Genomic DNA, 70,491 nt, shown 5'->3' with positions numbered 1-70,491 from the left:
CACAAAAATTATAAAAAAAAATTCCTCCAAATAAATAAATTTTTAGATCCGTCCCTACTCTTGTCATTTATTCAAGAACTATTGTTGATGTTGACGAGGTGGGAGAGATCACTTACAGTTTGGTTCCCACAGTTGATGAAGTGGGTCACATAAAATAAATTGCATGTATAATAGTACTCATTCTATAATTGGGTGTGGCTCACAATTATGGGATAGACGAGTACCGACTTTTGTTTTGGCTTAATTTGTTTACGCATCAAATTGGGAAACGACAAACTTTATATAATAATTCAAGAAACATCTTAAACTTGTGTGGACGTGGTGGGCTGACACCTCCCTCGACCTCCACGTGTCAGCCTAGCATTTTGGAATTTGAGTGTTGGTATGACATCAGCCTCGAGAGACCCAAGGACAGAGCACGCACCTCTGAAGCAAGCTGTACTGGTTTGCTTACGCACGCGGGCAACATCTGACATGGCAGTGATGGATTTTACTTATTGCACGTGATGTCATTGCCATCATCACATTACTTTGTTGGAATTTACAACTGTGGCAACCGGGAGAAGAAAAACTTTTAATGAAAAATAAAACATTAATTTCCAAGGTTAATTTACACTAAACTCAGCCTAAACAAAACTCACATTTCTTACCAAAATACTTGAACTAAGAATTGGAATCGTGTAGGGATAACTTGTATCTCTTCCTGTATCGCTACTACCACAATGTCATAAAATAACCATGCAAAAGAGCAGAGAAGGCGAACCGCAATGGAGGATTGAAGTTCCTGAATTAGAAGAGTTTGTCCAAATTCATTAAATTTACTTATGAAAACAATCATCTGATTAAAGCTTGAAAGCAAATGAGTGAAAACTAGCTTATACTATCATAAATTCTTCCGGCAACTACTGACAAGAGGGGTTGTTGGTCCATAAATTAAAATTGGGTGCAAAACCATGGGCAATAGTGCGTGTATCAGAACATTACCAGTAACAGAGCAGAGAAAGCTACTTCAGTGATAAAAGGTCTAAAAGAAATGTTGGCGCTGTATGTTAAAAAATGGACTAAATTAAATGTTGGGTTTAAGAAAGCATTTAGTGAAGTGTGCAGTGGGATCAAATTAAGCATTATATATATACACACACATACAGGTGATGTCACGTGCTTTAGCTTTGTTCAACAAGTTGTCAGGAATAGGATTGAGACAGTTGATGTCACGCACGAGTTCAAGTGTGACCCTACCTGACTGACTTCTATGAGAGCAGGTCTTATCGCCAGGTTGTAGAGTAAACCGTCAAATAAGTGACCATTAATCGCCACATTTCTTCTGCTGCTGCTACCACCCAAACTTCAGTTTGCTTCTTTAGTCAACCCTCCTCCTCCTCGTGTTCTTCCATGTCTCTCTTAATTAACTCAGCTACTATTTTTTTTTTTTTTTTTTTTGACTCAGCTATTGACAGAGGTCACCTATCAATTACTTCACCCTATCCTAAAAACATACTCATACAAGGGCTCAATAGATGGGATAGGGAAATATAACATCTTGGTCCTCTTGGATGATTTTACCCTAGATTTGTTTAAAACTCATTACTTACTGCATTTACAATGATTACTAAAATTGGAATTGAAACATGATAACTCAAGCTTCAAACAAGTGTTTCTCAAAATTAAATATTTTTATGCTCTAATTTCTTGGCTTTGCCCTCTGGAACACCATGCAAAGTGCTCCTTCTAAATGGGTTGAGTAAATCTCCAGTTTTCTCTTGCAGGTGTGACCTCAAAGAATTGTTTGCACTAAGGGAAAGTCGAACCTTAAACCTCATGTTTCATGAGGTACCAGACTCAAGTGACTTACCACTAAGGCCAACCCTTGAGTTTTTTTATGCTCTAGGTGGTAGAAAAAGAATTTGCTTAGCCTCAACAATCATCTAAAAAGAAATCACAATGTTTCATCTTGACTAAGCACGTTGTGTTTTTAAATGGGTTCTGAATACCCCTATTCTGCAACTATGGTAACAATAATGTATATGCATGAACATTCCACACAGATCCTCTTGCAAAACTAAGAAGCAAGAGATGCTGGCAATGATGTAGTTAAAAAAAAAAAAAATTTGAGTTGTCAAAATCATTGAATGTGGAAAATTCCTTTTCTTATAGTTTCCCTTCCAAAAAAAATTATACATCTGTTTCTGGATGCAATTTTCTTGAACGGAAGATTAATTCTTGTGCACATTATCAAATATTAGTTTGATCACTTCTTAGTTAACGACAGACTATAACAGAAGTCAACATATCAAAATAACATGGCAACCACTCATATTTCAATAGAAAATCTATGAGAGACTCTAGAGAGACATTAAAAAGTTTGGAATTACCTCAATTTTAGCAAGTTAAAAGAGAGAAAGACCACAAGAATCTCCAAAGATCAGTAGAAATTAATTAGCAATCTACAGCAACTGATTTTCAATCCCTCATCATGCAAAGTTGGGTCTCTTCTCACATTATGCATAACCCTAAGAGGTTGACAAAGAAGCAAAAGGGGCAATTATATCACTCACATAGGTGTCCACATGCAAAATATTTGATTACATATTAAAAGGTGAAACGAAGTCAAGTGTCAAAGTTCAACCCTTGAAAAAACAAGGTGAGTTGCTTCAAAAACAATCAAATATAACCATGTGAACTTAAAGGTGTCACGCATGAAGAACAACATACATTCTTGACATCATTGTCCGCAGTGATGTGCTTATGCAAGCAAGTAGCTGCATCGTCGAGTCTCATTCAGGATGTCAAAACTGCAATAAAGTGGTTAACATTTTTTGGTACGTAAGAGAGTGGGTAACATGAGCACAAAAAAAAGGGAGAAAAGGAAAAAGGAAGAAGCAAAACAATAAACCAGAACAATCACTTGATTTGTAAACGTGCATGAAACACTTCTTGAGTTAGCTAACCAAAATCAAATCGAGTTTAGGAGACAGCTAAAACGTAAAAAGACCATACACTACAGAAAATAAACCTCAAACAACTTCAGCACAGGTATTAATCATGAGAGTCAGACACCAAAAACCAATATAACTAATAGAGTGGGTAACATGAGCACAAAAAGAAGAGAGAAAAGGAAAAAGGAAGCAGCAAAACAATAAACCAGAACAATCACTTGATTTGTAAACGTTCATGGAACACTTCTTGAGTTAGCTGACCAAAATCAAATCGAGTTTAGGAGACAGATAAAACGTAAAAAGACCATAAACTACAGAAAATAAACCTGCACAGGTATTAACCATGACAGTCAGACACCAAAAACCAATATAACTTTAAAAAAAATATTGGTCTAGCAAGGTGACCAATTTTCTGTAACTTGAAGCTCATCATATTTAAGGAGAAAATTTGATGAGAAATGCTTCCAATGCATCTGCAGAAATTAAGAAAGCTCAAGGAAATGACAGGCACAGGCTTGATTAATTTCTGATTAAATTCTGATATTAGTTTAGGAATAACATAAACCTCTATATCAACTGAGATAAGGGATAATATGCAACCTTATAGAGTCATTTAAAAAGAGAGAAGAAAAAAAAAAAAAGGAATTTAAGATGAATCATATTGAAACAAACTAGAACTGTTAATTGACACCAGTCCTGAACCAATAATGAAAAATATAATAACATAAAATAGAAGAAATTAAAAGAAATGAAAAGGAAGTCATTATTTGTACCAGATGATTAATATTCAAAACATTTTGAATCACATGCATCAATCCCAAAAAATTATGAAAACTCAAGAACATAACACCAATAGAATGAGAAAAATTAAATGACAACATCATAATAGATGATTAATAATGGAACAAACTACAATAACTTAGTATGACTCCTGAAACAAGCAGCATAAACAATTCAAGAACCAAATAAAACAAAGGATGCAACAAATTAAAGATAAAATAGCTAAATATATTTAATATGATCCTTCAAATTGCTAATCCATGGACCAGATGTTTGTTTCAAATTTTTAGACACTCCCCACGTCATAGTTCATGCTGATATGTTAAACACTTGCATTCAGCACCACAAAATGCATGCAAGTAGCTCCATCACATCATAAAGTCAGTAATGCAATAAAGTGGGTAACTTGAGTAGCACAAGAAGAGGAGAAATTATTCATTGCAACCGTTGCAACAATGACGTGGTGCAACAGACGGCTACAAACACTCCACCAAAGCACATATATCAGCTTTTTTATTCTATTGTAGGTCCACTTTACTTTGGTGATGTGTTTGTAGCCGTTAGTTGCACCACATCATCGTTGCAATAGCTGCAATGAATAATTTCTCCAAGAAGAGGGGGGAGGAGGGAATATTCACTTGCTTTGCAATTTATGCATGGATAATTTCTTCAATAACTTGGCCAACACCAAATCAAGGGTAGTAACTGGTTAACACTAAAGTGAGAAATGTAAATTGTAGTTATTAAAATCAGTCCTTAAAAAAAATTGAAAAATAAAAAGAACACAAAATCGAAGAAATTAAAAGAAAATAGTTACTAATGATTAATATTTGAACTGAGAGTGAATCACTTGCATCAATCTTTAAACGGTAATTAAAAATTCAAGAACAGAACGTGATGAGAATAAAACAAAAGAAGTAGCAAAATCATACCAGAAATAATTAGTATTGTAAGAAGATACAATAATTAGTATAAATCTATAAAAAAATAAAAATAATAAAAAAAAAGTCGAGAACCAATAGTAAAAAAGATATAATAAACGAAATACATGTAGTCATAAATTATTAACATTAAAAAAATCGTAGGGGCTGCTTGGTTCAATTTTCTGTTTTGTAAGAACCGAAAATCAGAAAACTGTACGAAAAATTGCTTGGTTGACAGTTTCTGAGAACTGTTTTCTAAAACTCAGTTCAAAAGAGATCTGTTTTCAGAGAACTGTCTGTTAAAGTTCTCTGAAAACAGTTTTCTATTTTCTGAGTGACAAACCAAGTAGACCCATAGTAATCGACATTGAAGTTAATACAAGCATAAAAATATAAGGACAAAACATCGGATGACAAAAGAAAGTTCAGAAACACAGTTGAAACCTAATAGGCGCAAAAAAAAAAAAAAAAATTGACAATATACATGAAAATTTCACCATCCTCTCTGAGATCTTCATCTTGCTGTACTAATATTTCTCAAGAAATCCTCCAATCGGCTCTTGATTATGCACATCACACAATCCTGAAATGGAGACAGACACAGTCGGAATTCAAAACATAGTTAAGACGCTTTAGCTATGCACTTTGGTGGATGAATACATGTCCTCTCTAGGATATTCCTCATTTAAGAGTTGTTGAAAGTAATTTTGCCACCTATACAATATGTCATCATCCTTAACTAATATTTTTTTATTTGCGTCCTTAATATAACTAACTTGATCCATATCTCTAGTCAATTTATCTTAAATTTTTGCAAATTTATAAATATAACTCATCTAAGGAATTTTGCTTGGCTTTAGCTACCTTCCTCTTAGCCACATTTTTTAGTTTACTGTATCTCTCTACTTCTTCTAGATTCTTGCTTTTTTGCCATTCCTTAAAACAACTTCTTTTTGTTGTATTACATTTTGTATTTCATTATTCCGCCACAATGTTTCTTTTTTAATAAATTTCTTTCCACTCGTCTTTTCCCAACGTCTCTTTCGCCACACTCGTAATACAATCCGGCAAATTTGACCATACATTTATTTAAATGGCACCAAAAAGTAAGTGGATAACATTAGCACCAAAAAGAAAAAAAGAAAAAAAGAACAAAGAGAGACAGAAACAATAAACCATAACATTGACTTGATATGTAAATAGTGCATGAATCACTTATTCAATTAGTTAACCAACATCAAATCCAGCTTAGTATATGGTTAACACTTAAAAACCATAAGCTACAGAAATTATAACTAAAGCAACTTTAACATGTTTAATAAACATGAGAATCATACACAGATTCAACAGAATATCCAGTAATAAATTAATAATAAATAACTTTCTCATGGAATGTTCTCTGTATTAAATCTTCGAAAAGCAGTATAACTAATCTAACTATCTTGGTCTGACATAATAATTATTTCTGCAACTTGGAAAGTTTATAATAATCAAGGAGAAAATTTTAGAAGAAACGCAGCAGTTCTGCAATGGATCTGCCAAAAGAATGCATGGCAAAAGAAAACAAATAATATGCAGGGGCATCAATACTGATAAACTTCTGAGATCAGTTTAACATTTTGATAAACTTCTCATCAACTGAGACAGGGAACAATAAAACACACCCCAATCCTGAAACAATATAATTAATTTACCCCAAACCTGAAATAAGAAAATAAGATTTGAAGAAAATTTAATCACAACTAGAAGATTTGAAGGCAAAATACGAAAAGAAGATAACAACATTAAAAAATAATAATAATAAACTACAGATTAGTCATAATTGGAAGAAACTAGAATCGTTAATTTACACCAATTAACAATATTCATAAATGTAAGAAGACAAAATAAAAGAAGGTATAATAAATAAAGAAAATTAGTAAAAATGATTAATTTTCAAACAAACTAAAATCATTTAGCATTGATCTTGAAACAAGCACAAATAAGTAGAGATCCAAATGTAAAAACATGTAATAAACAAAAATAAATTGTTAATAGACTATTAAAATTAGATGAAAGTATAGCAATTAATATCGAATCATCGATGTTGACAAAAGACAAAAAGATACAAGGACAAAACAAAATAACACAAGAAATAGTAATTAATTAATACCAATGTTGACAAAATAATAAAAGATACAAGGACAAAACACAAATAACAAAAGGAAATTAAAACACATACTTAAATGCCTAATAAGCGCAGATATTGAAGAAAGCAAGAACAGAGCCAAAAATATAAAACAACATGAATGTTACTTATAGATGAAGTACTTTGTCATCCTTTCTAATTTTGTTCTTACAGTAGAAGCATTTCTCAAGAAATCCTCCAATCAGCTTCTCGTAACTCACATCAACACAATCCTGAAACAGAGTAAGAAACGAAAAACAATGTTAAGCCGAATTTGCTCTGCAATTCATTTATTTTTTAAGTTAACTATTTGCTCTGTACTTTGGTCACTTAGAACTTAACTATTTGCTCTGTACTTTGGTCACTTAGAACCAACCCATTTGATGGATGAATGCATTTTATTCAATTCACTATTTGGTGTTTGGGGTGGGGGGAGGAAGACATAATAAATCGAACTAAAACCAAATTCTAAAAACAATCAAAATGACATTATATTGAAATAAGGGGTCCTAAAAACTACTCCCTCCTTCTCATATCAATAGTCCATCTTTCCATTTTTAACTGTCCCACAATAGTTGTCCTATTTCAAAAATCAATATACTATATTTTCTAACCTTCCCAATTTAACCTTACTCCATTGAAAGGATAAAGTCCAAACTAATATCACCATGGACCCCACCAATTCAAAACAGAGGGTAAATTTGGAAATCCATTCATACCAATGCAATAATACTAAACCAACAACCTTTCTAATTTTTGAAGGATACAGCATTCACACAAAATTGATAAAGCTTACACGAAGTTATTAAAAAAAAAAAAAAAAAAGAAGAAGAAGAAGAAGATAAAGCTTACACAGTTGTTAACCAAGAAAATATAAAGTAAATCAAGTCACTTACAACCCAAAACCAACCAGTGACAAGTGACTGGAGCATTGGCTCCTACAGTCGATTACAGTTCTTTTTTCATTGTGGTGTACGCCACAGCTTCTTTTGAAGCATATACCCAATTCGGCAAGTCCCTCGACCCACTCCTGTTATAGATTCTACACACACATATATATGTCACATGTAAAGTATTTGATATAGAATGCGCAAAGTATCGACAAGTATATATATCATTAGCTTTTCAGACCAGTGTGTCAATAAGATGTACTTAGGACTAATTCGCAAAAAGACTTGAGGTGGTGAGAAAACAACTTATGCATCTTTGTCATCTGGGGCTCGCTTATTTGCAGGACAACTCAACCGAAATATATGAGGTTTTGACGACATCTTTAGGTTATGACCTTCATACCAACTATCGCAGACATATAGGACGCCAATAGTTTTAGTTTTCAGTCGGTAAACAAATGCTGATAGATATTCCAGAAAGCAGAAACAATAACACAATGTCAAAATCAATCAAGTGCTTATAAAGCACATAGATTAGCTAGTAATTAATTCCGTACAGCTCTTATATATAATAATCAAAGCGCTATTCAAATTTTCACACAATGCATCCATATGCACAACATTAGATTACCTATTGAAAGCTGAAACAAAGTTGAGGGTCAAGTTTAATCCTTCAAAAATATGACACTTATTTTCTTCAAAAAACAAACAAGTGCAACTGTATAAACCAACAGATGTCATCCATGAAAACCTAAACATAAGCAGCAGCCATTCTATGCAGAAAGGCAATCCAATCTAAAATATCTGACAGCTATGCACCACCACATAAATGAACTAGCTAAATATGAGACACAGAAACCGTATACTATTCCAACTAAAACCCTGACACTCACTGGCAGATCCAAGGGGGGGCTTGGGTGTGCTCAAGGCCACCCCAAAAAAAAAAAAAAAAAAATTTTTACTATACCTAATTTTAGCACAGCCCCCCAAAAAAAAAAAATTATTACTAGTATTAGCCCACCCAAAGAAATATTAGCCTACCCCATTAACAATTCCTGGATCCACCCTTGCTGACACTTCACATTGCTAATCCCTTGGCATAGAATCAGCATTTCTTTTGTTTTCTCCTCCTCATTTGCCATGCTGATATGTTCATCATGGCATTCAGCAGTACAAAATGCATGCAGTAGTAGCTGACTCGCATCATAAAGTTTCAGGTTCGGAATGTAAGAATCACGATATCATTTTTAATATTAGCACCAAAGGAAAAAGAGAAAAAGAAAAAGGATAGACACAAAACAATAAACCAGAACATCTGCTGAATTTGCAAATCATGCATGAATTGTTCCTTCAATTAGCTGACCAATATCAAATCAAGGTTAGTACATGGTTTAACAATCAAAAGCATATACTACACAAATCACAATGGAAACAACTTTAACAAAGGTATTATACAGGGTCAACAGAAAATCCAGTGATTAATTATTATCTCCAACACGCAATTTCCTTTATGAATAAAGTCGCCTAAATTAGTATAACTAGTCAAACAATCTTGGCCTAGACAACATGATTATTATTTCTTTAACTTTATCAAACTTTTTATATTTAAGAAGTAAATTGTAGAAAAAAAAAATGATAAAGTTGCCCAATGGATCTTCAGAAATTTTGCATTGCCAAGGTACACAACTGATTTGCAGAGGCATCAGGTTTTTTTTTTTTTTTTTTTTTTAAGTAAAAGTTTATTAGAAAAGCCTTCAAAAGGGGAACGCGTCCCTAATACACAAATCGAAAACTGAACCTAAGGACCAATAGAGTCCAATAGATCAACTAAGTCATCAATTGAGGAGCAAGCGCTTCCTCTTACATAACAGAAAAAAGAAAGAATGGAGAATATGGATTTTTAAATTTGCCAAAGATGATTCCTTTTCTTCAAAATTTCTGCTATTTCTCTCTCTCCATATACACCACCAAACCCAGTGTGGAACTATCCTCCAATAGTCATGAGCATGACCTTTCACTGGGCATCTTCTCCATGCGTAAATCAGTTCTATGGAGGACTGAGGCATCAGTTATGATCAATTGCAAAATAAATTCCAATATCAGTATGACAATGATATAATCCTCTCATCAACTAAGGCAGGGGACAGCACACGACACACCCCACACAGTGTTATCCAATCACAGATAGCAGATTTGCAAACAAAATAAGAAAATAAATTAAATTAAATTAAATTAAAAAGAAAAAGAAGAAGAAGAAGAAGAAGAAGAAATATAATCATTGCAGAAGAGTGATATACAATAAAAAATAGAACCAGTAATTAACGTTAGGGTCCTAAATTTAACAACAAAAATAGAAAAGAAAAAAGTTAAGTAAAAGAATATCGTTATCATATAACGATGAGATGATTAATATACTAGAAACAGTAATTGACATGAGAGGCCTGATGATACTGAAAAATATAAAAACATTGAAAAAAGATAGTAAAAAAAAAAATACAAGGAAATTGATAAGCGTAAAACTTAATTAATATTTGTTACAGGTTATTAATTACTTGAATCAATCTTGAAAATTTAATGAAGAACCCAACAGAACATCAAATAAATAAAGAAAATGGTATAACAAAATCATAACAGATGATTGATATTGGAATAATCTACGATCACTTAGTATTACTCTTGAATCCTCAATCGTGATTAGAAGATGATTAATATTGGAAGCAAATTGGGAGAAGACTACAGCAGTAACATTTCGAAATAGATCCTCCGATCAAACTTCTCATCAATAGCATCACAAAAATGATGAAACGACAAAATCAGAATTCAAGAAATAAAGAGAGCAAAATAATAATAATAATAAAGAACCAAGTATTACCTATAAATGAAGAGCTGATCATCTTTTCTTGAAGTCGTCAACAAATCCTCCAATCAAGATTCTCAAGAAATCCCTCCATCGGCTCTTCGCAACGTAATCCTGAACCGGAGTTGACACCGTCAGAATCATCGGTCGCGATTCATCTTCTTCTTCTTGAAATCCTCAAAAAAATCCTCCAATCAAGATTCTCAAGAAATTCCTCTATCGTCTATTCAACGTACTCGGAGTTCAGTATGCGCGTGTGATTGAGAGAGACAGAGAGAAAAGAGTTTCTGCGAAAACCAAATGAAATTTGTGCAAGTATGTGTGTTTAAGAGAGAGAGGGCCGATGGGGAGTGAGAGCCAGTCTGTGTTAGTGACAGATTTTCGTGCCCGTTTGTGTTGGAGGGTGAGTGAGAGAGAGAGTCCGAAAACGGAATGAAGTAGCGTAAAAACGTATAGGCTGTTATGGCCCCACCGACTTGATTTTGTTTTTAATATTTTTAAATGCATATAGGCTGTTATGCTTACCAAACGTGTATAATACGATTTGATTTTGTTTTTAATATTTTTAAATGCATTATCATCCTTATCTTTCTCCCACGTGAATAATTTTTATGCATAAATTTCCTAAGTCAGTTTATTAAATTATTCAATATTTGTCCTTAATACCTCAGCGTTGTAGGAAAACAAATCTTACCAATTACAAAGACGCCTCGAAAGTTTAAAAATAGATAAAAATACTCATTTATATGAAAAATTGATCAAATTATCTTTTAACCATTTATGAAACTTTTTTAACTTTACAATTTAATAAATTGAACCAATCTATCCTCATGAATAATTTATACATAAAATAAAAAATAAAAAAAACTTTATATTGTTCACTTTTTTTTGTTATTTATTTTATAAATGTCCCAACTTCTTATAAATGTAGACGTCCAAAATGATTTTTTAATTTAATACATATATTTCAAATAAATTATATTTTGTTATTACTTCTTTTTTTTTTTTTTAAATTAAGATGTTTAATTGTTTCATCTAAAAAATTAAACCAATCTCTTTTCCTTAAAAATAAAAAATATGATACTAGTATAACTTTGTACATCTTAAATTATATATCAAATATTATGCATTTCCCAATATAAAAGAAAATAGTTACCATTATAACTTTATACATGCCTTTTTTTTTTCTTTTTTTTTTTCCCTTTGTTTTATTATTTTTTGGGCAAACTACAATGACCTCCCCTGAGGTTTGGACTAATTACAACTAAACATGAGGTTTGTTATTTTGTTACAATGTGACTCCCTGAAGTTTTTTCCATTTTACAATGACCTCCCCTTCGTACAAAAAATAATATTTTTTATCAAAAAATTAGTTTGAAGTGACTAAAATGCCCATCAACAACGTAAAAAGACTCTATTACCCTTGTAATGTAAACAAATGACAACAAAATTCATGTTAAGTGGACCAAACTACCCTTAAACCATTGTCTCTCTCTCTGTTAGAACCCACCTCCACTTCTTCACTGCCACTATCACTTCTGCTAAATTCATATGCAACACCCAAATCAAAAAATGTGTTTTGTGTGCAAAATTCACACACACACACACACACACATATATAATAGATATATGGTTACAAATTCATACATTATATATATATATATATATATATATATATATATAGATCAGACCAGTCCGATCCGAACCAGTCACGGCAGTCCGTCACCGTCGTTGAGCTTCCGAACCACTAACGGCAGCCATCATCGTGCCCAAATCCTTGCTTGCTGTGAATTTTTCACCACTGCCCGCCGTCCATTACGGCCGAAACATTTGAGCCGCCGCAGCCGAGCCATCTTCATCCTCGTCGGTTCTTCACCGCCGCTGCACCACCCGCTTAAGGAATTTGTGGTGTGTGAGACCCCTAATTTCGGAACACGGGTTGATCAAGTTCGCGCACAAAATCAGGGGAATATCAAAATAATTAAAGTATTTAAACAAGCACAGATTACAAAATGAAACAAAGAATAAAATAAAACGCTGAAGAAACTAATAAATAATAAGTCCCTTAATAACTTCCAAACGGTTACAACTCGGGAATTATGTAACTCAAGGACCCCTTAACCAAAAATCCATAATCCAGAAGTTTATTATTAAATACTAATAACAAAAGAAGAAATACTAATATCCTACTTTTAAATAAAGCGAAAGAGTGGACAAGTCCTCCAGCTGCGGATCCTCAACCTTGAGACTTAAATTTCTAATAACCTGAAAAATAAATTGCGGATTAAACCCTACGAACAAGCTCTCTTTACCAAGCCTCTAAAAACCAATAAACAGATCATCTCTACTAAAATCATCCCAAATAAAGCTTTAACTTTAATAAACGATGCTACTAATATATATAAATACCTATATATATTACAATAATCCTATCTATTAATAGGTTCATTTAAAGTGTTAAAACTATTCATCCACGATTAATTATTAATCATACCTAGACCAAATCCATCATTTATAATTTTCTTATAAAATAAACTACACTGACCTTAATTCCATCCTAAACAGTAATTTAACCATTTAAGTAATAAATTACAATTAAAGGAATAATCCAAAATTTAAGCTTTGACAAATCATCCATGTCTCCACCAATATTATTTTATTAGTATATATAAAATAATACACTAACATGTAACCACTAGATTATTCTAATTTAAGAATATCTAATTCTAATCTAATCTTATACCTACCGTACACATAAATGAATTTTAATCATCTAATACACATAACAATTTAATTATGCTATAGCAATTCAACCATGTCATTATGAATATATTTATCTATATATATTGGCAACTCAACCATGCCTCCTTAAGTATATATATTTATACTTTTAATTAGCAATTCATTCATACTTTCCATGTATGTATTTTATCCATACAAATAATAAGGCAATATATTTAAGCCTTTGGCAACTTATCCATGCCTACAATTCAACCATGTACCAACCTTAACCTTAATTAATAAGTTAAATCATACATATACATCTTATGCATATAATAAGCATATCCGTAATTAATACCCAACCTATTCAGATATACCAAATAAGACTAATAATATTAATTATCTTAAATAATACACATATATTATATAATATACATGCGTATAATACATTCCATACTATATATACATATGTATATGTATATATATATATAAATACTTTCTTCCATCCTAATCGCAAGTTAAATAAACTATATATACCCATATATAATTATATATATATATATATATATATTCATTCTCTTCCATAATAAATCATTAATTTATTATATTTACACAAACTAAAGGCTACTAAATATCTTAGTAACACTCTACAACTTCTAGAAAATCAAGAACACCTCAAAACTTATTCTAAGACCTCTCCGGACTTCACATGACCTTTCCGAGACACCAAACACATTCCTACGCGCCCCTACACTCTCCTAAACACCCTGCACGCGCTTCCACACCTTTTTCTACATGCGCACGCGCTCCCACACGACTTCACACGCACAGGAGAGTGAGCACACGCTCACACGCGCTGAGACGAGCTTCCACGCGCACGTACGTGCCGCCACGCGCTGCCACGCGCGCTGGCTGTTTCTCTTGCTGACGCGGTGCACTCCTATTGGTTGGTTGTATCGTGTCCCTGCAGGTGTGCTGCACCGAATCAATCCGTCATCTTCAATGGTCCAGATCCGCGGTGTATCATCTCTCCCTGCACCTCACTACACCGAATCAATCCATGATCATCAGGACCATCCTAAGGTCCTGATTTAAGCGCATTGAAGAGCCATACGCCTTGCTGCACCGAATCCTAGCCCTTTATTTGGGTGCGCCGATTTGAAGCCTCGGTATTTTATATAAACAGTGTATATATTTTATACAAAATATACAAAATAAACTCTAAAATAAAATATTGTAATTCCAGAAAATTTTCATAAAATTCCAGAAAATTCTAGAAAAATTCCAAAAGCTTAATTTAATTATTTTTGGAAAAATATGAACACGTATAATTATATTAAGATCTTTTTAATTTAATTAACCATGCTAAACTAACTCAAGAACAAACTATAAAAATTACAGAAAATAAAACCTTATTAATACAACCTCTCATACAAAACTAAATTATCATAACAATACCTATCTATATTCACATGTTTAAATCAATCACTTTGCAACGAAAAACATGTTCATCTAATCCGATTAATAAATTATTTTTAATCAAACAAATAAAAATATAATCTTGATACTCAAGGTGATAAGTTTATGAATTCTAAGAGGAGAAGTAGAGAAGAACTTGCCTTTCTTTTCCAAATTCGGTCTCCTCTTTCTTTGATCCGGTCTCTTCTTCGTTAGCCCTTCTTCTTCTCTCTCTAACTCTCTTATTTTTCTAACGTAGAAAAACTCCTAACCCTAAAGTCTTATATGTCTATTTAAACACATAAAAAAAAAATCTAAATCATTTTCCCATTATGATTACCATAAAAAAAAAAATAATAATATTTATCTTTTAACTAATATATATACATACATATATTTTAATATAAATATATATATTACCTTTCATATATAACCATTAGTTAAATAAATTATATATACCTATATATATCAATATATATTTATATTGACATATATACCCCTCCACATGATTAAATATACCTATATATAACAATATATATTTGTATACACATGTAATTATATAGGTATAATTATTAAATATCCTCACAACCATGGGCATTTAATAATTAACCCAACAAAGCTTCCTTCAAGCCCAATACCACATCCTTTGGCCCAACCTCCCTTAAACCCAATCCAAATAATTTAAATGCATAAAATAACTAAATAAATAATACACACAAGCATAACTACACCCAAACCCAATAAACAATTCGCTCATTAGCATTTCGCAAATCAAACACTACAATTTTAACAAATAAAATTATAAAACATAATTCAATTAAAACAAGACAATATATCTACACACTTAATTAAATAAAACAAACCACAATTTATCTACACATTTAATTAAATAAAACGAATCATAAAAAAAAAAATCATTAAAAAAAAAATAATAATAATAAAATAAAAATAATTAATTTTAATTAATTAATCCTTTAAAAATATTGGGGTATTACATGGTGGCACGGTTGTAGAGCCCTCATCGATCCACCACCACCATTACCGATTGTAATCGAAACCTAATACCACCACAATCGCGACACCGATTACAGAGCCATAATCAAACCCACCACCACCATAATCGCGACACCTATTGCAGAGCCATAATCGAACCCACCACCACCACAATCGCGACACCGATTGCACAGCCCTAATCAAACCCACCACCATTGTAGTGTCTTAATCGAACCCACCACCACCATCATCGCCGATTCATTCCAATTTCTTCTTCGTCACTCGAGTTCGCCTGAATCAATGGAGTTTCAGTTCGCATGATCTTCTTCGTCACGATTTGGGTTGAGCTCTATTTTCTTCTTTGCTTCGCTGGAATCAATGGAACGTCTAACCCTTGCCCTTGGCCGATTAGCTTGCCTTCAATTCGGTCTAACCCAGATGCTTACATTTAAAGCATTGTTGTACAATACGGAACCGCCGGCTGAGGAGATAAGCTTGAGATTGAATATTGGAACCGCCGGCTGAGGAGATAAGCTTGAGATTGAATTTTAGAATCGCCGACTGAGGAGATAGGCTTGAGATTGAATATTGGAGATGGGTTTCAGTTTTGAAAAAGAAAAAGAGGAAGAGATGGTGCTTGGTGGGGGCGGTGAAGTGATGGTGCTTAGTGGTGGTGGGGTGTGTGTATATATATATATTTACAATTTTACACGCATATAACCCATATGTCACTTGCTATACAAACCCACTTTGGCGGTTATGATGACACTGTGGGTGGTGATGGTGGTGGAATAAGTGGTCTTGGTAGTGTTATTGGTGGAGGCGAGAGAGAAGAAGAAGAATGATAAATGTTATTGGGTACAAGGGTAATTTGTTATTTCTAGGTATTTTAATTTTTTAATAATATAATAATGAGGGTAGATAAGTAAATTTAATGCAAAATCTGACATTGGGGGGTCTTTGCAACCCTCAGGTTTAGTTGCAATTAGTCCAAACCTCAGGGGAAATGCATAAAATTTGATATATAATTTAAGATGCATAAAGTTATACTGGTACCATATTTTTTATTTTTAAAGAAAAGAGATTGGTTTAATTTTTTTAGATGAAATAATTAAGCATCTTAATTTTAAAATAAAAATGAAAAAGAAAAAAAAGTAATAACAAAATATAATTTATTTGAAATATATGTATTAGATCAAAAAATCATTTTAGACGTCTCCATTTTTAGGAAGTTAGGACATTTAAAAAAAAAAAAAAAAAAAAAGTGAACATATAAAGTTTTTTTTTTTTTTTTTTGGTTACTTTTTTTTTTTTTATGCATAAATTGTTCATGAGGGTAGATTGGTCAAATTTATTAAATTGTAAAGTTAAAAAAGTCTCCTAAACGGTCAAATGATAATTTGGTCAATTTCTCATGTAAAGGGGTGTCTTTGTCCATTTTTGAACTTTCAAGGGGTGTCTTGTCCAAAAAACAGATAAATTTTATCTGAGTGTCCTTTTGTTAAACCTTAGGCTTTACCCTAAATTTAACTTCTAAAATATAATTTGAGTGAATTTGAATTATTTTTCTCTCTAAACAAGGCTAAGTAAAAAATAGGTCGAAATTTCAATTTGACATCTATTTTTCAACTAGTGGGTCTTTCTCATTTTCATTCAAACATTCAATCTATATACATTTTAAAAAGTCTAGTGATATAATAAATACCTTGATTGAAGTAATTTCATTTAAAAATTTAATCTTTACTCGTTAAAATCAAAAGTAACTCGGATAAGTTTAATTCAAAACTCTTATTTTCTTTAAAATATTTATTAAATTATTCAGAAAAATTTATAAAAGACAATTTTTTAAAAACATACCTTTTTTCACAAAATTTTTTGAAAAACAATATTTAAAAACTGGCATCCAAGCAACTGTTTTTGTACAGTTCTTTGATTTTTAATTATCAAAAACCAGTAAACTGCCCTTAAAAAACATAACCAAACATCATTTGTTTTTTTTTTTTTTTTTTTTTTTTGAGAGAGACATATACCATTCACCCATTGGATTGAGACACTAAACTGCTTATAAACCCTTGCGGTAATAATAAATTTACTCATTTTTTATAGGAAAATTATATGACATTTTAAGAAAGGTTTTTATAAAAAAATAGGAGTTTCGAATTAACAGGCTTGCCATGATGCATTCATAACCTAGCTGCTTATCCTTTTGCCATAACTAATCAGAAAATCCTACTCACCGTTCAAGAACAAAGTTCAACATTTGTCTGGACTTTTACAATCCAAAAGTTTGTTGTTATTGGTCGGGCAAGAAGGAAAGGAAACAAATTTTTGGAATGCGAAAATCTCAATAATTCAGCCTGCATAAAACAACTGCCTGGTACTCAAACTGTATAAAATGAAACTAAACAAAGAAACGGTTGATTAAAGACTTGGCATTCCCTTCCCAGTTTTAGCATCGTATGTCTTCTCCAATACAAGATCCATTGGAGTATCCTTGGGTCCAGCTGCAAAAAGAAACAAAAACAAGGCACCACAAATTCTATAAGATCTTAAGTAATCATTTAATTTTTGATTGGGCAGTGTCCACATATATGACTACTGTTTAATTTCTAAATCAGGCAACCATTTTCATATATTAACAAGAATCTGTCCAATGAAAACAATACCTAAAAATTTCATGGGAACCAGGCTGGTTTAATGAAGTCATATCCCAAGGACTATATACTTTAAAAGAAAGGTACTAAATTTATTCTAGTTTCGATATCCTTAAGATTTTCTATCAAACCTTCAGACATAGCAGGGAAAAATTCAGAATGTCTATTCCCCCTACTTTTCATACTAAAGTAGAAATAATAACTAGGTTTCTCAAAAAACAGAACAAAGGCTTAAATGCTCTCATTAACAGAAGACGTGAATTGCAAATGCAAAATTGTGCAATTTGCAGTCCCGAAATCACAACATTCACTGGAACTGTAAAACTTCTGCAATAACCCATCTAGACAAATCAATGCCAACCAAAATGTAAAAATATACAAACAACACCGCAAATAAGAGCAATGATTTACTTAAACAAATAGGTAATTGGGTATCAAGATATTTATTTAGCACAACATCAATGAATGATGATGGCATATAACTTTCCTTGTTACCATGTGCATGTCTAATTTTTTCCCTCCCAAATAGATGCATGTCAGAGAGAGCATAAACATCACATCCTATGTCTCACACATCTATAATGCTTAAATATTTTCTTTCAATTGCAAAATGGATGCAACAACTAATGATAGATGCAAAAGGCCACTTACACATACTACAAACTTGCTTATTACGACGCAATTGCAGGAAAAATATACAAAATAATAATAATAATAAAAAATGTGCAAGAACACCACAAACTTAATTTATTATGACACAATTGCAGGAAAAAGAACACACACACACACAAAAAAAAAAAAGAAAAAGAAAAAGAAAAAAAGTTGCAGAACACAAGACTTCTATTATTACTAAAATTAATCATATGCATGTACACATAGATAGGTGATAAATATTAGAAAATACCAATTGTCGGCCTTGGTGTGGTCCTTATTTTTAGGATCTCAGGGCGAGGGATTATGGACCCTGATGCTCCCATACCGCGAGAAATTCTTACTTTGCTACCATCTTCTAGGCGCTTGGTTCCAATTTTACAAGGCTTCCTGCATCAGTAAACATTGATCATCACTCCCATGAAAAGATTAAATTAAAAAAAAAAAAAAATGCTATGTATAAGTATGGAATATATTTATACCCCGTGGCTGGGTCCAGAACCTGAACATTTGAGACATGAAGTGGGGCCTCAATTGTAAAAATCCCACCTTCATGACCTTGCCCTTGCTTGATATGTTTCTTCACCTGATAAGAGGTAAACCATGACAATATAACGTAATACTCTTTTGCCCAATAGATAAAATTGAATAACAGAATCCAATCATTCAAATTCATAGGGCGGAAAATAATATTACAGCAAATGAAAAAAATTAGGCTCAGAAAAAAGAATGAAGATTGAAAATTACCCAACAAGAGATCTATAGCAATATTTACCCCCCAAAAAATGGTCTATAGCAATTAAAAAAAAATACAGAAACAACTTTTGTCCCTTGTCTTTTGGTAGGATCCAACAAATCCATAGCAACTCCAAAACAAGCAAGTGCTAAAAAATGTCAACGGTTAAAACCACCAAGGATTCTTACAAGTTAACTGAAAATGACACCACAAACTTTTAACTTCATCTTGAGAAAGCTTTAAGAATAAAGTTATCACTGAACCCATCATGTTGCATGTCATAGTAACTTCCTACTTCCTAGTATCCCGTTCTACTACCATGAGACCCAAGCACCACCACTCCTTTCCCAGTAACACAAAATATTTTATAACTTACAATAGTAAACAAGGCAGTCCAGATACATTACCTCATCAATTCGTCGTAACAGGTTCAATGAGATCGTAGAAGTTTTCCAAGACGCAACATAAAAATACATAATTATATATATTATGGTACGTATGCGTGTTTTGATGTACATGCACATTCATAATATAATACATGAACGAAGCTTGGATGATCACAAAAATCCTAGGAAGCACGGACACTCCAAAATGGGTGAAGAATCCGTGTCCGACACGTGTCAGGCACGGACACGCGTCGGACACGCCAAAAAACGTGTCTGGAATTTTTTTATTTATTTTTATTTTTCGGACACGGCTCGGACACGCCACGGACACGGCTCAGACAGCTCAGACACGCTTTTCTGGAAATTTTTTTTTTTTTTTTTTTTTAATTTTTAATGCTGATATGTTAATTTTTTTTTTTTTAAATTTTTAATGCTGATATGTTCTATTTTTTGTTTTGTACTACCCTAAAGATGCTGATATATATATATATACTAACCTAAAGATGCCACAATTCGCCGTGTCCGTGTCCTAAAGATGCTGATATATATATATACTAACATATCAGTGATATATATATATATTCCAACCTAAACATATCAGTGATATATATATATATTCCAACCTAAACATATCAGTGTTTTTTTTAAAAAATTATTAATGCTGATATATATATATATATATATATACTATTCGCCGTATCCGTGTCCAAATTTTTTTGGATTTGCCGTGTCGCCGTGTCCTTGTCGTGTCGTATCCGTGTCCCGTATCCGTGTCCGTGTCCGTGCTTCTTAGCAAAAATCTATCTTTCAAGTGATACTGTTCATCACTACACCATACTGCACTTATATTCACCTGCTACCCAAATGGTACCATCTAACATACTTTTCATGTCCTTGAATATCCCAACTATAGAAGAATTAATGGAGATAGAATAAATCCCTCCGACCAAAAAAGACAATGTCCTTGAAGAAACCTGCTTCAGCCGAGGGATAGTAAGCCCTGCCCCCTGAAAAGTACACTAATCTTTCAAACTCCAAATGCAAAGGAAGGAGATCATTCCACACTTCACTAGCTCTCACCCACCAACAACCCCCACTCCAACTCCCCAACAAGACCATCACTAACCCTGTCATAGTCCAAGCAATCCCAAAAAAAAGGAAAGAAGGAGGTTCTACAATTCTCAGTCAACCCTACAATGTAACATAAGACAGCTAACTGACTTCTCTGCCCCACAACACCAATCAGCAATAATAAAAACTCGTATTTAATATAGAAAAGGTAGCATTCAAATCTAACACTAGGGGGGAAAAAGCCACCTAGAAGAAGGAGGGGCGCCGCGGGGGGGTGGTGGTGGTTTGGGGCGCACCATATTATCACAAAAGGAACTGATTTTTCCATCTGGGCCCTAATGTGGCAAAGATTTTGGGTCAAAAAGACTCATAAAAGCATTTCACGTAGAGTGCTTTTGTCTCTGTAATATTAAGATAAGCATGTCTAATGTTTGTGCACCTGAAAAAGAACTATGAATACAAACAATTATAAGTTCCAAAACCCCAATGATAAAATTAGAATAAGTAAGCTGATCATATATAACATCAAAGCACACATGAGATTAAGTAATTAACCAGAGTTGAAATGGTGACACGAGGATTTTCAGTGAGAATTTATGTGACTGACCCTGTATACATCTGTGGCCAAACCAAACCAGAACAACTTTGATGATTTTTGCTATTGATTCCCATGGTGACAAAATCAGAAAGTCTCTCTTTCAATAATAACTCAATTTTGCAACCGTGTTTTTGTGGAAATTAAATGATTTTGTTAGAGAGAGTGAAAATGATGTCAGCGGAAATAATAGGTATAATCCTAAGGTCTCCCCCAAATAAATAAATTTGTTCAACAATATCCTACATATTCTTGACAACTAGTTGTTCAAGAAGAACAATTACCGATCAATTGTTACAGAATATAATAATTAAATGAAAATATGTCCAAAAATGGTGGAAAATTGCATAGCGTACAAAAAGTGGTGTCTCACCAAATTTTTACCCTCAACAATAACACGATTTTGCGAGCGAATGACACGCTTGATAACACCAGACTCGCCTTTATCTTTACCCCTCATTATCATCACCTGCAAACAATAGAGATGTGGTAATAGAAGATTTTGTTGTGTTTATAAAATGAGTAGCAAGAATAGAGATATTGATTGAGAGAAACGGTCTTTCTTCCTCTTACATTATCTCCTCTGAGAATCTTCCAGTGTTGAATGAGTTTCTGAGCAGCTTTCCAACCCATTTCAAATAGAGCAGCGATAGAGAGAGGAACAGAGAGACGGGGAGAGATTCGACCGATGTGAGGAGATATGTAGATGGTATTGAGTGTACGATGGTGGTGTAGTTGACAGTGGTTGCGATACCACTGTGGTAGTGGTCGACGGTAGTTGCTATGCGTAGATGGGTGGTGTTATGGGGTTGAGGTGAGAAAGATTAGGGATTTTTTCGGTATGCTTGGATAAAAAACCTAAGATTCATGCTGAGGGGTAGGTGAGGTATATCATGAATTTTACACTAACCAATAGATTTTTTTTTTGTTTTTTTTCGGGAAGTTAGGTATATTGTATTGAAAATGAAAGGTATACAAGGCAAAGGCCCAAACAAAAACAGAGAAGGCTACCCATAGCCCACTCTATACCAGAAAAGGCAGGCCCAAGGCCAAGCCCAATCAAACAGCTGCCCTAAGACAAATATAGGCTAAAGAAGATTCTAGACTAACGTTGTCTCAGTCAGTTGTGTGCATCCGGTGTTTCCAAGCAAGAGGCCGAGCCTCCAACTTTCAATCCGGCTCCGGCGGTGGCCTGATAATGGACTGGGGAAGATCCCAGTCAAGGATGATTCTCCGAGCCGATGCTGAGTCTTTAATCCGCATGGAAAGCAGCCGCTGTTTCACCATGTCCATTGTTTGATTGATTGAGAGCGTCTTTGATTCTTGAAGGCGCGGCTGTTGCATTCATTCCAGATCTGGTTAATAGTATTGGACAAAACGATTTTGTTGATCGAATTTTGCAAGTTCCGAGAGCTCCAGTGCTGTGATGCCCAATTGACAAATCCGTCCCAGTTGAGATGAGCCACCCAAAATCTACATTTATGTTGCAGGAAGGACCAAATTGGCTTATGTGAAGAACAAGTGGTCGTGAGACTCTCGCTCGTTTGGCAGAGACGGCAAAGCCTAGATCCGTTGAAGGACTGCATACATCGACGGTCATAGGTGGAGAGGCGTCCTTGAACTGCAAGCCAAAACAAAATTTATTGAGTTTCAATATTTAATTGAAGACCTGAATAGAGGGTATATTAAATTTTGCATAGAATTATTTCATCCAAGAAACCCCCAAAACAAAATCTTCTAAATAGATAGCCAAACTTTTACGTCCGAATGTTTCCTCATCATATATAGAATTGCTGAATTTATAATGAGGGATGTGCCAGGCATCCTAAAAATATTTTCATGTTGCACACCATAAAAGAATTACTGTGGGTTTTTTTTTTTTTTTTTTTTTTTTTTTTTTTTAAAAACTTATTATATTACATGAATTTCTGGATTGAAAGAAGCCCCCTAGATAAAAGTCTTGTCAGACACCATTTGATTTCATAATGTTTGGCTTTTTTATTAATAGTAAATATTTTATTTAATCATTAAATCATCATAAATTAAGGTACCATAAAAGAACTAAATCTAGATGGGTACTTCTTTTTTTTTTTTTTTGCCCTTTATTATTTTTATTTTAAATTATGTGAGTGGGGAGTACCAAAAAAAAAAATTAAAAGTTAAAGCTAGGGTGTAAGACCTCCCATCACATCATTACAGGATCTGAAAAGGAATAGATGTATACAATCTTAATTCCCTGGATGTGAAAGGCTGTTTTTAATTTCGAATTCATAATCTTATGTTATAATAAAATAACAGCTTTAACTCAGGTATGTGAAAGGTTATTTTTCATTTTCAATGATCACTAACCAATAGAATTGAAACATATTTATGGATAAATTATAATCTGATACTTGGACAAATTAAGCAAATTTTACACGAATAAATCATTCAAGTCCCTAAAGTTTGGCACTGTGTGCTCATGATACCCCTAATAATGTTTTAAAATGACAACTTTGTGTTTTTCCTTGTATAATATTAGAAGTGTATTATTAATTTTTAATACTTATGTTGTGTTTGGTAGGAAGGAAAAGATGTTGAGAGAAAATAAGAAGAAATGAATGAATTTTATTTGTTCGGTAGAGATGATATAAAGAAAGAAAAGAAAATAATTTTACAAATTTTATTATAAAAATTTAAAATTAAAAATTATACTAAATTATATAAATTTTAAATTACAGTATTATCCTTATTAATTACATTATTATAAATATTATTGGATATAATGGTAAAAATAATTAAAATTTTCTCTTTCCTTTTCTATTAACAAACATAGTAATTTTGAAGTAAAAAAAAAAAAAAAAACCATAGTAATTTTGAACTTAAGCAATATCTTCCCTAAGATGTCTCATTCATCTATTATTGTCTCCCTTTCATTTAATTTTTTTCTTTCATACTGGACAGAGCATCAAAGTTACTTTTCTACTGCCCACAAATAGATTTAGAAGGCAACAAAGTAATAAACGCTGAATAATTATATGTAATTTACTCAAATCTCAGAGAATGTCGGTATAATTTATTCCAGTTTTAAAAAAAACTCATAAAACAAATAACAGTTTTTAAAAAACTCAACCAAGTATAATTTTTTGTACAATTTTTAATTTTCAATTTTCTTATAATAAAAAATTATTTTTATAGTTACAAACCAAACGGGCCCACTATTTTTCAATCTCCATCGTGATCTCCTATATAAATTTATGCTGCAAGCTCTTTATCTTGTTAATTCGTGTCCACCCAAAAGGAATAGTGAAAAAGAGATTGCAATGATCTAATAATTGGTATACAAGTAATATACCAATCATTTTTATTGCATTTTTTTGAAAAAAATACGTACAATGGCAGAGAAAAAGAGAGATGTGATATTCCTCCACATCTTTACAAACATCATGCAATTTATCATGCATCATCCTGAACGCTCTGTTTAATAATCAGCAAGATTTTGTAGTTGAGCTGCACCACATAGAAAATGAAGGTTGGAAAACAATATCAATATATAATTGAAGGCTGGCCATAAAAAATAAAAAGAAAAAGAAAAAGAAAAAAAAAAAGACACTTCAATTAAGTAAATTCATTTGTTGAGGAATATATTAAATTAGAATGGTTGACTTCCTGAGATTTCTCAAAATCAGACTTCCCAGATGGAAATTGATGCAAGCCTTTTTATTTATTCATATTTATTTTTTCCCGAATATTTAATGATCATGCTCTTTGTATTTTAAACTTACTGTTTATAAACTTAAAAAAATATTATTATTTTAAGTACTTTTTCTAACTTAGCTACAATGCATTTAAGTATTCACAATTGACATTACAACACCGAAAAACAAATAAAGAGGGTGTGGAGTAGAGCACCCACAACACAAACATTGCTTTAGTAATAAAACATACCGCCAAGCTCTTTTGTCCCGCAAATGGCGGAACATCTCATGTCACAGACGGGTCCCTTTTCATCGGGTTTGCACTCCTCCTTGCATTTGTTCATACAATTATCGAATTGAGGCGTCTTGGCTTGGGCCTCATGTACATGCATTACTGCAACAACAAGAATGGATATAAGAAACACTGCAACAAGTTTATTATTCGCCATTTTTAAACTGCATAGTCTCTGCCGCTGGCCTTCTCTATAATTTTGCAGTGTTTCCCTGAGACTTGGGTTGTTTCAGGAGATGGAAAAGGTTATGTATAGGGATGATGAACCTTAATTCATGGGGACAATTTGTGGTAAGCGTTGCTTTTGCGTAATATGGGATCCATTGTGATTCAACCAAATTGCTTCATTTCATATCTGTCATTAGGATTCAAGGGGGATAATGATGACCTATTCACCTTAATTTGACCATAAGCTACATTTGGTGTGTATACATATATATATATATATACACTTACCATATTCCCATTGTAGTAGTGTGTTTGATTGTAGATATTGGATGATTTTAACAATGTCCTACAAATTTGTATACACTTTTCCATGGTTTTTTTTTTTTTTTTTGGTTGTCAAAATCTTTCAAAAATTAGTTAGGGTCAAATTGTAAATTTTGGATTAACCAACTTGATCAAGACAGTATACTTTGTCTAAAGTAGGATGCTGTATAAAATGGAATGGAAAAATCATCCATAATTTAATATTGGCTACATACATGAAAAGATGAATTCATTTATTTTTGGATGATATAAAGACCGAATAATTAGGCAAAATAAAAGTCATGATTGTTGTATCAATCAAATACATCACTCATATTACAAACTTTTGCTTTGTTTTTCACTTACACATTAGCCGTTATTTGCACAATTCTGACACAATGTAAAATGACTTAAATATTATTTAATGACAAAAATATCTCTAAATATTTTATAAATTGTTTATTATGTTATATATATATGTTATCTTTTCGTCGGATTAGAGTATTGGCGAGTATGCGAGTGGTGGTGATAGGTAGGTTTAATAATGATGGTATAATGGTCATTTAAGTAACTTGGTATTTAAGAATAAATGGGATTAAAAAAATAAGGGTAAAATTGTTTATTTTTTATTTTATATTTTTAACTGAGACTGTAAAGAAAAAATAGATCTAAGCAGGGATAGAACTAGGAAATTGTGTGAAAGGGGGTAATAGTATAATTTTTTAATAATTTTAGTAGGGGCGGTTGTGTAATTTTATATATATCAGTGAGGGCAATTAAGTGGGGGCAATTGCCCCCACTGACTTGTACAAGTAATAATCATTTTTCAAATATATTTAAAAATAACATTTGACCAAATCTGAAAAGATTTTGATGAAATTAACCCTAAATAAAGTAGCCCTTCGTGTTTGACAACCTCACAACCCCAAAATAGCTTAATGAATGTCCACTAATGCAAGTGCTAGTAAGGTGTTGCTGCTGTAATAAATATATATATATATATATATATTTTGGTATAGCTGTCAAAAATTTACTATTATATTAAATGTGGATACCATTGCTTTTTTTTTTTTTTTTCGTCTAATTACCTTTTTATACACTTTGACAATATCCAACGGTTTGGTGTGCACAGTATAAAGTACTTTTCATAATTAAAGTATTTTTTAATATGTTAAACTAATTTTTTTTAAGATCTGATTCCAAATAAATTATTTTATTATTTTATTTTAATTTTAAGACACTAATTTCATAAAAAGAACATAATATCAGTAAACTAATTTTTTCTTAGCTCAAATTTAAAAACACCAATTCTATGCTATCTAACTTTATCAATGATTTTGTTTTCTTTCTTATTTTTGCATATAGGTCAATCAAGACTCAAATAATACCACATATATAAATGCATTGTTGAAGATATTTGGCAACCAAAAGTCACAGTTAATTTAGGAGTGTTCATTTGATCAGTCAATTCCGTCCTAACGAACATGATTAGTTTTTTCCTCCACCAATCTGCCTTCTCGGGTACTCACTCAGTTTAAAACTATTATGGGGTGGTTAAATGGTTTTGGGGCAAAAATTTGAGTTTGAATTGAAAACTCACATGGTTATGAAGCAGAACAGGGAAATGTCATCTTGCCCCCATTTATAATGATAAATTATAATTTTTTCTTATATTTTATTTATATTAAATAATATTAGGTGTATATATTTATGAAATTCTAATTTATTCTATTCCAACCACTAAATGTATTTTTGTATTATATTTTTTTTGAGAACTTCTATGTATTATTTTGATATTTTTACAATAATATTAACTCTCAAGTTTCAATTGAGAGGTTTAATTTTGTTTTTATCGGTATCTATATATATATATTTGTAGATTATTTTGGTAATTGGACGAGAATGAGAATGGCTTCCCCATCCCAAATCACCCCATTACCATCCCTGGCTTAAGAACCCATTGGGTCGGTTTTATTTGATTCGGTTCATGGAATAGGGTCTCAAAAAAGTTGACCCAATCCGAACCCTTGACATTTTGTTCGATTGTAGGTAGTGTTTACTCCAATGGAGAGAAACAATTGTTATCTTCAGAGTATGCTCGTTGAGAGACTGTTTTTCTTGTAAATTCTTATTCCATTTCTCTAACAAAATTATTCAAACTTCTTTTTTTTCTCGGTAAATAAAATTTTTCAACTTTTCCCCCAAAAAACTTATATTTCCATCAGTAAATTTGATCTTTTAACCTAATGTCTGAAATTACAATTATTCATGCTGTTTAATATGTATTCAAGATTCCAAATACATATCAATAAAGTACGATGAGAGAAAGATAGCAGTGATCCGAATCCACACTCTTGCTCATAAACTACTGTTGCCTCTCAAAGATATTAAATAATTATAATCAATGTTATTGCTTTTCATCTCCAATACAAAATGTTATTTCTCCGTGCTAAAATTACATTATAGCAATTCTGCTCTATTTGTGCATTTCATCCATACATTATTCTTGTTTTTCCATGTGACTTTTCAGCTCGTGTCTGCACAAAAATGGAAAAAAATCTCAGCATCTCAATTGCTATATATGAGAAAACTTTTAAGATTCTCATATTTAAGAGGCTGTATAACCGACTATTAGAGAGTGTATCAGCAAAAGAAGTATGCTACATTTTGAGTTTGAGAGAAATTTTAAGTCTTAGGAAAAAAATAAAAATAAGGTAAAGAAGAAGAAGAAGAAGTGCTATTCTTACACTAATTTAAGGTAATTAATTTAATATGCTTCCCCTCTACGGTCTACCTTGATGTTCGTCAAACTTCATTCTTCCTCATCTGTAAAAGGGAAAATGCTGCGTCTTAAACAACACATATATAATATTGAAGGCCAAAACATTTGAAAACACACACATATATATAGAGAGAGAGATTCATATATATATATATATATATATATATAGTTAAAAGGTAGTAATTTAATCACATATGCAAACATGAGACCACAGAGTTGGTTTGTTCCATGTGTTAGAAGGTGAAATTTCCTAAAACTTACCTACAGACATCTTGTCTTCATTTTCGGCACATTGATTCCGACACTTCCTAAGGCAGGTGTCTGGGCTGCCGCATTCCTTCTTGCAAGAGCTGAAGCAGTCCCCAGACGCCACGACTGGGGTTGGGTCTATGGTGGCGGGAGCTGTGGCTGCGTCCATGACGGCGTGGTAGTGATCATCACCGGCGGCTTTAGCTACATGCATTGCTGCTGCAAAAACAACAATACACATGAGGAACACTGTAACAAGCTTCTTCCCCATTCTTTTCTTTTCCTTTTGTTTTCAATGTTCCTTGAGTTTTGGAAAAAGATTATTGTTATTAATTTATATTGGTTGGTTAGATTTGTTGTGCGTGGTAAACCTAATATTATGGGAAAGTTAGAGGTTTACATTCATTGTTGTACAAATATGGTCCGCATCCTATGGTTAGGATCAATATTAGTATGAAATGTTTAACCATCTATATTTTTTTTTAGGTCAATAATATTCTTTCACTTCCGTGATCTCCATTAATCCCATCATTATGTGAGCTGTAACAACTAATAATCAAAAAGGAAGAGGGAGGATATAAGGGAAGAGAACATTAATTATTTGGTTGTCAAAATTTATTCTTGTTTTGTTTTTGTTCTGTAATTATTATTATTAACTCATCTCAAAACTGTTGTTATTAGAATCTGCCCAATTAAAAAGAGAAAAGATGGGTCTTGGTCTTGGGCTGCCGGCTCTAGCCTAGCTAGTTCAATGGACAATTTACCAATTGGGGCAAGTTAGTGGTATAGACATACCACGGACATCATACGTTACGAAACAATTTAAACTTTTAAAACGTAATACATGAGAACCGGGGATCAAAAATTTTTAAAAATTTTATTATACCCTCAAAAATTAGTTAATTTATAAATAAATTTTAGTTTGGAGTTCTAAAATTCATTCAAAAATTTTATTTTACCCTCATAAATTAGTTAATTCACAAATAAATTTTAACTTGGAGTCCTAAAATTCATTAACAGTTTCACTTGGCCCCCTACTTTTTTCAAAACATTTTATTGGCCTCAAAATAGAGAGTTTGAAAATTAATTTAACTTGTGTCATTTTAAAATTTATATAAAAAATTTATTTGGACCATTTTAGCCATACTCTTGAAAAGTCAAATTGTCTGAAACATAAATTTTTAGTTATTATAATTATAGTACTCTCATCGTAACTCCATTTACATATATACACATGTATATTAATTCTAGAGAGAATAATACATTTATGTTTAATAAAAATGCAATCACAATTTTTTTTTTTGGTCATACATTTTAGTCTCAGGGTATTTATAATTAAAATATCTAAAATTAAATACTAATCATTATTGGCAAGTTTTGAATTCATTAGAAGAAAGTGTTGTGAGACTTAAATGGCAAAATGTCAACAAATGATATCATATATATTAACGCTTTGAATTGTCACTTGCTAAATGACAAATTGAATAGCGATTAATTTCTTATATAAGTTACTAAAGTTATCGAAATTGTGTACTATAATTTAGTTAAAATTATTATTTATTTGAATCTTTTAAGAAGATAATAATGATATATTTTTCCAAAATTGAAATCAAATTACTCAAAATGTTTTTCTAAAATGAGTTTTTAAAAAATTAAACAATTGCTGAAAAAAATTTAATTATTTAATAATGTTCTCTCTTTATCTCTTCATTTTTTTACTTATAAATTATCATTGTCTCTTCTATATATTTGTTTCTCAAATCAATTTTTTTTTCCCTGTATATTAAGTTCCATTTTTTAAATTATGCTCACCATTTCTCTTCAATTGCTTGATTGTTCCTCAGCAATTCAATATAAATATATATATAGGTAAATTACACTGACCTTCCTAAAATTTGGACAAATTACACACATGTAAAATATTTAACCTTTATTACTTTAATCTCCCCCGATATCTCCCCCTAGATTTGGCGCGTGTGCTCAATAAAATCCCTTATAGTTTAAATTTTTTTTAAAAATAACTAAGTTGCCCTTTCTTTGTGTTAAAAGACCCCAATAATCTTATATAACATGAAATGCAAAATATCATTTTTCATACCAATTTTATATTATTAAGTTTTACATTTTTTTTCTTTTTATTTTAATTAATGAGATTTGATTAGGTTTCTTTTTAGGAGTTGATTAGGTTTTAATTATTATTTATCTATGTGTAATTTGTCCAAATCTTAAGAGAGTTACTGTAATTTACCTTATATATATATATATTATATCTATATATAGAGGGGAAGAAAGAAAGAGAGGGATCAGACAAAGTGAGTGAAAGAGGGGTTAAGCTTGGCTTGACCAAAAAGATGAATCAGAATTTTTTAAATTCTAGAGAGACCCAAAAGGCAGCATCAATTTAGGTTTATAAGGGCATTGGACCATTGGTAATTTTATGTAAAATAATAGTACGTGTGTGACGAGACAACGAGTGTTCAATTAGAACATGAAAACGTGATTAAATTGGTCCTAATTACTTTCCGGGACGGAGTGGAATAGGCACATATTTTGTAATAAAATGTAGGGTAAATATTAGTAGTTTTGATTGAAAATTGCTCTATTTTACCAGTACTCGGTCAATATTCTTTTAACAGAGTATGACCAAATTGACCATTCACTGTATATTGATCAGAATTATGGAATCACATACCCACATGATTGAATAAATGGAAGCAAAATGATTGATAAAGGAAGAGGTTAAGGTTGACATCACAAGATTGAATGAAAATACATTTATTTAAATTGTAACAACAAATCATGTGTAATCACCACCATTTTGATTGAGCTGTTCTACTATGGATAAAAATGTCAATCAATCAAATATTAAAAATAACTCCTTTTATAGAAGAATCTCTGTTCCAGCATTGTTTCTGACACCTGATAACGCAGTAGTCGGGGTTGCCACAATTGTTCCTGCAAGAGTTGAAGCAGTCACCAGAAGCCTTGTCGCTGGCTGCAGCTACATGCATTGGTGCTGCAGCAACAGCAACAACAATACACAGGAGGAACACTGTAACAAGCTTCTTCCCCATTCTAGCTTGTTTATGGCTCTCTCTGTTCTTTCCTTTTGTTTTCAATGTTCCTCCAGTTGTTGCAGGAGTTTTTTGTTATTTATAATGGTTTAGGTTAGATTTGTTGTGGGTGGTCAACCTGAATTTTTGGGAAACTTTGAGGTTTACTTTACATTCATTGTTGATCAATTTTGGTCCGCATTCTATTTTAGGATCCAGGATCAATCCAGCCTCCCTGCTCATCAATATATATTGTAGGTCAACGGCAATTTTTGGAGTGAATCCAATAAAATCTTATTTGACTTGTAGCTTTTTTTCAGTAAATTTTATTTTTAATTTTTTTTAATCCAAAAAACTAATTAAGATGGGTTACTTTTACTAAAATATCCCTACAGTGTCAAAAAAAACCCTCTTAATTTTATTTGAGTGAAAGAGGGGTTATACCCTTTGGCCAAATTATATATAATATTACATAAATTATTTATATTACTATTATAGTACAAGAGGGTTACACATTATATTACTCTATTTATAATATTATTATATTATATTATAGGTAGTATATAAGTGGTCGCCATAAAACCCTCTTAATTTGTTAAGAATATTTTTGGCAGTAGGTCAAAAAGTAATCCCTCGAGTTTTTTTTGACAAAAGAAAAAAAAAATTAAAAAAAAGCTTTATTGCGAAATGCTACAAGAGAGTTTAATGCAATTTGCTCTAATCTTTTACTGATGTGATCTGCATTAATCCCATTATACTGTAACTACTAATATTCAAATAGGAAGAGAGAGGATAAGGAAAGAGAACTTAAAAATTGCTTGGTTTGTAACAGAAAATTAAAAAAGAGAAAATTGTACAAAAATTATGCTAAAAATTTTTAAAACAATTTAGTGAAAATTCAGTTATAAAAAGACCTATTTTTTTTTTTTAAATTTTCTGAAAATTATTTTCTGTTTTTTTAATTCTTAAAAATTATTTTTTGACTTGCAAACCAAATGGACCTTTATTAATTGTTAAAATTTATTCTTATTTTGTTTTTGTTCTATAAAATTTGTTTTACTTATCTCATAACTTTTGTGACTTGGGCTCTAAAGTGGAAAAGAAAGGATGCGTCTTGGTCTGGCCTAGATAGTCCAATGGACAAATTACCAACGAGGACAGGTCTAGGGCTGTTGTGCCTTGGCCTCTGAAGTAACAAAGAAAAGACGGGTGTTGGTCTGGCCTAACCAGTCCAATGAACAAATTACCAATAAGGATGGGTTTTTGTACCAGTAAATTACCTCCGTTTCGGCAATTGTTTTTTTTTTTTTTTTTTTTATGTGTAAATTTGAATAAAAAAAACTTAAGCTATTAAGTATTATCGTACGCCCACTCATATCTATCCGATGAAACACTTTTAACACTAACCATTCACTTGAGGAGCATTTGAAAACCATGACCCAGAGAAATATTATCATCCACTTAAGTATTACTGTATGTACTCTGTTTTTCTGTGGTTAATTGCTCTTTGGCTTCGTTCGGATGCACAAGAGAAAAAAGAAAAGAAATGATTAAGAGAGAAAAGAAATGAAATGAAAAAATAGCTATAATTTATATTTATGTTTGGATAGATAGGAGAGAACACAAAAAAAAATAATATTCTTGTTAGGATAAAATAGAGGAGGGAAAAGAAAGAAAAATATAATAATCAAATTACTGTATTACCCTGTTGTATCTAATGTAAATAAAATAGCTTGTTTTGAAAACTTAAATTACTTGTAATTTGGAAAGCTTGATCCCTTTTGAATTACTTGTATTATATAAAATCCTTATAATTTATTGGCCTTCCATCCCGGAAGTCGTTGTTTCAACTTCAAGCTGAGCGAATTTTGTGTGTTCAAAAATTAGTAGCTCAATATGTAGATGATGGTGAGCTTCATCTTGCAGTTTCTGTGAGTTCATACCTCATTAGATTTGCTATCATATTCTTAATTATTGGGTTATATGCAGGTTCAGCTGGTTTGGTGCCGATACATTGGTACATAATGACTAGTCCATTTACTAATGATGCCACACACAAGTTTTTTGAAAGTCATAAATATTTTGGCCTTCAAGCTGAGTAAGTAAGATATATACATACATATACATATATATATATATATATATATATATATATTTGCTTTTTTTATTTAGTTCTTGATTTTGGGGTAGCTCACCTATGAATACATTTTTAATGCAGGTCACCTTCTTTCAGCAGAGCACCATACCTTGTGTTTCAAAACATGGTAGATTTGTCATGGAGACTCTGATTTGCAGACACAAGAGAAGAGGAGATAGAGAAGCTGCGCCTATATATTATTGACCTTGGGCTTGAATGTAATATAAATTTTGTGTATAAAATTTTGAAGGTTAATTTTGTCTTTAATGATAATTTTACTTAAATTGTTTCATTTGCCTTCAAATCTTCTCAAAATTGGAAGGATTTAGTTGGAGGGTCCTTCCCAATCCTTTCTTTTCTCTTCTATTCTCTCCCTCCAAACACACTTAACACTATTCTTCCCTTTCTTTTCTCTCTAAATCCCTCAATTCAAATTTGAGTTTTGCCTGTAAATTCTATTCCATTTCTCTAATAAAATTATTCACCCAATCCAAAAAAAAAAAACCATATATATCCTGTCCAGTGTCCTCCAGTAAATTTGATATCTAAACCAATGTCTGAGATTACAATTATTCATAGACATTCCATATCCCAAATACATATATAGGAATAAAAGTATGAGAGAAAGATAACTCTTGGTAAACTACTACTGTTCTCTCAAAGAGAATAAATAATTATAATCAATATTTTCCCTTTTACAGAAGACTCCAGCTTGTTGGAGCATTATTCTTGACACTTGATAACGCAGTAGCCGGGACTGCCACAATCCTTCCTGCAAGAGCTGAAGCAGTCCTCAGAAAACTTCACAATCCTTCCTTCCTTTAATAGTCAGTGGCGGCAATTCAATTGCCCACTGAATTTATTTATTTTTACTATTATATACCACTATTTTTTTTTTTTTTTTTTTTTTTTCAACTATATACTTATAAAATTTTCACTTTAACCTTCTAAAATTACAAAAATAAATATACTAAATTTATTTTTATCCCCTCTCACAATTTTCTGGATCCGTCCTTGACGATTAGGACTGTGTCTCGGGTGTTTACATCGTCATGGGCGGCTTTAGCTACACGCATTGTTGCAACAACAATTACAATACAAATGACAAACACTGTAACCAGCTTGGATCTTCTTCCCCATTCTTGCTTACTTTTACTTTCATTATGTCTACGTTATTTCCTTTTGTTTTCAATGTTCCTTGAGTTTTGGCAGGAGATTATTGCTATTTATAATGGTTGGTAGATTTGTTGTGGGTGGTTAGGTCTGAGATTTGACAAGTTTTTTAAAACTTCTTTATTGCTGCATCATTTATTTATTCGGCCTATTTAGTTTTATTTTAATGGCCTATTTATTTATCTATAGCAAGTGTCACATCGGTTGGATATGGGAAAGGGATGGAATTAATTTTTTAAGATCATCTAAAATAATAAATAAATAAAAATTATTCTTGAATTCCGAGTTTGATGTCTTTTAATATAAACACTTAGTAGTAAATTTTATGAAATTAATAAATACAAATAAATTCAATTATGAAATAAATAAAATTTCATATCATATCTAACATATAAAAAAAATTAGATAGACTATAAAAGGTATGTAAATTTGCACTATTATGCTAAAATTAATATGACATTTTAATTTGAGAGGATAAAGAATTTCTTATAAATGCAAATGAACAATATTAATTTGACGTAGTGAGGTCAAGTGAAAAAATAAAAAATAATACTTATTGGATTTTTTTGTTAGGTATACTTTAGTTTCGAATTTGGGTGGGTTTCTAATTTGAATATGGTTGTATGAATTCAATATAATAATTGTAAGTCCCGCAACAGTTAGATATGGAAAAAGATAGTGAGCAATGGCAATATCAACATAGGTAGAAAAAATAAATTCAATAGAGCAACTGTAAGCCCCACTTAGGTTAGATTTGGGAAAGATTAAAAATATAAAAGAATAATTACAGAAGCATGAATTTTCGGAGTTTCAACATTCATGAATTTTGCTGAAAGTATTGTCATATATTATTTTTGTGCAAACATTCATGGAGAGTGATAGCTCTGTGCATACAAGTGTACATGCACTTTAAAAATAAATACACTGTTTGCTTCTTCTTTTTTTCTTTACTGTTTGGGTCTATTTGTCTCTACATTCTGCCCAAATTATTATTTTTTCCTTTGTAAGGTAATGTGTAATGTTTTTTTATTTGTGAAAAATATGTAATGTCTATTTATGAAAAAAAAATGTCTTTTTTTATTTATTTCCTTTAATTTTGTCAACAAATATGAAAATTATATATTTTTTTCAAGATTTAAACATCTCTATTATCAAATTTGTTCAACAAATGTTCCATTAAAAAAGTTTTAGATGAAGATGATTTATAGCGTTGGGTTTGTGAGATTTGGGTGGAAAAAAAAAAAACCTTTAGATTTGAAGTGGGTTTTTGGAGCTCAATTACTTTAAACTAACTTGATTATTGGAGATTTAATATTAATTTAGTTTGATTGTAGCTTGTGTTTACTCCATATGGATGAACAAACAATCGTATATGCTCATCCTAACATGAAACCATTACTAACAGAACACGTGGCGGAGTTTGAGAATAGAAAATTCAAATTCAACAACTCTGCATACCTCTTGGATTAACAGAATTTGAACTGGTTAAGGTTTTCGAAGTAAATTAAAGTTTACACACATTATTTGTGTTGCTCTCTGTATGTTTGAGGTTGCCTGCCTTAGCTCCTCTGCTTTTCTGTGGTTGCTCTTTGAGTTTTGCTTGTAAATTGAATAAACTTATTCACCTATCTACACACACAAAAACCACATATTTCCTTTCCTCCAGTAAATTTGATATTTTAACCAATGAATGAGACTACAATTATTTATGATAATTCATGATATTCCATATCCAAATACAAAGCGAGAATAAATAATTATAATCAATGTAATTAAATTTTTTTATTTTTATTTTTATTTTTATTTTTCCTTTAAAAAATACATAGCAGTAGGGGGGGAAAGAAAAAAAAAGAAGTGATTTTCTTACACTACTTTAAGGTAATTAATTTAATGTGCTGCCCCTCTATCTTGATGGTCGTCAAACTTCAATCATCTTGTTCCTCTGTAAAAGGGAAAATGTTGTTAAACAAGACCACATAATATTGAAGGCCAAAACAATTGAATATATATATATATATGTAGTTAAAATGTATTAGTTTAATCACCTGTAATCCTAATATGCAAGCATGAGATGAGAACAAGGAGAGCTTGTTTGTTCCTTGTGTTAGAGAATGATGAAAATTCCTAAAACTTACCAGAAGAGTCTTTGTCATCTTTGTCGTTGTCGTCTTTGTCGTCTTTGTCGGTGCATTTATCCACACACTTCATTTCGCAGGAGTCGCTGCTGTCCTTGGGGTTGCAACCCTTCTTGCAAGAGCTGAAGCATTCATCAGAAGAAGGCGCCCCCGTGGGTGAGGATGCTTCTGGGGTGTCATCGTCGTTGTCGTCGTCACCATCGGCTTTAACTACGCGCATTGCTGCAACAACAACAATGCACACGAGAAACAATGTAACAAGCTTCTTGGCCATTCTTGCTTGCTTTTATTATCTCTCTCTCTCTTGTGTTTTCAATGTTTATTTGATAAATGAGGGCTTGTGCAGGAGAATATTATTGTTGTTTATAATGGATGGTTAGGGTTGTTTTGGGTGGGTGGTGAACCTGAAATAATGGGAAAGCTAGAGGTTTACATCAATTGTTGTACAAACTTAATTGATCCACATTCTATGATTAGGACCCAATATTTTTCTGGCTCAATACTATGAGCTGTAACTACTAATAATCAAATAAAAGGAAAGTGAACCTATTTGTAATTACTAATAATCACATATCCACATCACTGATTAAATTAAGCAAAGCAATCATTCATAAAGGACGAGCTTATAGTTCACAAGATCATATATAAGTAAGATATACTACTATATTTATTGAATTTGTAACGACACTATCTTACAACTATTTGATTTGAGTTCTACTATGGATGTAAGATAGAAATGAACAAGCCACTCATTATCAAGCTCACATCCTCCCATAAGAGAAAAAATAATGTCAAACAAAAGCAAGGAACAAAACACACAAAATGCCGGATTAGAATCATCCAGTATTTAATTCAGTAGCATTTGAAGACCATGATCCCCAGAAACATTATCAGGACAGATGGTGAAAAGGTGGACGATGGACTAGAAGCTGATTTTGGGGTCAGCACTGGTCGGATCCCTGCAGTTGCCGTTGGAGCTACCGATGAATGCAATGGAGGAGATGCCGGTGCTGTATCAAAAGTCGGTTCGTCTGGTGATGGTGCTAAGGCTGTTGCTTTTGAAGCTGCCATGAGTGTGTGATTGAATGCCAAATGTTAGAACATTTTCTATTTCCTATCAATTTATAAATGTTTATCTAGGAGTAATTAGTGGTCACAATGAAGCAAAGCATTGCAAAATCACAGCACATTACCTGTTGGACTAAAAGGAGAAGAAGCAGTAGGTGGAGGTGTTGGCACAAATAAAGCAGGACCTGCCAATTATCAAATTTGATTAAACCTTTTAATTAATAGAATATGTAATCAAAGATGAGTATTGTATTGAAAATTAATTATTTTAAAGTACGAATAAAAAATGCACGAATTTATTTTACTTCAGGATGTACCTGGAGCTGGAAGAGGAACACCAGAGGCTGCAAAATTAATATAATGAAATGCACCATTAGAAATGTAATGAGCATCATCAATCAGCACAAAACAGAGTATTTAAAAAGAACGAAAAATTGCACCTTTGCACTGTATGGGCACACCACCATTACATGATCGTGGGAGTGAGAGTGCTAGGGTTTGGTTAATGGGTAGTGAGAAAGGAATATTTCCAGTGATGATAAGACAAGCACAATCCATGCTACCGCTCATGAGAGACTTTAATGAGCTGCAACAACCGGCATTCGGTGAAGACCCGTTGCCGGTACTTCCCGTGATGAAATTTAAGCATGGAGTGAAGCTGCTGATCATTGAGGCTGTGCATGGTGTGCTGATGATCTGCCCATTAACTGAAATGACTGATAAAACAATTATTAGAGTTGCATATAATGCAATGTTATATGGAAAAGCCTTGAACCTTGACATTCCTTGAAGAGAGGGAGGCAAATGGTATTGAAAAAATTGAACGTTTTGGAGTGATGGGTTTTAAGATTTTAGTTTGGGTTTTGGAATGTAGATGAAGATGATTTATAGTGTTGATGGGTTTTAGAGATTAGATGGGAAAATATATATCCGTTAGATTTGAAGTGGGTTTTTGGAGCTCAACTACTGAAACTAACTTTTAATCATTGGAGATATTATGGTTGATTCTCTCTACCTAAAGAGATAGGAGTTCAATGTTAGGTATGTTGTCTTAGATTCCAACGATGAATTTTAGTAGAATATAAAATGACACACCAAGGACAAATTGAAACTATGTATTTGACAAGTAATATAGAACTTTAAACAGGAAATTTCTATAATTTAGAGTGAAAGATTTTTTTAGATATTGCTACAAAATTATGCATACAAAATTCCTTCTAGTTTTAGAATGTTAATATATCTCACAAGTGACAACCCTCATGCTCTAATAACATGCATACCTAATGTGTTGTTAATATATAGGGTAAACTACACTTACACCCCCTTAGGTTTACCTAAATTACTCAGGGAGGCTTTGTTTGGAGATACCTATGCAAACACTTTATGCATTTGGTGCTATCTCAACTCCTCACTTGGGAAAAAGAATTCGGCCCAAAAATAATTATTTAATTATATATATATGTAATATCGAAACTATATTTTTTGCTACGGAGAGTTTTCTGTCATGGTAATTGAACTCATTTCTTACTACTAAAAGAGAAAATGAAAAAACCTTGACAATTGATATTGTACAATCAGTGCTGCTTTTGGTATGCAGCTACTACTAGTGCACATATTACAATCAGTGCTGCTTTTGGTATGCACCTACTACTTGTGCACATATGCTACAAGCACAAGCATCAAATAAATTCTTGCGCTTGAGCACTGTTAGGTACACCTAAGGTGTTCACTAGATCAATTAATTAAATTACTCTGAATGTCTATCAACTGTGTTGTATGTTAATGTAGAGCTAAGTTTAAAGGAATTCCAAAGTTTAGGAAAAGTTGGCCACCCAAAAATCTCTACTACACCATTTGTCTCATCTCTTCAAGTTTCTCATATAAAAACCATTACTTCCTTTAACTTACTATTCAATTCAAACGCACAAAAACATTAATTTTCAGCGGCCTATATTTCACTGTTGTGAATTTCCAACAACATACCTTATGGCTGCAAAAGGGATTGAGATGAGTCTAGTCCTAGTACTTGTGCTCATGCTATGGGGTGGAGCTGCAGCTCAAACTCAATCAGGCTGCACTAGGGTGCTCATGGGCCTCTCCCCATGTCTCAATTATGTTACCGGGAATTCATCTACACCTTCATCTTCATGCTGTTCAAACCTAGCCAGTGTCGTTCAATCACAGCCTCGGTGCCTTTGCTCATTGCTCAATGGTGGCGGTACCTCTATGGGTTTCAATATAAATCAAACTCTAGCTATGGCCCTCCCTGGTGCTTGCAATGTGCAGACACCATCAGTTAGCCAGTGCAATTGTATGCTCTATTGCTCTCTCTTTCTTTTTTTCCGCCATAGTCACGTAGATCAATCTAACACAAATATCACAATGAATCTGCATTGATTAATTTGAATAATCTATGTAACAGCTGCTAATGGACCAACAACTTCAGCAACTTCTCCTACGAGTTCCCCTGCAGATTCTTCTAATGAAACGCCTGAAACTCCAACTACAACATCAGTTCCAAGCATTCCTTCAGGTATATATATATATAGGAAATTCTAGTTGTTCGTAAAATCAAACACAGCATTAGATTTCATGTTACTTATGAAAAATGATAATTGTCTTAATGCAGGAACAGGGTCTAAAACAGTTCCAACAACAAGTGGGAGCACATCTGATGGAAGCATGACAAAATTGCCTCATCTCACTATATTTGTCCCTCTCATTTTTGCTTGTTTTTCGAGCTTTATCAGCTTTTGAGGTTTCTATGGAGGTTGTTTTGAGTACCATTTGTCTGTGTACTATTTGTGATTGGATTATGTAATAAAAATGGACAAATATTGAGCTTGATATATATTGTTCGTTTTTAGGCCAACTGTTAATGTAACATGTCACCTGAGGTTGGACATCTGCATCTGTTTGCCACAACATTTAATTTAAAACCAAACATCCAAACAGGTTTGATTTGAGGACCTAATTAATTATTAACAATCCAAAGTAGCCTGCAGCTGACTTTTTCTCATTTGCCTACACAAGTAATAATAGATTTTGCTCATTTACCAGTAAATTTGTTAATTTGATATAAATAGGAAAAATTGGCAACCCACACAAATTAACCATCTCCTTCTCTTCTCCTCATATTTTCCTCTATATATATAGCACATTGTCTTCTTCTCCCAATAGATCCGGAAAGGAATATACTAATCCCCGGCCACGCATATAGCTGGTGATAATGCACACACAAACACCTTCAATGGCAGCAACAAGGATGGAGATTGTGATAGCACTTGTCCTTGTTGCAGCTATGTGGGAAGGTGGAATGGCAAAATCATCAAATTGCAACACCCTCATTGTCACCTTAGCTCCCTGCATGGACCATGTAATGGGAATCAGCAAGACCGCGTCTCCTAAATGCTGCCAAGAGTTTGGAAACGTTGTCAAGAAACAGTCAGAGTGTGTGTGTCAGGCCATCGGAATGGAGCAGCTAGCCAAAAAGAATGAGGTTTCCAAACTCCCTAAAGCTTGCAAAATTGATACCAACTGTGAAGGCAAGAATTCTGTGACAATATTTACTTCTTTATTGTAATATAATATACAAATTTGTGTTAGTTGCATGAATCATATATTTATATATATATATACACACAAGATTTTGATTCAAACAAGTATTTTCACTTTGATTATACAGGATTTGCTGGAGCTCCTGCTGAATCTCCTTCTGGAAAAGAAGATTCTGCTTCAGGTACACCACTTCTATTCGATTTAATAATAATGCTAATGATTCTATCATGTAACTCAAATTCTACGTGAATCATATTTTGCTGGTTCATAGAAGAGATTGAATATATATATATATATATAGGAGCTCATGGAATAATTTTTCTAACTTGTCTTTCGTTATGGAACAGGTCCTTCCTCAAGTGACAAAAATTCTACTTCAGGTACATGACTTTTCTTCCATTTAACAATAGTGCATTTCAATTAATTTCATATTAAACCTCTACATTTTAGACCCTCCATTCCATTTATGCTGCTAGAGCTAGTATGTATATTAATGTTTATAAATTCTGTGGGAGCAGGAAGTGGATCTGAGAAATCAGATGGAAACTCTATCAAGTTGTCATTTTTGCTTCTGTTGGCGGCTCTCTTCATCGCCTCATATGCTTCAACTGTCAGACTCATCTGAGCTCCGCGTCTATTGAATTCGTCACCAACTAACCTGTACTACATACGTCTATTGATCGCAGAATTCATGTATTAGCAATTTGGGAGATACTTTTGATCGGATTATTTAAATTCTCATTGTCCATCAAATTAATGAGATAATTACCAGCTTGTGTAAACATTTCTTGTATTGATTACTTGCCCTGAACCATTCTACTAGAAAGAGGCAATTTGAGCAATGAGCGAGAATTTGGGTGACATAGTGATACATATATTGAGATTGCAAATTAATGGGAGCTTGGTTACAAATCATTGTAGAAACATACAGTAAGTTTTGAATACACAAATTATGCAACAAGTTTACCTGGCAGTTAATTCCTTTTTAGTTATGGGATTTTGAATAGCAGTATTTGTGAGTATATGAGTGTTATTGTACACCACATAAAAGTGATAAAATATCAATTTTTATCAATACTTTAAATAATCTTATTTAGTACAACATGCATACAAATAAATAAGAGGCAATTTTTGTTTATTTTAAGATAAATGATTCAAGATCACTTTAGTTTTATGCATAATGCATCTGAAAATAAAATAAATAAAGTAGTATCCTACTTCAAAGTCATGAAAGTGCATGATCATTTTTCAACTCTTTTTAGTCTCAAAATAACAACACATATCACATAAACAAACATTATACATTTGCAAATCTTTCCATTAAACAAGTCTATGTGAGCCAGCTAAGCTGGAGGCACTTTTTGTTGGTTTAAGAGAACCGATCCAAGATTTAGTTTTTTACCATTAAAAAAAAAATTAAAAATAATAATAATAATCAAAAGTAGCATCTACTCCTTCCATGTAAAAGTAAATATTCCTTTTCAAAAGTTAATTCCTAAAGACTCTTATTAATTTAACATTATAATGCTCCTATTTTTTTTTTTTTTTTTTTATACATTTTCCCATGAAGTTATTCATAAAAATTAGTTAAAACATTTTTAAAATAAGTTATTTTGCTAAAATCACAGTGTTATTCAGCATAGATGCTCTTCTTAGTCGTTCCCAATTTCATACAAACAGTGATCTCAAGAAAGAAGAATTTTTTTTGTTCTAATAGGATGAAATGGAAAATAAGGGACGTTTAAATTAAAAAGTTGCTCAGATAAAAAAAAAAAAAAAAAAAAAAAAAAAAAAATCCGTATGAGACAAATATTAGAAGGAAAATTTTAAGCAAAATGTAATATTGTTACCCTTAATAACTAACCAATACAATATGCTGTGAGTTGTTTGGCATACTAAATGGGAAATTTTTTTTTTTTATCTTACATACTCAAAAAGCAGAAAAACTTGTTCACATTTGCAAATTTCTCTAAAAAAAAAAATAAATAAATAAAAATGTAACAGTTCAGCTAAAAATTGTCCCAACCCTACCCTTTCGAACCCTTGTTACATATAAGTCCCCGGTTCCACCAACTAATGTAGAATTCTTTCGTCTTACCACATGCACCTCCTTACAACATGATCCTAATATTAGTCATTGGTGAAATGACTATTGTCACGTATAAGTCTCATATTTCCCTCCTAACAAACTGATGTGAAACTCATTTGTTGGCCAAGGGTATAAAAATGATATTGTATTAAAATTTTATTCAGCATTTTAAACTTGCTCAATCATGCATCAGAGAGAACTAAGGTCAACTCAACAACGACTAAAACTCAATATTGGGTTGATTGACCATCTTCATTGGTAAGTTATTAAATACAAGAGATATAATAAGTTAAATACAAGAACAAATACAAGAGAAAAAAATTTGGTAAATATTGCGGATATAATATATATATATATATATATATATATATTGGCAAGTGAATTGACGAAATACCCATTGGACTTTAATAGAGCAGGGAATATCCACATGCTTATTATATGCTTCAATTTCTAGGTTAAAATGCAGGTTAAGCGTGTTTTTAAACGCAAAAAATACGCATAATATGTAATAACATCGATATTCATCTGTAACACCCTAGCGTTTTATCGTCCTCATTTCCGTACTGCAGTGAAAGAAGACTATCTCTTCGCATATCTTCGCAGGCAATCCAACGCTACTTCTGGTTTTTTGGCCTCATCTGAACTCTCTCTCTAGAAAATCTTGCAGAACAGTTCGCATATCTTTGTTTTCTTCGTCGGACTCTGGCTTTAAGGTAAAACCTTCATTTCTATGTATAACAATCATGCTAGTCTTTTGACCATTACCGATTTCGAACGACTTCGAAGAATTATGGATGTATTTTGAAATTACTCAATACCCAATGCTCAATTTGTTAAATTCATTCTGGGTTTAGGCTGACACTGTAAAATTTCGATGCAATTGTCATTTTATGAAAGTGTGATGGTTTGGGGGATTTATTTTCATGGTACCTGAAATGAGAATTGATTTTCGGATGAGGATGTTAGTCTTTAATTGTAAATTCCTTAGGATTTTAGGTAGTGAGAGAAAACGTTGTTGATTTATTGCCTGCAACGTAATTGATTATTGTGTTCTGTGTCAGTTTGCATGTTAATTTACTCCGGAATTTCGGGTTTCAGTGGCAATTTTAAGTATATAAGCATGGATCCCGTTAACAACTGCAGTGACTACTAGTGTTTCATAGTGAAATTGGCTGTTTGACATAGATCTTGATGCTTGAGGTTCTCTTATTTTCATTTTTATTTTTTATTTTTATGCTATATAGGCTTAATTATTATTTGATCCCCTTAAGGTTGGTAGATTTTATTCCTTCAATTCATTTTTAAACTTAGAAAGTTTGAAACTGTAATTATTTTATCAATGTCATATACTTTTTTCAATCTGCTGATCATTTGCTTTTAAGATTCCCTAACTGTTAAAACTTAATTAAATTTTCATGATTAAATAGCATATAGTAAATATCAATACTAAGTTACAAACTCAATAATAAGTACTATCTTATAAATATATAATTATCATGCTTAACTTCATTTTGTGGTATTTAAAGTAGGGAAATGTAAAAATAAGTAAGCTTTTATTTGCAACTGTGCTTGAAATTCAATTCAAAATTCATATTCGATCATCTTCTAAATTAAAAAAGATCCATAATAATTCATTTAAAATCCAAATGTATGAGCTTTCAAGTCTAAAAGGTATGCATATGGTATACGTGGGATTTCTTTGATGAAGAAAACCCGCAGTTTCAATAGTTGTGTCTGCTATGCTATGGTTGTTACCACATGGGTACACTTCACCATGATTATCATAGTTACAATGATGATCACCGTTATTTAAAATCTCACTTTTAAATATTATTGATTCACATTTCTCAAACAATTGTATTTGCAAATAAGGAGGTTGATGCTCTAGTACAAAATAGGTGCTCCGAGATATTTTCTTTCTGGCCTTTCCCTTAAATATATAATAAGGTTATTACTTAGGTTGGTCATGCAAGGTGTTGAGGTGAATTCACTGTATATAAAGCTAGATTTTGACATTATTTGCATAAAGTAATTTTTATCATATTTGAAATTGTGTTCTCATACTCAGTAGCCCGAGCTTTTATTATTGCATCATGAAATCACCGCTTTATATAATCTTCCTATTTGTAATTGGAAAGAGTATAACTTGTACTAATACTTTCTTGTTGTCACCTGTTGATTATTGTCAATGGTGATTGCCATAGAAAAATTCAACTTGCCTTTATACTGCCTTAAGTTACTCATTATTGTAGACGCCATTTTCTGTTCGAGCAATGGAGAATAATTGTGGTAGGGTATTCTACCATATCAATGCATTTAAATGCCTTTTTTTCGTTTTTTTTCTTTTCTTTTCTTTTCTTTTTTTTTTTTACTGGATTTTATGTGACTAATTGTCTAACACAATTTACCTATTTTGGTTTTCTGATTATGTAGTATTAGCCTTTTAAGGGGTTTAGCACTAGTTTATAATGTGTTTAGTATAAGTGAACAATTGACCATTCTTCATTTAGGGGAAAAAAAAAAAAAACAAACAAACAATTGACCATTCTTAGCACTTATCCCATACTTTATGGACCTAAATGTTGTAATACTTCTGTTTATCATCTAATCTATGGATTGGAGACTAGAGTAAATTATGTACAGTTACACCATTAATATTTGAGATTCTAATGTTCAGTTCTTTTGTTGAAAACTATGGGACTTGTGACACAGTGTTTGGGATTATAATGTTCAGAAGTAAACAACTTGATATCCCAAGCAAACTTTAAATTATATCCCAACTCTAAAACATAAGAAATTGATCTTTGAATCAGGTTTCACATCAAGGTCTGGTATTAGTTCTGATATTCGAAAATGTCATATATATTGGCTTTTTTAGAACAATAATATTATAAACGAATATAATTGAGAAATTATAGCAACCAAGGAATATGTTCCTCTCCTTTTCATTTCAAACAGCTTGGTTTGTAAGTATTGACATTTAGCTTATTTAATTATCATATCAATGCTTTTGTTGGTATGGGTATTTGACACGCTTAAAATGTTTTGAGTAACATAAATTGGTATTTATTATGTATTTATTTTATGATAACTTTATTATTATTTTTGCACGGATTATCTATCAACAAATAAAATTGATACTTTTGATTTTAGCATGCTAATAATCTCCACTGTGTGATACCTTGTCAAAGTTGGTTGAGGGTAAAGAATAATTGACTCTGATAATCCCATTAAGAGACTCATTTCTCCATTACATAATAGCAAAAGAAACAGCCAAAACAGTTTTTGTTATTATATGTATTCTACACATTTCTAACTAATGAGAATGATTTCAATCTTCATTTTAGTGCTTAATGGTGGTGATGGTTGTCTCTTTTTATTTTTAGTTTATAAATCCCAAAATTGACCATTGTTTTGTTCGGAATTTTGGGCATCGTTATTTCAGTGGCATCATGTTTAGAGTTCCTGCAATTATATGACGGTTTAGAGTAAGCCAGTCTTTTATTACCTTAAGCTTCTGCTTATCTTAAGCACATACACTGTAATGCCTTGGATTTATATTGTTAAGCGTGTGTGTGGACAGCAATGGTTGGCTAACATATTCATGTTTCTTTCGGTGCAAAAGAATATTGAAATTGAGCTGAAAAACAGTAGGGGATTGGATAAAATACAGTATTCTTCAGTTGTTCCAAAATATCGCCAAAGCATGACTTCAATTGCATACATACATAGGTACAAACTTACAAAGTTGCAGTACATGCTTGCATATACATATTAACATGCAGGAGAAAGGATGGTTGTTAATGACAGTTCTCTAAATTTATTTTCATCTTCTAATGGTAAGCTTCACCATCAGTGGTATGAATTTTTTTTTTTCACATCCACTGGAGCAGTCTTATTTAATATAAAAACTTATCATAGGAAAATGAAGAATTTTGTTTCTATGGTGATTTTTTTTCTTTTTTGCAATTTTATCTTTATTGTATGATAAAACTGAAAATTAAGTACTGGAAATTTTAAGAGCTGAATTTTACTTGCTAATTATCAATTAAGAATTTTTTATAATACTTTTTTGAGTTTTAAGTGTAATTCTTTATAATACTTTTTTGAATGTTAGTGTTCATGTTTAGTAATAAGAGAATTCTTCATCATTTAAAATTTTACCCTATTTGAAGTGACACTTATTCTTGTAAGCGATATTCTTATTACTTTATCAAACACACTTAATTAAATAAATGTTGAATGTTTTCAGAATTAAGTGCTCAAACAGCCCCTAAGTTTAGAAAAGTGAGTTGTCAAGAATATCAAACAATTCCTTCCTTTATTTGACTCTACCTATCTCTGGAATGGTAAGAGTGAAGGTGGTAAGTTATGAGGTGAATATCAACTATCAGTTGCTGCATTTTTTGAGGTGTCCTGTGGGTAATTGTTGATTGCTTGTTTGCATGTTGCTTTTTGTGGGAAATGGAACATTGAGTTTAGTTAAAGCTGTTTGGATGTCACATTGCAATTATTCTTCCTTTTGCTTTCTTATTTTACTATGCCATGAATTTTTGTTATATGAGTATTCCATTGATTATCAATCAGTTCAATACATGTTTGTCTGGAGTTTGTTTTGACATTTTCTATTGCCAAACCTTTTTAACTTTCGTGGAGCATTTTGGCATCCTCTTGTAGAGGAAATTATTTGACAACATCATATTATGCCCCTTTTTTTTTTGCTCTTTTTTTCCATCCGCGTGCATGCTCCGTGTGTGTGTGCTGGGAGGGGAGGGGGGCTGGGTATGTTGATTTGGAAATCCCAACAAAAATGCCTGCCAGTCAGCTAATTTGTCAACCACTCTGCGGGCATGGTTGACCACACAACATAAATCTTAGCATGCTTCCAATCCTGCGCAATGGACAAATAGTCCAAGAAATGGCATGCCTGTTCAATGCATCCCATGCATTATTTGAGAATCCTTTCTATCTCATGTGCCTTGATCTTCTTATTTCTTATTTATTTTTTCTTTTTTAATGAGAAAAAAAAAAAGGCCTTGAATTTCCAGCTTTTCTTTTATTTGTTAGGCAAGTAGAGGTGGGGGTGCAGACGTTGTTTATAGCTCTTTTGGACAATTAAACCCAAGCATGTGGTTCTACTGCCAACATGCTTTACAAGCTAAGCTAGCTGGCATTTTCCTTGAATTTCATCGTTAGTAACTTTTGATTGTTGTATACACAAAGTCTTGTGAGAGAGAAAACTGCCCCCTATGACATCTGTAATTCTTTTTCCTCACCTTCTTTTTCATGACAAAGTGTCTAATTGAATTTTTTGCTCCCTAAATTAAGGTCTTTAATTCAATCTTACTATTAGGGGCTGAGAGATTAGGGGCCCTGTTAGGCTGTTTTATTATTTTTGTGGGCTGTGTTCCCCGTTCAAATGCTTTCTAATACAATTTTACTTATAAAAAAAGAAAAGAAAAAAGGGGTCCTTAGGAGGACAATGTTTGATAGTATTCATTGTATTGTTTAAATGCGCATATCTGTCTGTTTCATACAGTATAATCTCTGTGCAGTCCAGTTGCTGCTTAATTCAATCTAATAAAGAGGGTTATGTCTTGGCTTGTCTCATGAATACTTTCATTTTACTTGGTGATTTTGGATATAATGATTTTGCAAATCATTGACCTGCAAGGTATAATTGGTAGGTTGAAATTTATATCTCCTTTCATAGGCTTACAAACTCTGAACCATCACACCAAAGAGAAAGTTTTAGAATTATTTTCAAATTACAAGCAAAAGTAGACTTCTTAGGATTCCTGAGATGGTTTGGCCACATGCAACAATGCAGTAACTGCACTGCTTGGAAAAAGTGGCGGTTCGTGTTGAGGTAATGTTAGAGGAAGGGGGAGTCCAAAATTAACATGGTTGGGATAACTAGGAAAGATATAATAACATGTGGTTTAGCTGAATTTATGACCCTAAAGAGCAAGACGGTGACAAAATTCATGTAGCAGATATCAAATAGTTAGGAAAAGATCAGGGCTCAGGATCGATTCCTGCTTGGTGCAAACAATTTCTTGGAGGGGGTGTGTGTGAGTACCAACTAGGAAAAAAAAAAATAGTTGGGAAAAGGCTTTGTTGGGTTGAGTTAAGAAACAAAATAAGATTTACTGCTAGACGTTGGAGTTCTCCATAATATTAAACGTAAAATGGCTGTTTATGTATATATCTATGTCGATTTGGTGGAGTAATGCCATTTCATTACTTCATGAGAATTACACTAAATTAAAGAATACAGTTTAGAATAGCGAGATAGTTTGGAAAGAGGCAATAACCTTTGATTTAGCTGTGTTTATGACCATAGATAAAGCATTATGGTGACAGAATTCATGTAGCAGACATCAAATAGTTGGGAAAAGGCTTTGTTGAGTTGAGTTAAGAAACACAATGAGATTTCCTGCTAGACATTTGAGTAATCTCCATCATGTAGATTTGGTGGAGTAATGCCACGTCATGACTTTATAAGAATTACAGTAATGTAATCACAATGGAATGTAGCCAAGATGTACTTCCTCGCCTTCTAAAGTAGAAGGCCGAGGGTTCAAGTCCTGGTGTAAGTCTCAACTAGGAAAAAAAAAGATTTACAGATACAGTTTTAGAATGCTATTCGTAAAGAGCGGATCCATTTCATCTGTTATATAAGATGCAGTTATTTATATACAGCAAGAAAATAATATGCAGTGTTATCTCTCTAACCCCTAAATAAATTTAGGTATACGATTCATTACTTTTATGGGAAAATTGTCATGTTACTATGACTTCTTGATAACTGCAATGTATGTATGTATATATATACACACACACACGCACACGTATATATATATATATTTTGTCTTTCAGCATTTCAAATGTTCCAAACACAATAAAAGGAATGAACCACAAGGTTTCAGAAGTTCCTTGAATCAATAATAGAATGCTGGTAGTGTTAATATGTGGTTTGGGAGTTTGAATTATTATGTCATTATGACTTGAACTGCAAATAAAGGTGTATTTGAAAATGTTTCTTCAAAAGTTTTTATATAATCAAGAAGGCTTCTGAAAGGAGAGGTTGAAAGATTTGCATCTTTTTTGTTGAGAAGTGAGAATAGTTGGATTTTGGTAGGGTTTAGTGCTCTTTCGAAGCTGATGGGGAAAGGCTGAAATGAAAATTTATTTACCTTGTTTTTGAGATCTTTTCCCTTCCAAGGAAATAAGACCTAAGTGGTGTTTGGTCCTGATTGTAACTACACCTGGTAAGTGAGAAAGGAGACTTGTAGGAGATGAAATTTCAGGGGAATAATCATACACTTGAATGCAATTAGGATAATGAACAGCAGGCAATTTTGTCTATTTTTGGTAACTAGCAGCAGGCAAATTTTTAGATCATTACATATATATCGTGTTGATGGGGCTGACTGCCTAGGTTTGTCCTTCTGATCTCTGAGGTCAAGGTATAAGCTGCTGCATGTGATTTCATCGAACCAGATGGGAGATGAATGAAACTATTTGATATTTCTGTTTTATTGTATGTGCAATTATGTATTTTTATTGGTTTGAGTGTGGTTTTATTTGAAGAGTTTATTTTAGATTCTTTTTCCCCTGGTGCTCATTAAGTTACTAAGAGAGTTTGCATAGTATTTTCTTGCGTGATTGTGATGTCCTTCTTTTTCCTTATTACAGACAATGAAAATTAACATGGAGAAGCACACAGCTTGTAGAGCATTGACATTGATAATGTCAACATTAGGTGATAAATCGCTCATGCTTTGAGGGTTCAAGATTCTTTCAAGAATCTGGTGTTTAATGCCACAAGTTTCCTTTTCTCTTTGCTTTTTATTTTTTTCTTAGTTCTTTTCCACAAGTTACCTTATGGATATGAAATAAGTTCAATTTGTTTTAGTGGGAACTAGAAAGTTGACATGGGTTCTTTCCATTTATGGCTTTCATGGCGTATAAATTCAATTGGATTTGTTGAAGGTGCTGTTCTAAAAACCTTTACTGTTATTTGTGATCGTGGTTGATGACTGCAAGTTCTGTATTAAGTGTAGGTGATGAATTTGTTTTTTTTAGACGTCTGAATGCAATGACAACAAATGAGATAGGCTTCATTATCACGGATGCCCAGAAAGCTTCTGATTCTTATATTTTGTATTGGACTTCAAGGGTTATTAGAGGCTCCCGTCATTGCGGGGTTTGGGGAGGTTGTTTTCAGTTTCAAACCTGTGACCATAATGGAGCAACCTTACTGTTGTGCCAAGACCTGCCCTCATATTAATTTCAATTCATACATTGATAAATTCTTTTCTTTTTTCCCTTGTGATGTTTCAGATAGTGTATTCTAACGCTGCTTCACTGTGCGACAGATTGCTAACTGTTACAACAAAGAAGTGACTGAAACTGATGCAGTTGTAACCATTATGTCTGGATTGATTGAAGGCCTCCCTGATGCCGTTGCCCTCAGGTGCCTTGCACGTGTTCCTTTCTACCTTCATCCTAAGTTAGAGCTTGTTTCTCGTTCTTGGCGAGCTGCCATCCACAGCCCTGAACTATTCAAAGCCCGACAGGAGGTCAGTTCATCAGAGGATTTTTTATGCGTGTGCGCATTCGACCCTGAGAATTTATGGCAGCTTTATGATCCTCTTCGAGACCTTTGGATCACACTACCTGTTATCCCCTCAAAAGTCAGGCACCTTACCCATTTTGGTGTTGTTTCCGTAGGGGGGAAGTTGTTTGTGCTTGGAGGTGGCAGTGATGCTGTTGATCCATTGACAGGTGACCAAGACGGTAGTTTTGCAACTAATGAGGTCTGGTCATATGACCCTGTCGCCCGGCAGTGGGCCCCACGTGCATCCATGCTTGTACCCCGTGCCATGTTTGCATGTTGTGTTTTGGATGGTAATATTGTTGTTGCCGGTGGTTTCACTAGCTGCAGGAAATCAATATCTAAAGCAGAAATCTACGATCCTGAAAAGGATGTCTGGGTTTCAATACCTGATCTCCACCTCACGCACAATACAGCATGCTCAGGGGTGGTTATTAGGGGTAAGATGCATGTCTTGCACAAGGGTTTGTCAACCGTGCAGGTCTTGGATGGCATGAGGCTTGGCTGGACAGTTCAGGACTATGGTTGGCTCCAGGGTCCAATGGCTGTGGTCCGGGGGATGCTGTATGTTATGAGTCATGGTGTTATTTTCAAGCAGGAGCGAGAAGCCAAGAAGCTTGTGGTTTCAGCATCTGAGTTTCGGAATAGAATTGGGTTTGCAATGATTGGGTTGGGAGATGATATATATGTCATTGGAGGGGTGATAGGGCCTGAGCGATGGAACTGGGACATTAAGCTAATGTCCGACGTTGATGTTCTGACGATTGGGAGTGAGAGACCAAGTTGGCGGCAGGTGTCTCCTATGACAAGGTGCCGTGGAACGATTTTTGGTTGTTCACAACTGAGAATTTAGGTCTTCACTGATTTGGGTGGTGAATGTTGTTGCTTTTTTGCGAGAATTTGTGCCCTTCTTGAAGATTTGATTTTCTCCTACTTGCTAGAAAGAAAGAATGAGGTTTCTGCCAGCTACCTTTTTGTTTCTTTTTTTTTTTTGTTTGTAAACCATAACATCTGGCCTTGCTTTCTCTTGGAGTTAGTGGTACATTAGAAATGCGAAGTATCAACATGAACTAAAAATTTATTTTTTAATTTTTAGTTATTTATTTATTTATTCAGTAGTAATTGAACAAGAAATTTATTGTTTAGTCAGATGCCTTTCTACCAATAATGTGCTTGTTGTTTTCCTCTTAGGAGTTCGTCAGTTGCGTTTATGCTCACCAGGTACCTTAGCTTTTCTTTTTTTTTTTTAAGTCCATTCCATGGCAGAATTTTATTACATCCAGATATCTCATTCAGTCCCTCTGCTAATGATTTACTAAATTAGTAGTAATGTTTAAATTATTGCAGCTTAGTTTAGAGGTAGAAGTTTGATGATGAAAGTAACTTGCCTAAAGTAAGAACAATTGAGAGATTAATTCGCGATAGCTCATTTTATGATGCGCTGGAAAATCTAATTTTCCAAAGGCTGTGTTTGGCATGTTTGGAATTGAAGCTTTAGAATTAGAATCGGTGGATTAGAGAAAAGTAACTCAAAAAATTAAACCAAAATTTTCTTTAATTCTACCAATTTTAATTTCAATGCTCCAATTTCATGCCGCTAAACAAAGCAAATCTTTTAGTTTTAGTTTTTGAGATAATAATGAAAGTTAAGGAATTTTACCCATTAACAAGGTATACATTTTTCTACTCGGTTTCATACAACTTCGTACCAATAACTTCACATACACCCACCCACAATACTTCAAAACTGATGATAAAATATATTAGAACCAACAACAACTTGATTGTTTTTGTTCTGAGTTTCAAAACTGAAGACATTTTTCTTTTCTTTTTTTCAAGAAATTCACATATATCATTCACACATCAATTTTGCTTATTTAGAGACTTGAACCCTCACCGTCCATTTTAAAAGGCCTTGGTCAAAACTGAAGACTTGGGAGAAGGCAAGTTCTCAAAAGTACATAATATCAACAGTTGGCTTAAACAATTGGATATAGAAAGAAGGGTGAAACATGGATTTATTTTATTATTCTATTATTTTATATGTTGGTTCTTGTATTTCACGGTGTTTGCACTTTTAATGTCAAATCTATGCTAACAGGCTGTAATTATGTATCACCACCATTCTTGTTGTGCTTAGTGATTTATAATCTCCCTCAGAGGTAGTTTAGCAAATTAGCATCTTATGATACTCTTTCATGAAGCTTAGGTTGGTACATTGTATTTGTATCTTAGCACTCATGCCTTTTTTACTGGTTTTGATACGATTCAAGGTGTGATATTTAGCTACAGGCTTATTCACTTATTCAGGGGTATTATTGTCTTTATGCTCAATGGCCTAATGTGTGACACGTGGTTGTGGTCCTAGAGCATGTACATTGAAGATTTATGGCTGTGGAATTCTTCATTGTTGTGGTTGATACTTTGAGTTTGTTTGTCACTCTTATCTTGCAATACAATTTGAGTATTGTTGATTGTAACATCATTCATGTATTGGTTGGTGAGTTGACATTTGATCCAAGCAAGGGTGTCATGGACAGAGGGAGTGCAGTGTGCACTTAATGGTACTAGTGTGTGTGTAAAGGTTATGAAAATTAGTGTTTCAACTTGTATAAGGGTATATACATAGTGTGAGACAACTGAGTGTGTAACTACTTGCATATAACTAGTGGAGATTACATTGGTTGAGGCCAAGAACTAACGTTTTTTATCCCTAATTGATAGGGGTTTTCCTTGTAATATCTTTGTGTAAAATTAATTTTATGTCCATTCACTTTACTTTTCTTTTCATTTTCCATTTTCTTTCTTTTTTAACTATTTTCATTAAACCAAAGGGAGCTTTACATAATAACTCATTTTAGGATGGTAATTGTGATATTTTCAATGGTTTAAGGGAAACAAATTGCAAAGCGGGAATAACTTGCAAAAATATTTTTAATAGAACGATTAGTTTATTATCTACTCCAATTAAACAGAAACTACGCGAAACCCTTAAACCGAACGTTAAACCTAAATCAAACCCTAACAACGAAAGCCGTTGCAGTCCTCGGAATTAAAAAGGGCATAGGGCGAATGTATCAGAGATAGATATGGAGGTCACGCCGGCCATTATATTGCAGTAAATTGTTCTCTTTCCACTTCTTCACCATTTTTTTTTTTCTCTCTTTGATAAGATCGTCAATGATGGTGGGTGCTAAAATATTTAAAGTAGATAAGATAATTGTTTGAATTGATTTTCTGTTCTTCTCAGGAAGTTAGGCTGAGTTACTTACTTGATCTTGTAGCCGTGAGACTTGCAAATTTTGATTAGCGTGTCTACACATTTGGTCGTAAAGATGAATGTTGAATGGTTTCATTGTGTGTTTGTGCAGTAATTTCGATATTATACAGCACAATGAAATAAAATGGTAATATTTAGTAGGAATAAAATTTCAGACATTCCATTGGACTATGTTTTGTTCAACACTTTCAGTTATTATCTTGTTCCTTTACAGGGGTTGTTGTCTGGTTTCTTGAGTCGATGGTTGTGGTGTGCCTATGGTGCAATTGCAAATGTTATAAAATTGCACTCAGAACTTTTGTAATGGTTGATCCAAATTTTCTGCAGTATTAAAGTGTAGACATCCTGGAATGATTAGATATGCTGATTATAAGTATGAACATTTTATCCCAAATGTTTTAGATTGCTTGTGCCTGCACATAATGTGCCATTGGATGAGGTTAATTTTTTGGCACTGGATGTATATTAAGTGAAATCATTACTTGTCTAGCCCATGATGGGTTTTGCATTTGTGCTGTGTCTATGTCATTGCTTTCAGTTTCATGCATATTACTCAATATGCTGTATTTTTAGTGAAATTCATTACTTGCCGCGGCCATCTGCCTGCATCTGCGCTCTGCCTATGACATTGGTTTCATTTTGATGCATATCACTCAATATGCTGTATTTTAAGTGAAATTCACTACTTGCCGAGACCATCTGCCTGCATTTGCGCTCTGCCTATGACATTGCTTCCAGTTTCATGCATATCACTCAATATGCTGTATTTTAAGTGAAATTCACTACTTGCCGAGACCATCTGCCTGCATTTGCGCTCTGCCTATGACATTGCTTCCAGTTTCATGCATATCACTCAATATGCTGTATTTTAAGTGAAATTCATTACTTGCAGAGGCCATCTTGTTGTAAGTGCCTTATTGTTGTCGTTTCATTCATTAGGTAAGAGAGAGTGAGTGCGGATGCCATGAGCAATGACAGTCTATTTGTTTGTTTTGCTGACAAATTTGATTGTTTGGCTTGTGGATCTAGACAACTTTCATGAAATTCAAGCTTTAGTCAATAAAGAAGACAACACCAGTTATTGCCTACTATTATAGGCTATAGTATCATTATGAGACTGGTGTCTCATTTGTTATTATTGATATCGGTCCTCTTTCTCCCCATTCAATTGTACGTATGGCCTGGATCTACAGGGATCTTTTAAAATCTGAAGCACCCTAATACCTGTATGTTCCTTGTTCACCTCCGACCGTGATAATAAAAAGTAAATGCTAATTGTTTTCTACTATTTGTGTTAGGCTTGGTCATGCAGTTATATTCGTATAAGATCTTTCCTCGGTACAAGATTGTATGTTTGTGATTCAGTGCCTTGATTTTCTGATGAACATCAGTGAAATAAATTGTTATGACGGGTTTTACCTTGTAATCTTTCCCCATGTTTTTCTTGTTTATAATTTTGAATATTATGATACAAAATTTACTTCCTTTCTTTCGTTCCTACTTGCTTATTACTTAGTTCTTTATTTGATAAATATTATTAAATCCTTCTGTTTGTTAAACACTGAAAGCAACTTCTTGAAATCAGTATAACCATTAGTCTTGATGTGTGCATGATCTTTAATGGTGACCTGGCTTATTCTTAATGGTATTATCTTTTGGTAGGGATTTTCCCAGATGGGTGGTTCATTGTTAGTGTTGGTCGGGGATTTTAATATTTGTATAATTCAATTTTGCTAGTAACTGAAACAAATAATTTATAAAATAGCCAATTTGGTTTTCTATTTGATTTTTAGAACATTGTTGTAATTTGTATGACAGGTAAATGTATTTCCAGTAAAGACTTTAGACGGTGTTCATGAGATGCAAAAATTTTTGCCTTCTCCACATGGAGTGAGCGATTTTTCTATCTTTGTGATCTTATGCTTTTGAATCTTTTAGTAATTTGAAAGAGGGAAAGAAGAAAGAAAAAAGAAAAAAAGAAGAAGTTGGTGCAAACATGGATAAAAAAATTAAAAAATTAAAAATAAATAAATAAAAAACAGTACTCTGCCATATAAATTCAACAGTCTCGGATGAGCAGACATATTTTTTACATCAAAATAGTGAGGATCATTCAGACTTCCATATGTTGATAGATAAAGCAATAGTCTGCCTAAAAAAGAATAATAAATAGAAGATAGTTCAGAAGGGGCGGAACTGATTGTAAAAATCAAAGAGAGTGAACATTTTGACACGATAGCAGCTTGTTCTTTCTGCAAGTTGTGGAGAGTCAACCAAGTTTGACTTACGAAGTAGCTGTTTTGTGTTGATTTTGTAATAGTAGTTATTAATCATGGAAGGAAAGGGGCTGGCCAGATTTATCTCAGGAATGCACTTGTCAAATGGTAAGAAACTTGATTATCCCTACCACCAGGATATAGACCACTTTTATTTTATCATTCCTGCTTACTGTCTGAGATTTGATTATTTTATTTTTATGTTATGGTAGTTGTGGTGAGTATTTGATTTTGCAGTCCCATTTTGTTTCAGATGTTATGCCAAATGCTTTGGAGTCTTTGTTCATAATTCATACTTCCTCAATGTGATTACAGAAAGGAGCCTTTTTGGTCACAAACTTCTCTTGCGCAATCTTCATGGTAAGTAAAACATTGATGCATGCTAACAATAAACAAATGGACCTTAACATACATATCTACATTGCGGAAGATTAATGCTAGATGGCTTTTGCCTAGATAAAACTCGTTCTCCTTTCTATATATGGACTCCATTGAAGTACAAGGGAGGCGGGAATTTACTGCTATTTCAATTGCGATCTTGGAGTTTGGTCTTTAGATTGTTAATTTGCTACAGCGAGAAGCTCTGCATCTACATGAGGTAAAACCGGCTAAAAGATCGCTATCTAATATGGCTTTGTCAGTCTTTTTCAACATATAACATGGTTCATTTTGGGATCACGTTTAAACTTCAGGTCAGTTCTGTTCTTAAGTTACATATCAGGCAAGTCTAAAAGATTTGCTCAAACAAAAATAGAATTACCTATCTTGGACGCGGCACACACAACTTGGAACTATTAGACGATTCATTGTAGGAGTTGTTGTTTAAGTAGATTATATAAATAGAGAATTGTTAGATGGTTGTGGACCATAGGTCATTTGGTTGTCTAATTTAATCAAATTTGGTATGAAGATTTTTTTCATAAATTTCTGGACAAGACTATCCAATTTCTACAACAGAGAAAGACAAACCCATATGGCCTTTTCTTTTTGTCACTGCAATTCCTTAGAGGTCTCATCCTCCTCTCTAGTCTACTATATCACCCACATCGCAGGAGTGCGCTTTAGAACCGTTTTTGTTTCCATTATATAAATGTCACCGTCAACATTATCATTTTTCAGGCCATTGGGTCCATCATAATGAAAGTCTTTAACTGCTTTCGTTGTTCTTCCATCCCTCAAACATCATTACTATAATATATACTCCATACATGTATATCTATCTCTGGAATATCCTATTCTTGTGGAACGTAATACTTATCCAATTGTGGTCGTTGATACCTCCAACTGGCATGTCAAGATGACAGGTGGCAGTAACTAGAGAGAGATTGATTTTCACTACATTAAAGAGGTCTATTTCATCCTACGTGGTGGCTATACATTAGGTCCTTATCTTATATTAGTGTGAGCATGAAGCCTTTGAAGCAATGCTATTCGCCTTAGAGGTCAATAATGTCTATTATAAAAGTGAAATTATTATTATCATCTTTACATTTGCTCTAAAATTGAAATTATTAATCTCCCAAGATCTATCTAAGTTTGAATGAATTAAAGAGACGTCCACTTGGTTTATATGGCGAAGGTGGGTGGGGACATTTGACGTAAAACCTATAGAAAAAGACACCTTAGATGTGCGCAATTATCCCCCCTTCTATTCATTGTGCATGGCACTAAGTGACAAGGGGTAAGTAGAGCACCAACTTCTTGATAATTGATGCACTTGAATAAAAGTCATGTGTTTTTTTTTTTTTGTTTTTTTTTTGGCCCTTTGCTTTTTGGTGGGTGAAGATAAGGCTACAGATAGCTGTATGAATTGGGAAGTGAATTTAGTGTTGTTGCAATATCTAAGCTCACCGTTTTATGGTACCATATCAAGAAGGGTCCAATAATCCTACTATCTTTGGGTACCATAACAAAACCTAAATGGTCCCAGTCACTGGACACAAAGTAGTTGAATATATTCATTCATGGATGGAAATTGCATTTAAGTTGTGGAAGGGAAAGGAGGTTGTATCTTGAATTGTTTGGTTGAATGGGAAGTACTTGAGCAAATATTCGTTCCTATATTGTGGTAGTGGAAGAGGTCCTTGACTTAAAGTCTAGGTGTGGGCGAGATCGGATTCAAACATTGATATCCTCGCCAAGTGCTCTAGGGTCTGATTGGTTTAGTTTTTGTTTTTTTACAACAATTTTATGTTTTCTTTGAATTTGTTACAAAAATTTATTTGGTTTGAATATTCAAAAAAACCCATTTTCAAATAAATGTTTTTTATAATTTTATTAAAAGTGCAGTTTTTTGAGTGACGGCAAATCATGCAGATGCTTTGATGTTCTGAACTAGAGCCCACTTTGGTTTAGACCATGATGCTATTTCAAAAGCATTACTCAACACAAATTGCCAATTCCTGTAGAAGTACTGAAGCAATAACAGATTCTATTCGTTTATGCTGCCAGTAAGTTTTCAAAGCACCTTTTCTTTTTAGTACAAGTAGCTTTCCATCTCCAAAGTGGGTCCACAAGGATGAAGTTCTGACAAAAGGAAAGATTGTGGTGCGAATTCATCCTTGTATCATCTTAGATTAGAATTTAGAATGAGATTTTATTTTATTTTATTTATTATTATCATTTTTTAGAGGACATAATTGTTTTTTTTTTTTAAAAAAGGGACTTTTTATTCTGTTCCTCCATTTTTGGAAGGAAAGATACAGACTTGTGGGCATAGAGGTGTGGGATTCAATACCAACGAAAGCCCTTCTATCCTTTCTCCCGTTTTTTTTCTCTCTTTCCTTCCTTACATTTTTCCTCTCAACCAAACAGGCTGTAAATTTTTTTTCTGCGACTAATACTAATTATTACTCAGATTGGAACTCCTCACATCGAGTCAGCTGGGACACCACCTATGCAGCAAGATGGACTCGTTCGCTGTGGGGCCTCCCAAGTGCTAATTAAATTTGGAGTGTACAAAATATTGGGGACCACTAGACCAAAATTAAATTGGTTGTGGGGCCTCAAAATATTTTGGTAGGGGCATCTCTGTCAACTTGTCAAGGTTATATATCAGAAAAATAATGTAGAACATTTGTCTTTATATAATATTTGTTCAAAAACCACACGAATCATATAATAATATGATGTCTGCAATTTGTATATATTTTGACTCCTCCTCCTATAGTTGGCAAACTCACGTGCTTCGCCGTCGAATCTGCCATTGCTATCGAATGTGTGAGATAGATACTTATTGCCTTTGCCTTTGACTCACATTTTGAATGGAGATGGAAGAAAAACTCTGGATATTGGAGAATTCTAGTTTAGAGTATTATTTATTAAGAGAATTGTGTAGTTGTATTTTTAAATAATTATTTCAAATTTATATATATATATATATATATATATGAAGTAAAGTTTCAGTGTATAAAAGTTGTGTACATATTTGCACTTAACTACTTTAGTTTTTCACTTTTTTTTTAATTTTTTTTTTATAAGAGAAATGATATAATAGTCTTCAAAGAATGTATGGTACCTTTGTGAGATAATTGTATCATTTGTTTAAGAGAAATTCAATTTAAGAGTACAAAAAGTGAAGTGCTTTTGGTAAGATACTATTTATTAGTTTTTCTCTATAAACAAGAAGGATTTTATGTTTCATTTTGTGCATGTCATGAGATCTCTTAATTAAGTAGAAAGGAAAAGACTTATAAAAATGGGTATAGTGATTTTGCCATTTTATCATCTTATATTGAAAATATGAAATTTGTAAAAGGTCAGATAAATTAGTTGAAATAAATAACATTGCCATTGGCAACCCTACTTTCCCTCCAAATTATGAACATTTTAATTTTAGCTTCTTATACATATATTTTGATGAATAGATGGGTTTGGAAAAGAAGAAAAGAAAACAATGATAAAAAGAAAAATGGTTGGAGTGGAAATGCATGAGGCTTTTGAAAAGCTCCATGTGGCAAGTGGTAGAACAGTAGAACACTTTTTTACAGGCCCAAGAAAAAGAAAAGGAAGTGGGCCCAAAGTGGGGTCAGAGACCCGATTTTATGTCTAATCACTGTTCTGAAGGCACGCCTTATCTCTCCCTCATCTCAGACTCTACTCTAGTGGGCCTCACCTCTTGCTTTGGAGTTATACATCTGACTCTCCATATCATCATTCATATTTGCAAATGCATGGTGAGTTCTACAGCACAAAATAGTGGGCCCGGTGATTGCATTTTTTTTTTTTAATTTAATTGTGGCATTTTAAATAAATATTGACAACTCTTTAATTGAGTAATAATAATGGATACAATCCACCCATAAAATTAATATAAAAATAATAACCTATGCATTTAGGTTGGTTGTTTGTATGATACAATGTAAACAATCTGCATAAATTATTAAATAATCATGTTTCATTTAAGTGGATTAATTTAATAAAATCTTATGCTGAGATTTTTTTTTAATATATCAGGACACTATTATGGACTATTTTCTCAATCAGTCTCAATGAAACAAAACTCTTAACTTTTCGCTTTAAAAATACCCGTAAAAAAGATTTAACCAAACACCAAAAACTCATGCTTAAATTTCATGTTTCTTAATGGAATATATATAAGTGTGTGTGTGTGTGATTTTTTTTTTTTTTTTTTTAAATACTCGGTCCACAAACAATAATATGATGACCTTCCAAGAACCAATTTTTTTTTAACAATTTTATATAAAAAAAAAAAAAATAAAAAAAAAAAAAAAAAACCATTCATTCAAAGTTCAGTATTTTTTGAAAATCTAATGGCATTTATTATTTATGATCAGAAATGTGAAATCAGACCAAGTTGTTTATTGAAAAAAATTAAAAGCAAACCAAGATAGTTGTCATAAATTTGAAGTAACGAAAATAGGTTTCATACTATTTTCGTTCTAAATTAAATGTCCTGTTTGAAAAATCGTGATTCATAATTTGTAAGTTTTAATTCCTCAAATAGGACATCTTTTTTGAGACAGATGAAGTATTTAAGTTTTTTTTTTAAATACTTTTTGATCAACACTAATTTTTTCTCGTTGTAGAAGCTTGTCTTTTTGGGAAGGTTTTGAAAAGTTGGGGCTAATTATACAATTCACAAAAGTTTGAGGCCTGATGACGTGGGACAGCACTGCATGTGATGGAGTATCTGGAGGGAGGAATGAGTCCGGACGGAAGGTGTCGTCAGTCTTTCACCTCCGAGTGCGTGCGTTTATTTCGTATTCATATCTAAACAATACGATATTTAGAGAGAGAGAGAATAGTAGGTTGGACCAATAGTGAGGACAAAACTCCAAAGGACTAGAGAGAGAAAGAGAGTAGTACCAAAACTGCAGAAAAGGACGAAAATCAGTTTCGTACATTTTGATGTAGTAAAACTGATCTAGAGAGAGAGAGAGAGAGAGTGGGGAATTCTAGAGAGAGAGGCAACCTCTGGGCTCAGGCTCGGAGAGGAGTGCCAGTAGTGTGTTTGGTTTTGTCAAACTAAAAACTATTGAGATTGGCATGCACACACTTTCTTCTTTATAAGGCCACCAATACCCAGCCCTTTTCTCAATTTTTTCTCTGCTCCTTCTTCCCTCCTTTGCTCTTTCTTTTGTTCTGTGTCAATTGAAAAAGCAGAGTGAAAAAACATAAAGACACTCAAAAACAGAGCATATTTCTGAATGTATAAACACAATTCTTTATGCATTTCAGTGGCAAGTCTTTACTTCGCCTCTGATCTTGATTTTATGTATTTCATGCATTCAGATTATGATGAAATTTGAAGTTTTCTTTCTCTTTGATGTTAGAGTTTCATTCATGGAGGCTACAGAGATTTAGGATGGCTTTCCCAATGTCAACAGATTGACCATTTTTTTTTTTCTGTTACTTTTTCTTTTAATTTGTTGGGAAAAAAAGCTACCCTTTTGTGCTAATTTTGAAGCTTTTTTATTTTCTTTTTACACAATCAAGTGATTGACGAGTATGTTTCATTTTGATTTCTTAAACTCACCTTCACTGACGGTTTCTTCTTCTTCATCTTCTTCCTCTTTGGAATAATTATTCGATAAATTTGCCTGAATTTAATTTGATTTAGAGTGAGTAATGCTGAGAAATAGATCTAGAGCCGTGACCAGTAAGCAAAAGCAACCTAATATGGCTGAGAACATCTCTCCTTCCCAAAATCACACCAGACCACCCATTTCTTCCTTCTTTGGTTCTCCGAGATTTTTCAGTGGTTTTTTGGGAAATGGTCACTCTGAGACAGAAACCACTATGAGTCCAACTTCAATTCTTGATTGTAAAACATCCCCTACTTTTGCAAACCCATTTGGATATGATAGAAATTTGTCTAAATTCTCAAATACTACTTTATCAGAAGACAGACGCTCATGGGAAAGTAGTTCAGATCCCAAAGGCATTGGTGTTGCTCTTATTGACTCACACGGTGATGAAACAGCTCATGATGACAATATCTCCAAACCCAATAAAAAAATGGTCTTGTTTGGATCAAAGCTTAAGATTCAAATCCCTCCTCTTCCATCCTCTGCTCTTTCTCCAGCTGACTCCCCCAAATCCCCTGCCGATTTCGGAATCAAGACCCAGAATTCACAATTTTCTGGTTCTTTATCTCCACTTGGGTCTTTGAATTCTGGAATCCAAACAGGGGATTCTCCTAAGGCTTCTCCTATTGGCTCTCTGTCAATAAGTGAGATCGAACTTTCCGAGGACTATACATGTGTAATCTCTCATGGCCCAAATCCTAGAACCACTCATATATATTGTAACTGTGTTGTTGAGAACTGTTGCGGTGTTGTTAAATTGTCTGAATTGAGAAATGACTCTGTTTCTTTATCCGATAAGCTGAATTCTCCATCTGACAATTTCCTTAGCTTCTGTCACACTTGCAAGAAGAATCTTGAGCAGGGCCAAGACATTTACATGTACAGGTTAGTTCTAATACCATCTTTCCAATTGTGATTATATATATGTGTGTGTGTGTGTGTGTGTGTTATTTTCACAATTGTGCCTTACAGGGATCTGGAAATTGTAATGTAATGACTATTGTTTAGTGCTTAGTAGTTTAGATTTGAAATAATAATTTGGTTGTAAAATTATCAGATTTTTTGGTTGTATTAAAATGTTATGTAAAAGTGCAAGAACTCTGTTTTTGTCATCACCATTAGAGTGATTTTTTTAGTTGTTTCTTGCAGAGGTGAGGAGGCCTTTTGCAGCCCCGAATGCCGGTGCCGAGAAATGCTATTCGACGGAGTGGAGAATTCAGATTTGGTTGATGTTTTTGGAACTCAATCATCTCCATGAAGAAGACTTACAATTTTCCATACTTTTGATCTGTGACTTCTCTTCTAGGGACCATTAATTGATACAATCAATGTGGGTGGTTGTTCTGTCAATTTCTTTGTTTTCTTTTTCTTTTTCTTTTTCGTTTTTTTCTTTCTTTCAATTTTGGTCTTTCCTTTTTGTCCTCTCCCCTGCATATACAGAGATAAGAGAGGGTGATATATAATGTAGAAATTTGTTTTTGTTGAAATAATGACTAGATGTGGTTGCTTTGCTTGTGGGATTTTCCCGCAGTTTTTGGCTTTGAGTGGGTGGATGATGTTTGATTGAAAATTTATATTATCTTTTGTTTAATTTTCATGTTAAATCATGCCAATAAATAATAGAGCCCATTACTTTATTCATAATGATTCTCTCATGTCTTATTATAATTATTATTATTTATTTTATGTAGGTTTCCGTGATCATCAAAATAATTCTTATTCCTTGATCCTAAAACTGACTTTATCAAGGGAATAATTCCAAAAACAAAATCCTTTTCAAGCCAATATTCTATGATCCAATCAATTCAAATATAAAGTCGTAGTTAGTAATTTTATTTTGTTTGGCTGTGTCACAGATGAGATAGTCCAAAACATCAAAATCTTAGAAGGCTCTTCTTTTTAATTAAATATTAACCTCCTTGTATATACCGCATCCCAGCCTAGACCAAAAATTAAATTAACTGCTTTATTGAGAGACGGGAGGGGGACTTGATAAAATATATAGTTAATCAAAGAAAACCACGGGCTATTCTGGTGTGGAACTACATTTTTTTGGACACATTTCATTTAATTTAGATGTTTCATACTTGTATATATTTTCTATGTTTCTAAGTTAAAGAAGGGTGTGAAAGTTGAACAATAAGATCAAATGATCACAAATTATTAACCATAACAAGTTATGCACTTGCAATTTTGAGTCCATTACTCTGGCATCCCAAAAGAAATATATATTATATATATAGAGGACGGAGTCGATGCATGCTCGGGATGTGTCCCCTGGCCTCGCCCCTTCCCTTATATATTTATTATTTTATATATATATATATATAAAAGAAATTTTATAGTATGCCCTCATGTATTAAAATTATCTCTTACCCCTCTCTCTCTCTCTCTCTCTCTCTCTTACTCATTAAATTCCTTTAATTTTCTTTTAACAAAAAAATCCCTTTCTACAATCAAATCTTAATTTTCTCATTTTTCTTTCTTTCTATTTTTCCTTAAAATTCTTCTTTTTGCACTTAAATATAATGTATGTAACTTTTTTTTCTATCTCTTTTTTTTTTTTTTTTTTTTTTCCTTAATTGGTACTCATACACACGTCTCTATCCTCCTTTTAAAAAGTAGGAGCTAGCACTACTAGACCTTTAATTTTCCTATTATAATTAATACATGTCGATGACAGTTGTAATTTTATTATGTGAAAATATTATCAACCAATATTTTAATTTTATATTTGTCATGTATTTATCTTTCTCATACTACTCTTTGATTAGCATAATTCTTTTTTTTTTTACATGTATTTTGATTTGAACAATTTATATTTGTCAATTTTTAAATAAAAAAAATTTAACTATACTATGCCCATGAAATCATGACTCTGCCCCTGTAAATATATATATTTATGATGCAAAGCCAATCTCCTCTATTTTGGACAAAGCAACAGATTTTCTCGATGAAAAAAATTGCTTTACAAAAAATTAGAAGAGATGGGAAAGCGCTTTAAAATATGCTCAAGAAAAGGAAAATTAGTAGGATTTAGTGTTATCAGTCATTTATTCGACAAATTATTAGATGATTTCGGTTCATTTCACACATGATAAATTAATTCAATAAAAAAAATTTTATAATATATTAATACGTTCTTGTAAAATTATTTTCTCAATTTTCGAGAATCTGAAATTAATTTATCCACCAAATATGAATGACGAAAACCATCTAATAATTTTCTCACTCTATTTGACAGACAACACGAGTATTTGATTGTAACTTATTCTTTCTCTAATTAATCATGAAAAAATGATACCCATGCATGCACTATTCGTGAAAAATGATACTCAAGTATACCCTGTTCATTAATCATTTCCTATATGGCTTTATGTATTTTTTTTTTTTTTTTTTGATAAGTATTTATGTAATTAATTTACCCTTTTTACCCTTCCACTTTTAGTGCCAAATTGCATGACATAACACTCCAAACACGCACTGCACTGCTCTGCTCTCGGTGAAAGCTCCTGGTTATTACTACTCAATTACTCTGGGTTCACTTACGAGAGGTTGTTAGGCCTTTTTTTACTTGTTTATAATACAAATACTTATTTTAATTCGGCTTTTTGAATTCTTTACTAATTTACTAATTATTTACTAATTTTTTGGTTTTATAATTACAAATTATGTGTTCACTTACTCACCGGTGAGTATGTAAATACTATTCTAACTAAAATTAAATGTAATTCTCTGATCACATTAATATGATAATTTATGTTAATTTTCGTGATGACAAGAATCTACTGAATTGAGCATCCTATTGAGCGGTCATATAAATGAATTGAATCATCTAAGGAGTTTACTCTGAACAGACCACTCGTAGCGTAACAGAACACTATGGTAACATGTGCACATCTATGTCCATCTACGTATGTTCGTGCCTTCGCGTATTCCGCGCCTCGTCTAGATTTCTTCTCAAATTACAAACACCATTTTCAATTTACAGGAAGTCAATTTTCATTAACTTTTTAACTGACTATTATGGATACCCTATTCAAATTCCTTTTTATGACCTACATATATACACTTTGTTTTCAACCTGGAAGTAAAAGAAGACCAGTTTGTACCACAATCCGAATAATGGCTTCTCAATAACAGTAACTACATGAGACGTGCAGTTAAAAAACATGACACCAACTTCACCACCACACAAAATGAAGCATTTTGCACGTCTAACTCATGTGTGGAAGGAGAACAAGGTCCAAACACATACCTAACAAGGACCAAACATATACTACTAAAGGCTCTTATCATTTTTCACAACCTTAAATCAGACATACCTATATCTTTCCAGCAACCCAACATATCATTTAGTTCTGCAAGCAGCAGATCTGATGAGAGACAGAATAATTTGGAATGTTTGGTAACAAAACATGCCAATCTCCATACCCAAACTCCTATTCAAGATTATCCAACCGAGTAAGGGCTTAAGAAAATTTTTGATAGCTAAAAGATGCTTTCAAAAAGCATCTGGAACCAGAACAATGATAAAAAACCATTCATCATTCCCTCGCAGACAATGACTACCCAAGGGATGGATATAAAGTCAACATCAGTTCAAAATGGACAGATTAAAAGTGATGATGATAAGAGAAACTAGCATATATGCTTTTAATTGAATCATTCCTTGGTTCTCCACTTCCTTGGGTTTCTAAATTCTAATTCCGGGCTAATCTTATTGGAATTATATGTTGTCACTTCTCACACTAATTTGGAATTATATAAAAAGAGCCTAACCGGCAGGCACAACAAATCCAATCACTTAAATTCGATTATCAAAATATCAGTGTGCGTCTCTGTGGGGAGAGAGAGAGCCCGTAAATAATTTGGTAGCTACTTCAAACCACCCCTAACGGTGTAGCATAATCAATCGGACAGACATATATCGGTCAAATTGGTGCCCTTTTGATGAAATTCCAACCGTGTCACTTAAATGTGAGTTCGAAATGCTGTTCAAGACCATTTTACTTTTGTGTGGGGCTTCAAAGATCAAAACTTCTTGTTTCACACTTCACTCGCCATCGCACACCAAAACTCAAAAATAAGAATGAAAATCAAAACACAAAGCTTTTCACACAAAATTTGACAACACCAAGGCACTAAGTTCTAACACCTGGTAGTGGTAGTGACGGTGATTCTGTTCTGCTATTCTATCAACATGCAAAAAATCATAAATTGGAATGTAGCAATTGAAGAACTGAAACTGCAGCCTATAAATTGTAACATGACACTACATATTAACTCCAATAGTTCAACAGAGACTGGGTACACAAAACAGAAAAGCCAAGCAAAGATAATACGCGACTTATTGCACACAAAGCACAAACTTCATAAGTTCCACAAAGGACTTACTTGTAAGAAAACAAAATAACAGAAAACACAAACACTAAACCCATCACAAACACATCTTTTTAGCATAAAACAGCCTCCCGAAATATATTCTTCCACTGGCTCCTTATTTCAGAACTGCTTTGCACATATCAAGCAAAAGAGATGCATTAGTTATAATAATGAAATACCTCAAAGGCAATCAGCATGAACTGAAGTGACATTATAAAATGTACAAGGCCTTACCTTCTGAACAGCTTGGTATGATCAACGAACTCCAGGGTCGATGAACCTCGTGAAGACTATGACAAATGTGGCATTATCCACTCACAGCGACAAAAACTAATGGGGCTTACAACAGGACAGTGCAACACGGATTAATCCTAC

The 70,491-nt window shown here is 32.9% G+C and overlaps 8 protein-coding genes and 3 long non-coding RNA genes across 20 annotated transcripts in view; 4 read left to right on the top strand and 7 right to left on the bottom strand.

Moving 5' to 3' along the window:
- The window catches only part of LOC132268967 (uncharacterized), an 11,165-nt gene extending 172 nt beyond the window's left edge, over positions 1-10,993 (bottom strand). The window contains exons 1-8 of one of the 8 annotated variants that reach the window (XR_009469407.1): positions 10,569-10,993; positions 7,703-7,848; positions 6,979-7,039; positions 5,124-5,222; positions 2,713-2,792; positions 2,373-2,510; positions 642-784; positions 1-547 (exon numbers count right to left, since the gene is read on the bottom strand). The exon at positions 1-547 is cut by the window's left edge and continues 172 nt beyond it. This is a non-coding gene — a long non-coding RNA (uncharacterized LOC132268967). The other 7 variants (XR_009469406.1, XR_009469404.1, XR_009469401.1 and 4 more) reach the window with 7 other exon arrangements.
- Positions 10,994-17,941: 6,948 nt separating this feature from the next.
- Positions 17,942-22,727, bottom strand: LOC132268965 (uncharacterized). Its single transcript, XM_059769909.1, has 5 exons — positions 22,392-22,727; positions 22,192-22,287; positions 19,513-19,616; positions 19,284-19,420; positions 17,942-18,229 (listed from the first exon to the last, which is right to left on the bottom strand). The coding sequence occupies exons 1-5, from the start codon at positions 22,449-22,451 to the stop codon at positions 18,147-18,149; spliced, it is 480 nt and encodes a 159-aa protein (XP_059625892.1). The 5' UTR covers positions 22,452-22,727; the 3' UTR covers positions 17,942-18,146.
- On the bottom strand, positions 20,517-22,185 carry LOC132268966 (uncharacterized). The gene is made up of 2 exons (XR_009469399.1): positions 20,776-22,185; positions 20,517-20,740 (listed from the first exon to the last, which is right to left on the bottom strand). It is a non-coding gene; the product is annotated as an uncharacterized LOC132268966 (long non-coding RNA).
- Positions 22,728-28,675: 5,948 nt separating the features above from the next.
- On the bottom strand, positions 28,676-29,571 carry LOC132268343 (uncharacterized). The gene is made up of 3 exons (XM_059769201.1): positions 29,302-29,571; positions 29,006-29,084; positions 28,676-28,795 (listed from the first exon to the last, which is right to left on the bottom strand). Exons 1-2 carry the CDS (start codon positions 29,558-29,560, stop codon positions 29,071-29,073), a joined length of 273 nt encoding a protein of 90 aa, XP_059625184.1. The 5' UTR covers positions 29,561-29,571; the 3' UTR covers positions 28,676-28,795; positions 29,006-29,070.
- A 7,812-nt stretch (positions 29,572-37,383) lies between these two features.
- LOC132268342 (histone H2A.Z-specific chaperone CHZ1-like) lies at positions 37,384-38,093 on the bottom strand. Its single transcript, XM_059769200.1, has 2 exons — positions 37,788-38,093; positions 37,384-37,594 (listed from the first exon to the last, which is right to left on the bottom strand). The coding sequence occupies exons 1-2, from the start codon at positions 38,059-38,061 to the stop codon at positions 37,578-37,580; spliced, it is 291 nt and encodes a 96-aa protein (XP_059625183.1). The 5' UTR covers positions 38,062-38,093; the 3' UTR covers positions 37,384-37,577.
- Positions 38,094-38,469: 376 nt separating this feature from the next.
- Positions 38,470-39,681, bottom strand: LOC132268341 (non-specific lipid transfer protein GPI-anchored 16). Its single transcript, XM_059769199.1, has 4 exons — positions 39,296-39,681; positions 39,173-39,199; positions 38,981-39,040; positions 38,470-38,851 (listed from the first exon to the last, which is right to left on the bottom strand). The coding sequence occupies exons 1-4, from the start codon at positions 39,636-39,638 to the stop codon at positions 38,640-38,642; spliced, it is 642 nt and encodes a 213-aa protein (XP_059625182.1). The 5' UTR covers positions 39,639-39,681; the 3' UTR covers positions 38,470-38,639.
- Positions 39,682-40,815: 1,134 nt separating this feature from the next.
- Positions 40,816-41,741, top strand: LOC132268340 (non-specific lipid transfer protein GPI-anchored 5-like). Its single transcript, XM_059769196.1, has 3 exons — positions 40,816-41,166; positions 41,278-41,388; positions 41,485-41,741. The coding sequence occupies exons 1-3, from the start codon at positions 40,842-40,844 to the stop codon at positions 41,610-41,612; spliced, it is 564 nt and encodes a 187-aa protein (XP_059625179.1). The 5' UTR covers positions 40,816-40,841; the 3' UTR covers positions 41,613-41,741.
- Positions 41,742-42,050: 309 nt separating this feature from the next.
- Positions 42,051-43,370, top strand: LOC132268339 (non-specific lipid transfer protein GPI-anchored 5-like). Its single transcript, XM_059769195.1, has 4 exons — positions 42,051-42,400; positions 42,541-42,594; positions 42,761-42,793; positions 42,932-43,370. Exons 1-4 carry the CDS (start codon positions 42,085-42,087, stop codon positions 43,036-43,038), a joined length of 510 nt encoding a protein of 169 aa, XP_059625178.1. The 5' UTR covers positions 42,051-42,084; the 3' UTR covers positions 43,039-43,370.
- A 1,594-nt stretch (positions 43,371-44,964) lies between these two features.
- On the top strand, positions 44,965-54,274 carry LOC132268964 (F-box/kelch-repeat protein SKIP30). 3 transcript variants are annotated; one of them, XM_059769907.1, is made up of 3 exons: positions 44,965-45,215; positions 52,204-52,270; positions 52,887-54,274. In XM_059769907.1, exon 3 carries the CDS (start codon positions 52,941-52,943, stop codon positions 53,976-53,978), a length of 1,038 nt encoding a protein of 345 aa, XP_059625890.1. In that variant the 5' UTR covers positions 44,965-45,215; positions 52,204-52,270; positions 52,887-52,940; the 3' UTR covers positions 53,979-54,274. The 3 variants fall into 3 exon arrangements, with proteins under 3 accessions (XP_059625890.1, XP_059625891.1, XP_059625889.1); XM_059769908.1 differs by lacking the exon at positions 52,204-52,270 and having other exon boundaries at positions 52,852-54,274; XM_059769906.1 differs by lacking the exon at positions 52,204-52,270 and having other exon boundaries at positions 44,966-45,215.
- Positions 54,275-63,936: 9,662 nt separating this feature from the next.
- LOC132268963 (FCS-Like Zinc finger 8-like) lies at positions 63,937-66,244 on the top strand. Its single transcript, XM_059769905.1, has 2 exons — positions 63,937-65,616; positions 65,881-66,244. Exons 1-2 carry the CDS (start codon positions 64,772-64,774, stop codon positions 65,987-65,989), a joined length of 954 nt encoding a protein of 317 aa, XP_059625888.1. The 5' UTR covers positions 63,937-64,771; the 3' UTR covers positions 65,990-66,244.
- Positions 66,245-69,965: 3,721 nt separating this feature from the next.
- LOC132268962 (uncharacterized) overlaps positions 69,966-70,491 on the bottom strand; it is a 2,734-nt gene continuing 2,208 nt past the window's right edge. Inside the window, exons 2-3 of the long non-coding RNA XR_009469398.1 lie at positions 70,351-70,491; positions 69,966-70,242 (exon numbers count right to left, since the gene is read on the bottom strand). The exon at positions 70,351-70,491 is cut by the window's right edge and continues 1,877 nt beyond it. This is a non-coding gene — a long non-coding RNA (uncharacterized LOC132268962). The remainder of the gene's footprint in view (positions 70,243-70,350) is intronic.

This window comes from Cornus florida, unplaced genomic scaffold (genome assembly GCF_030987335.1).
Source record: "Cornus florida cultivar Cherokee Brave unplaced genomic scaffold, ASM3098733v1 CherokeeBrave_3.0.0_Hap2_Chr08, whole genome shotgun sequence".
NCBI classification, from domain to species: domain Eukaryota; kingdom Viridiplantae; phylum Streptophyta; class Magnoliopsida; order Cornales; family Cornaceae; genus Cornus; species Cornus florida.
The sequence above is the reverse complement of the archived record's forward strand: the minus strand, read 5'-3'. Positions and strand labels throughout refer to the sequence as shown.

What these genes read in the sequence shown, in the direction of transcription:
- LOC132268964 (XM_059769908.1), top strand. Translation starts at nt 52,941, where the DNA reads ATGTCTGGATTGATTGAAGGCCTCCCTGATGCCGTTGCCCTCAGGTGC.
- LOC132268341 (XM_059769199.1), bottom strand. Translation starts at nt 39,638, where the DNA reads ATGTCAAGGTTCAAGGCTTTTCCATATAACATTGCATTATATGCAACT. An exon ending in TGTTCCTCTTCCAGCTCCAG is followed by an intron (nt 39,041 to 39,172) that starts GTACATCCTGAA and finishes GATAATTGGCAG; the next exon opens with GTCCTGCTTTATTTGTGCCA. An exon ending in TTCTCCTTTTAGTCCAACAG is followed by an intron (nt 38,852 to 38,980) that starts GTAATGTGCTGT and finishes CACTCATGGCAG; the next exon opens with CTTCAAAAGCAACAGCCTTA.
- LOC132268343 (XM_059769201.1), bottom strand. Translation starts at nt 29,560, where the DNA reads ATGGGGAAGAAGCTTGTTACAGTGTTCCTCATGTGTATTGTTGTTTTT.
- LOC132268339 (XM_059769195.1), top strand. Translation starts at nt 42,085, where the DNA reads ATGCACACACAAACACCTTCAATGGCAGCAACAAGGATGGAGATTGTG. An exon ending in AATTGATACCAACTGTGAAG is followed by an intron (nt 42,401 to 42,540) that starts GCAAGAATTCTG and finishes TTGATTATACAG; the next exon opens with GATTTGCTGGAGCTCCTGCT. An exon ending in AAAAGAAGATTCTGCTTCAG is followed by an intron (nt 42,595 to 42,760) that starts GTACACCACTTC and finishes GTTATGGAACAG; the next exon opens with GTCCTTCCTCAAGTGACAAA.
- LOC132268340 (XM_059769196.1), top strand. Translation starts at nt 40,842, where the DNA reads ATGGCTGCAAAAGGGATTGAGATGAGTCTAGTCCTAGTACTTGTGCTC. An exon ending in ATCAGTTAGCCAGTGCAATT is followed by an intron (nt 41,167 to 41,277) that starts GTATGCTCTATT and finishes TCTATGTAACAG; the next exon opens with CTGCTAATGGACCAACAACT. An exon ending in AGTTCCAAGCATTCCTTCAG is followed by an intron (nt 41,389 to 41,484) that starts GTATATATATAT and finishes GTCTTAATGCAG; the next exon opens with GAACAGGGTCTAAAACAGTT.
- LOC132268963 (XM_059769905.1), top strand. Translation starts at nt 64,772, where the DNA reads ATGCTGAGAAATAGATCTAGAGCCGTGACCAGTAAGCAAAAGCAACCT. An exon ending in CAAGACATTTACATGTACAG is followed by an intron (nt 65,617 to 65,880) that starts GTTAGTTCTAAT and finishes TGTTTCTTGCAG; the next exon opens with AGGTGAGGAGGCCTTTTGCA.
- LOC132268342 (XM_059769200.1), bottom strand. Translation starts at nt 38,061, where the DNA reads ATGGCCAAGAAGCTTGTTACATTGTTTCTCGTGTGCATTGTTGTTGTT.
- LOC132268965 (XM_059769909.1), bottom strand. Translation starts at nt 22,451, where the DNA reads ATGGGTTGGAAAGCTGCTCAGAAACTCATTCAACACTGGAAGATTCTC. An exon ending in AGATTCTCAGAGGAGATAAT is followed by an intron (nt 22,288 to 22,391) that starts GTAAGAGGAAGA and finishes TATTGTTTGCAG; the next exon opens with GTGATGATAATGAGGGGTAA. An exon ending in CACACCAAGGCCGACAATTG is followed by an intron (nt 18,230 to 19,283) that starts GTATTTTCTAAT and finishes TTCTTTTTGCAG; the next exon opens with CTGGACCCAAGGATACTCCA.